Here is a 72,089-nt window from a genome sequence, read left to right as displayed (position 1 = left end):
CATTTCTTGAGTACAGAATCTTTCAAAAAAGGGGTTTTTTTCGAAAGATTCCCGTCTAAACTGCCGCTTTTCTATCGAAAAGCCCCGTTTTGAAAAAAAATGCAGCTGCCATTATGCAAATGAAGCATAGGAAAAGTAAATCCTGGCTTCATTTGCAATTTCAAAGTGTCTACTTTACATCCCTCTTTCAAGAAAAGGGATGTAGTCTACACACAGCCTCTGTTACATAATGGTCATGCCTATTCACTTTCAGAATATGATCTGAAGAAGTGGATCTGCCCCATGAAAGCTCACCTACTAAACTATTTTGTTAGTCTTTGAAGTGCTACATGACTGCTTTTTTTGTTTTACCAAGATCAGACTAACACAGCTACCTTTCTGTGACAGTACAGAGGAGTTTAACCAACCAATAAAACAAAGAAAATAACCTGATCATGGGCTAACAAAAACATTCTCTATCTATTCACATATCCATGTATCCAAGGCTGAGTCCAATTCTAGGCCTGGGTACTCCTTTTCTAGGCATGGCATTCCTGCCATGTTCAATTAATCTTTTCCCTCAGATCCTGGTTTAAACATTCCCCCAAAAGAACTGCATCAGGCAGATTCCCTTTCAATTCAAATTTCAACACTTTCTTCCCATTGGTTCTCCTGGCTATCTGCCAATACTTCCTGGGTTTAACTCTTTAGTTACTGAATGCTGGGTTGTTTAGAAGGGGCAGCAATCATAGAATTCTAGGACTAGAAGAGACCTCAGGAGGTCATTGAGTCCATCCCCCAGCCCAAAGCAGGACCAACCCCAAATAAATCATTCCAGCCTGGGCTTTGTCAAGATGGGACTTGAAAACCTCTAGCAATGGCGATTCCACCACTGCCCTAGGTAACCCATTCCAGTGCTTCACCACCCTCCTAGTGAAATAGTTTTTCCTAATATCCAACGGAGACCTCCCCCTCTGTAACACGAAAACATTGCTCCTTGCTCTGTCATCCATCAATACTGAGAACAGCCTCTCTTCATCCTCTTTGGAACTTCCCATCAGGAAGGCTACTATCAAATCCCGCCTCACTGTTCTCTTCTGCAGACTAAATAAGCCCAAACCCCTTAGTCTCTCCTCATAAGTCATGTGCTCTACCCCCATAATCATTTTGGTTGTCCTCCTCTGGACCCTCTCCAATGTGTCCACATCCTTTCTGTAGTGGGGTCTAAGAACTGGACGTAATACTCCACATGTGGCCTCACTAGTGCCTAATAATGGGGAATAATGACTTCTCTAGTTGTACTGGCAATGCTCCTCCTGATGCACCCTAATATGCCATTAGCCTTCTTGGCTACAAGGGCACACTATTGATTCATATCCAGCTTCTCATCCACTGTAACCCCCAGGTCCTTTTCTGCTGAATTGCTATTTAGCCAGTTGGTCCCCAGCCTTTAACATGCTTGGGATTCTTCCGCTCCAAGTGCAGATTTCTTTTGGCCTAATCCTCTAATCTCTGCTCTAAAATGTATCTACATTTCCTCCTAGCTTACTGTCATCTGCAAATTTGCTGAGGGTGCAATCCATTACCCTCATCCAGGTAATGAATAAAGATGTTGAACAAAACTGGCCCTAGAACCGATCCTTGGGGAACTTCACTTGAAACTGACTGCCAACCAGACATTGACCCATTGATGACCTATTGAGCTTGACAATCTAACCAGCTTTCTATCCACTTTAGAGTCCATTTATCCAACCTATATTTCCTTAACATGCTGGCAAGAATATTGTGGGAGATCATATCAGAGGGTATGTCTACACTACAAAGTTAATACGAACTAACGAACATTAGTTCGAATTAACTTTCATAGGCACTACACTAGCGCTCTGCTAGTTCGAACTAGTGGAGCGCTTAGTTCGAACTAGGTAAACCTCATTGCACGAGGACTAAGCCTAGTTCGAACTTACTAGTTCAAATTAAGGGCTGTGTAGCCCCTTAATCTGAACTAGTGGGAGGCTAGCCCTCTCCAGCTTTCCCTGGTGGCCACTCTGGCCAACACCAGGGAAACTCATATGCCCCCCTCCCGGCCCCGGACCCCTTAAAGGGGCATGGGCTGGCTATGGTGCCCGTGCCAGGTGCAAGCCTGCCAGCACCCAGCCAGCACCCAGCCAGCAGACCCTGCACCTGGCATGCCATGAGCCAGCCACCCGGTGCCCCCCAGCCCTCCGCCTCTTCCCGGGACCAGGCTGGCGGCTCTCGGGAGCCTGGCCAGGACCGCAAGAAGCGGGCACCCGCCTGGTCTACTGCAGACATCGTGGACCTTGTCCACGACCTCCACACTAGGCACAGGAAAGTGGCCATCTAGGGCAGGAGAGCTGCCAGCCTGGCCACCCAGGAGCAGGTTTGCATGAAAATCAGGGTGGTCCACTGAGACCCCCGACCCTGAGCCCTGAGCTTACAATGGCTGTACTGTGTCAGACCAAAGGTCCATCTAGTCCAGTAGCCTGTCTGCCGACAGCAGCCAACCCTAGGTACCCTGGAGGGGATGGACCAAAGACAGTGACCAAGCCATTTGTCTCGTGCCATCCATCTCCAGCCTTCCACAAACTTTGGGCAGGGACACCATTTCTACTCCCTCGCTAATACCACTCCATGGACCCAACCTCCATGACTTGATCTAACTTCTCTTTAAACTCTGTTCTAGTTCTAGCCTTCACAGCCTCCTGCAGCAAGGAGTTCCACAGGTTGACTCTTTGCTTTGTGAAGAACAACTTTCTGTTACTAGTTTGAAGCCTGCTACCCATTCCTTTCCTTTGGTATCCTCTAGTCCTTCTATTATGGGAACTAATGGAGAACTTTTCTTTATGCACCCTCTCTACACCACTCTTGCTTTTATAGACCTCTATGATGTCCCCCCTCCGTCTCCTCTTCTCTAAGCTGAAAAGTCCCAGTCTCTTTAGCCTCTCTTCACATGGGACCTGTTCCAAACCCCTGATCATTTTAGTTGCCCTCCCCTCTCCCAACCTCTCTCTTCCCCTCTCCCACCTCCCCCCCGCGGACGGTTGTGTGTTCGTATCAATATGGGTTAAGTCAAGGGCACTCCTCAGCAGCCTCTTGGTCAGCAATTGGCATATCTCTGTTTACAGCCATTCACGGTCACACAGCCTGGGCCTTCTGCTCTGTGTGCCCTGCATGCTCCAGGCAAGCAAAAATGGATGTTACAAGGGGGGTTCCTGTCTGGCTACAGGCGGCTGCTCCAGGCCCCGCATTTCAAGAAGCCCCATGCATGCACTGTGGCAAAGAGGGGGCTCCACGAAATTGTGCTGCCCTGGGCCCCACAAAATGGTCATCTGCCCCTGATTTCCAGTGTTAGTCTACAGTACGTTAGTTTAAAATTTGATTTTAAAACATTTAATTGGTGTGTTTTATAATCTGAAGATTATTGTCACAGGGTGACCCCCCCCGCCCACCTTTGTCACGGGGCAGCCCTCCCCCTTGACATTAGTCTCCCTGTTTAATTCCCGCTCTCAGGGAAATACGGCATCTGTGGGCTTAATCACAAAGTTCAATGCCCTCTGGCCAGGATAACTACAGCCCCTCTGGGCCTAGTCACAAAGTTCAGGGACCTTTAAACAAGGGAAATATGGCCCCTCTGAGCCTAGTCATAAAGTTCACTCTGGCCTAGAGGCCTAAGTCACTGGTGGGCTTTACATGGCTGTTGGCGAGCTGAGCACCAGTTGGGGTGAGAGTAGGGAGAATCAGGCCCTCCCACTCCACCGAGTCCCGACCCAGGGCCCTGTTGGCAGCGGAGACTGCACTGCCAGCTCAGCGGGGACTTTGTCCAAAACACGCTGAGCTCCCGGAAGGATAACCCTCTGCCCTGGGCTGCTTCCTACCATCTCGGGCATGCAATTCAGTCCTCACAGTGTGGCTTGGCGTAGGCAACTCTTGGGGCTGCGACCTTTGGTTGGGGTGGTCACTGGGGCTGGGGCTGAAGCAGCTGCGGCCAAGGCTGATGTTCTAGGGGTGGCTGCGGCAGGGGCTGCCAGGGGTGCTGCTCCAAGGATAGCAGCGACTGTGGTGGTTGCTGCTGGGTTTGCTGCTCCAGCGCCGGCTGCAGCTGCAATGTTTGCTGCGGGGGTTTCAGTTCCAGGGACGGCTGCGACAACTGGGACAGCCCACAGGCTCCGGCCTGAGTTCCCTCCCTGCTTGCCCTCTCCTGACTGAGCTGTACCCAGGCCTTTATACAGTCTCCACACCAGGAGCATGCCCAGTTGGTTAAAAGGGGCGGTGCTTCCTCCGCCCAGAGGCCTTTCACCCCCCGCCCTCTAGTGTGGGGGTATATTCACCCTATCACAGTTATAAAATCACATCTCCAAAATATCATTATATCCCCTCTCCGGCTGCCTTTGGGAAGAGGGCATCTGTTTAATAACACTTTGTAGGGCCCCCAAATCCTAAGGTGGTCCCTATGTATGTATGTATGCATTATATAATACTTACTACAATGTAATAACACAAAAAACTCTGAGCCTCTGAGGACCCTGTGCTCTCCAGAATCCATCTTATTTGTAGAACCAATCACTGTAAAGTTGTCTCATCCTGTGTTTTGATAGAATCCAGGCAATATTCTGGATACCGCTGCTGTTTTAGCAGAAAAGACTAATTTTATATCTAAAATGTCAGCTAAATCTTACAATGAACTCTATCAAACTCATCTTCCCAAAAATCTTAAAGCCAGCTCTGATCTTTGTTGATGGATATTTCCTGTCTACTGCTTTAGAATGATCTTTCAGAACCAACAGACTGATTCTGCACATAAGTTGCAGTCTTCAAATTAGATTATTCATTTAATATATGCTGAGCAAGGTGATCCACAGAAGTAAATCCAAAATGGAGGACAGTTTTTTCATTCTTTTCTAGAATCCTTGCAGAGCCAACTCTAAAACATCCCCTTCTTGATAAAGAGTGGAATACCTGTATCAACCACAGGATTTGCCATGTTCAGGAGCACACTTCTAGTCATAATCCAAAATAAAATTTGACACAAGTTAGGTCTCAGGTACTCGATATGAGACTCACAAGGCAGACCTATCCTAAAGAGATTGGACATTCTCCCAGTTACAGGATTTCCAGAACCATTCTTTTCTTAGAATAAAGAATAAATAAAACCCAACTGTTCTCTTGTCTTTCTCCACTGGACTATAGTAAATATTTCTTGAAAAGGGCATAAGATTTAGCAACTTACTGTGCAAAGAGCTGTGATAGTTTCCTTACAAGCATCGATTCAAGTGCTTCATTATTTAAGTATATGTAAACAACATCAAACAGAATTATTCTGAAGTTGGATTTTCTCAGTTGCAAATTTCTGTCACAAAGAAGCAATTTCTGATGATCTGAGAAAGTCAGAAGAATTTCTTTAATCAGAGAAACTCCATAATAAAATATAGCATCCTTAGGAGATGAATTTTGTATTGAAATGAAATCATTTTCCCTAGGGAGTTGACAGGGAACCACTTACACCTGAAGCCTGGTTATGTCTTCACATCATGTTGCTTAAGAAGATCCTGCTGAGTTATTAAATCCACACACACAAAAAAATACATTCAACATACAATGGAAATATGTCATGTTCCTCCTTGTAAGTAAGACTCTTGAATTCAGTTGCATTTGGTGTTTGCTATGGGTTATATATGTAGATATGACTGGAATATTCAGATGACTTTGGGATCAGAATGCTCCTAGAGCCCCATCTTTCAATATAAGCACTTCAAGTTGGATGTTTTGAGAAAAAAAACCATCAAGATTTTAATTTTATTGTTGATGTCTAGGGTTTCCGGCAGTCAAATCAGAGTTTTTCATGGGATAGTACAGGCCAGATGAGAAGATTGTCAGTCATTAGTATCCACTAGTATCCAGGAATTATAGCAATGAGTAGGGAGAGAGAAAGAAAAAAAGAAGGCTTCCTAAGCTGCTGAAATATTTTTTATTCTAAACCAGAGCTTTATAATGTGAAACAAAATGGTGGTTCTGCTTCAGTGTACAACAATGTGTACAGACAAAAAACTGGAGGTTAGGTCCATCAATGGCAATTAGCCAGGATGGGTAGGATTGTGTCCCTAGACTTTTGGCTGGAAATGGGTGACATGGGAGGGATCACATGAGAGTTACCTGTTGTGTTCCCTCCCTCTGGGGCATCTGACATTGACCACCGATTGCAGACAGGATACTGGGCTAGATGGACCTTGGGTCTGACCCAGTATGTCTGTTTTCACGTTCTTATCTTCTTAAGTTAACCGTTTTTAAATTCTTAGTTAATGCTCTACTTCAATTTTTGCCAGTATGGAAACTGAGTTCACAAACAAAACTGGCTATGATGAAAATTTGAGAAAAGCACAATTTGCTCATGTCAAAACCGCAAGCTAAGTATAAATTCTTCACAAGCAAGAGGGGTTGTCATGAATTTTGAGAATGTCTCCTCCACGACAGAAGATGACAAATTTTGCCAACATATTTTCAGGTCCTTCCAGCTTTGTTGTGCCCTAAACACAAACCGTTGAAATCTAATATGAACTGAATTGAACATGCTTCCTTCTTGGATACACTTCTAAAATTAATAGTCATGTTTATTTCAAATGAGCACACAAAGGATCAAACCTTTTGTTCTATAAACAATGGTGAGTATCTTGGTTCTGTTCCAAAGACCAATGGAGTCTTGTAGTCCACAGTAGACTTTGGATAAATGTACCTTCAGAGAACTAGATGGTTTTCTTGTAAGATTTCCAGTACAGGGTGCATTTCTGAAAACTGGCACATCATGTTCCTGGAGCAGAGGGCCTGGGAGCCTAATGACAGGAGCAATGCTGTAGCTAGGTATTTTTGTGCCTGGGACAAAATATGAATTATGCGTCCCCTCTTAGGCTAGCATGCATCACGCTCTTTACTTTTGCAGCTTATTGTTTTTACTTAATGTGTCTTTCTGCCCCTAATTATGATATGCACGGCTGCCCAGAGCAGCAGGGTCAGCAGCTCTGCTAGGGGCTGGAGCTGGAGCCCATGGCATTGTGGGCCTGGGGACAGTGCTGGAGCCCCATGGTAGTTCCCAGAAGCCCATGGAAGCACAGGGTCAGGACTGGAGTGTCAGGCACTCTGTGTCAGCATGGGACTGGGGCTGTAGTCCCAGGAAACCTGCGATAGCTCGGGGCCGGGGTCAGAGTCCCTAGCAGCCCATGGCAGTGCAAGGCCAACGCTGGAGACCCTGGTAACAGCCAGTAGCCTGCAATAGTGTGGTCAGAGCCTATGGCTGCCTGGAGCCTGTAGCAGCTGGATGGGCAAACCAGCTGGGCTAGCGGCAGGGTGTGTGTGTGTATGGGTATGTGTGAAGGGAGGCCAAGGCAGGTGTTGGCTGCGATGGTAGTGAGCCAAAAGCATGATCTAGTGGAAGGCTGGGCCAGTGGCAGGGAACCTTCCCTGGTCTGGCAAATTCTCTCATTCAGGGTAGGTCAGGTTCCAGGAGTGCTGGACCAGCGAGATTCAACCTGTAGTTGTCTCTCTTTGGGTTGAGTTTTTTATTGTGGTTGCTGTTTGCTTGATCCAGCTAGGCAAGGGGAAGATTGTGAAATCGAAAAGAATTGAAATTAAATTAATTATAAAAGATAAAAGAAAAAGAAAAAAAGAAAAAGAAGAATTAAAGTTCTCTTACATATGTTTAAAACAACAATATATTTGCTTTACAGTTTGTGGCTAGTAAGGAAAAAATCCTAATCAACAAGAAAGTCTGAGATAATATGTACTTTTACATATTACTTGTATAGAAAAGAGATGTATGGCTCAAAACGTGAAGAATAAAATAAACAGCTGCAGTAATAAAATAAAGAAAAACTTCCTAAAAAGATGCAAGCAATACCTTCCCATAACTCTGCTGGCAAGCAAGAAAAAAGGGAAGAATGGAGAGGAAAGACCTTTGAGAGGAAAGGAAATTGTAAATCTGATCTGGATTATGACTGGAAATAAAGGTGAACTGTCTCAGATTGGTTTTTAACTGAAGACAGTAATTGACAATGACATCATTTATTTGTTAAAGGGTTTAAAAAGTGAACCTTCAAAGAATTCATTCTTATTGCTTGCCTGACCACACAGGAGTCAAAGGAGCCAATCAATATAGGCCTAAATGAAGACTTTAAAGCAAGATCAGACTTGTTTCCAAAAGTGGTGTTTTAGATCAGCCATATATTACTGGGCCTGGTATAGGAATCGTGGGGTGACTGGCAGCCTGTGTTTTCCTCATCATTTTGTCCTTTAAACTCTATGAGGGGGCATCTGCACTGCACTGTAGCTCAAAATAAGATACGCAATTTGAGCTATGCAAATTGTGTATCTATCTTATTTCAAAATAGCTTATTTCGTACTTTGGCACTGTCTAAACAGCCACATTTCAAAATAACTCACTATTCCAAAATGTCCCATACTCCTCGTGGAGTGAGGTTTACAGGGACGTTGGAATAGCAAGCCCATTATATTTTGAAATTATGGATATGCTCAAAAGATGCAGAATAGACTTCAGTGTAGACGTAATCTGAATGTATGAAGATTATATTTCTATAATCTATATTACTATAGTTCCAATTACCTCTTGAACCATCTCCTCCTAACTCATACTTTCAATATCTTCCTGTTCCCTATGCATGATTTTGTTGTTTCCATTCCATAGAAAGGAAACCGCTTGCAACAGTAAGTATGTCCTTGAATTTCGTGTTTACCACTTCTCATCACAGGAAATTAACCATTGATGCTCAGCCAAAGAAGACGCATATTCACCAATTTATCCCTGAATGAGACGGGATATCCCTGTCTTTCTAATCTGTAACTGGTCACTAGCACACTGACTGCAGCTGAAGCTGATGAATTTGACACATAGGAAGGACTATGAAACCGGGGTAGTTATCCCTTGCTCTAATTTAAATAATTATTTTCTTCCTGCTCTTCAAGGTAATAACTATTTGACGGGAAGTTTAATAATCACCCAAGCCTGAACTGCAGTTGGCCACGGTGCTGGGTGTCGTACCTCAGTGTTCTGTACCTCGGTACCTTCGGTGGTCTGAACTGTCAGTGTCAGTGTCGTCTGGTCAGGGTCATCCTGGCACGCTCCTGACAGCACCTCTACTCTGTTAATGATGATAAACTTTCGGCTGCATGAGTAGCAATCGGTACTGCCTTTATCTAGAGTGTTAGACCCCGTGCACTTGGGTCAACATAGGAGATCTCTAAGAGGCCCCAAAAATGATAGATGCAGGCAAGGTTTAAAATCAATTGAGCAGGTTTATTGTCAAATGTGAAGCTCTACCAATTGGTAACAGAGATCAGTACAATGTTACACCACTGGGCACTATGGCCCGCGTTGACAATGTACCAACACCGGGCAGACCTATTGCCATATAACAGATATTAACAGCAGTCAGTCAGAGTTAAGGTACTGTGAATTCTGTAAGTTCAGGCAATGACACCTGCCGTTCAGGCACCTAGTGCGCCCCCCCCCACCCCCCAGGTCAGCCGGAGAGCACCCTTTGCGGTGTCCTTTTATAGGCAGGTACAAACAACTTACATCACTTCTTTACCTACCAGGTTACCACTCTCTGGTGCCTAGTTACCACCCCTCACCTTATGCAAGGGGGGGGGGGGCTTACCTTCTATTTGTCATCCTGTCAGTTCAGATCTGGTCCTGAACCTAGGTTGATATGTGCCTAACTCCTAGGGTGTTCTTGTACCAGGACATTCCTTAAGATGTTCTGTTACTCCTTTTTGGCTTACAGTCTGTACTTGGTACTTCCCTGTGTCCTTCCATGCTTCACCTAACTTACACAATTACACAGCTATCAGTAGGGCCTCTTTCTTGGCTCCTGTGTTACTGAACCAAAGTCTTGCTCACTAGATTGCAGGCCTGTTTCTGTTTTCATGTTACAGGCCTCTATTTAGGCCTACTGACTCCATGTTACCGACCCTCAACTTACTACATAGGGAATTGAGGACAGAGAAAGTTCTAAAAAACCTTTCTCTACTTTGCTAGCTAGGGTCTCCACACTTACTATTTTACAGGAAAAATCCTGTATTTAAGCTCTTCTGTGGTGTCTCCATTTTTGAAAAAAATGGAACAATTGTCCCATATTTTCTCTCTCCCCACCCATCAGTACTGGTGGGTCCTCCTCCCAGCTGGATCCTTGCTTGCCAGCTATCCACCCTTCAGCAGTGTGTGTGTGTGTGTGTGTTTGTGTGTGAGTTTGGAGACACACACATACACACTGTTGGTCCCCAGCCTGTAACAATACTTGGGATTCTTCCGTCCCAAGTCTAGGACTCTACACTTGTCCTTGTTGAACTTCATCAGTTTTCTTTTGGACCAATCCTCTAATCTGTCTAGGTCACTCTGGACCCTATCCCAGTCCTGCACTGTATCTACCTCTCCCCCTAGCTTAGTGTCATCCACAAATTTGCTGAGGGTGCAATCCATCCCCTAATCCAGGTTATTAATAAAGTTGTTGAACAAAACTGGCCCTAGAACCTTGGGGCACTCCACTTGAAACTACAGCCAACCAGTCGTTGAGCCATTGATCTCTACCCTTTGGGCCTGACGATCTAGCCAGCTTTCTATTCACTTTACAGTACATTTATCTAATCCATACTTCCTTAACTTGCTGTCAAGAATATTGTGGGAGACTGTATCAAAAGCCTTGCTAAAGTCAAGGTATATCACATCCACTGACTTCCCCATGTCAACAGGGCCAATTACCTCATCATAGAAGCTAATCAGATACATCAGATACTTGCCCTTGGTGAATCCATGTGGACTATTCCTGATCACTTTCTCCTCTTCCAGTGTTTCAAAATGGATTCTTTGAGGAGCCCCTCCATGATTTTTCCAGGGACTGAGGTAAGGCTGACTGGTCCATAGTTCCTTGGATTGTCCTTCTTCCTTTTATTAAAGATGGGCACTACATTTGCCTTTTTCCAATCATCCAGGACCTCTCATGATCTCCACAAGATTGAACCTCCGTGGTCCAGGACTCTATGGTTCGGTAACATTCATGGTTCTGGCAGCTGAGACCAGAGCTTTGCCAGCCAAGGACAAGGAAACCCCTGCTGCCTGTGAATGCAGAGCCACTGCCTTCCAGGTCAGGGTTGCCCCTCAGGCTGGGGGAAGGGAGATGCTGCAGCCAGAGGAGTGGAGCCGCTGCTGGCTGGGGGCAGAGACCCACCAACTGGGGGAAGAGAGACCCCCCCCAGCTGGTATCCAGGAGAGGAGTCCTGGAAGAGCCCAGCATCTAACCTCCCCTGATCTGGCAAACTCCCTCCTTCAGGACCAATCAGGGGGATTCAACCTCTATTGCTTTAGAGTACAGCAAAAATCATTGGGGTTTAACTCTCATGATGCAAGGGCTGGTTTACACTGAAACTGACACTCTACACACATTCCTACCCCAAGGAGTGAAATAGTCAATGCTAGGTCAACAGAAGAATTCTGTCATAAGAACATAAGAATGGCCGTACTGGGTCAGACCAAAGGTCCATCTAGCCCAGTAGCCTGTCTGCCAATAGTGGCCAATACCAGGTGACCCAGAGGGGGTGGACCGAAGACAGTGATCAAGTGATTTGTCTCATGCCATCCGTCTCCAGCCTCTGACAAACAGAGGCCAGGGACACCATTCCTACCCCCTGGCTAAAAGCCTTTTATGGACCTAACCTCCATGAATTTATCTAGCTTCTCTTTAAACTTTGTTATAGTTCTAGCCTTCACAGCCTCCTCTGGCAAGGAGTTCCACAGGTTGACTATGAGCTATGTGAAGGAGAACTTTCGCTTATTAGTTTTAAACCTGCTACCCATTCATTTTATTTGGTGTCCTCTAGTCCTTATATTATGGGAACTAATGAATAACTTTTCTCTATTCACCCTCTCCATACCACTCATAATTTTATAGACCTCTATCATATCACCTCTCAGTCTCCTCTTTTCTAAACTGAAAAGTCCCAGTCTCTTTAGCCTCTCCTCATATGGGACCTGTTCCAACCCCCTAATCATTTTAGTTGCCCTTTTCTGAACCCTTTTCAAAGCCAAAATATCTTTTTTGAGGTGAGGAGACCACATCTGTACACAGTACTCAAGATGTGGGTGTACCATAGTTTTATACAGGGGCAGTAAGATATTCTGGGTCTTATTTTCTATCCTTTTCTTAATAATTCCTAACATTCTATTTGCCTTTTTGACCGCCACAGCACACTGTGTGGACAATTTCAGAGAATTATCCATGATAACTCCAAGATCTCTTTCCTGATTTGTCGTAGCCAAATTAGCACCTATCATATTATATGTATAGTTGGGGTTATTTTTTCCAACATGCATTACTTTACACTTATCCACATTAAACTTCATTTGCCATTTTGTTGCCCAATCACTCAGTTTGGTGAGATCTTTTTGAAGGTCTTTACAGTTTGCTTCTGTCTTGACTATCTTAAACAGTTTAGTATCATCCGCAAACTTTACTACCTCACTGCTTGCCCCTTTCTCTAGATCATTTATGAATAAGTTGAATAGGATTGGTCCCAGGACTGACTCTTGGGGAACACCACTAGTTACCCCTCTCCATTCTGAAAATTTACCATTTATTCCTACCCTTTGTTTCCTGTCTTTTAACCAGTTCTCAATCCATGAAAGGACCTTCCCTCTTATTCCATGACAATGTAATTTACACAAGAGCCTTTGGTGAGGGACTTTGTCAAAGGCTTTCTGAAAATCTAAGTATACTATATCTACTGGATCCCCCTTGTCCACGTGTTTGTTAAACCCTTCAAAGAACTCTAATAGATTAATAAGACATGATTTCCCTTTACAGAAACCATGTGGACTTTTGCCCCAAATATTATGTTCTTCTACGTGCCTAACAATTTTATTCTTAACTATTGTTTCTACTAATTTGTCCGGTACCGACGTTAGACTTACCAGTCTGTAATTGCCGGGATCACATCTAGAGCCCTTTTCAAATATTAGTGTCGTGTTAGCTAACTTCCAGTCAGTACGGAAGCCTATTTACGGGATAGATTACAAACCTATTTTCGGGATAGATAACAACAGTTAACAGTTTTGCAATTTTCCATTTGAGTTCTTTTAGAACCCTTTAGTGCATGCCATCCGGTCCCGGTGATTTGTTCATGTTAAGTTTTTCTATTTGTTCCAAAACCTCCTCTAATGACACTTCAATCCAGGACAGTTCCTCAGATTCATCTTCCACAAAGGACGGTGCAGGTTTGGGAATCTCCCCAACATCCTCCCAATCGTCCTTGATTGCTCCTTTTGTATCTCGATTGTCTAGGGGAGTCACTGGTTTTTTAGCAGGCTTCCTGCTTCTAATGTACTTAAAAAACATTTTGCTATTGTTTTTTGAGTTTTTGGCTAGCTGTTCCTCAAAATCTTTTTTTGCTTTTCTTATTACAGTTTTACACTTAATTTGACAGTGTTTATTTTCTGTTCTATTTATCTCACTGGGATTGGACTTCCATTTCTTGAAAGATACCTTTTTGTCCCTCACTGCTTCTTTTACATGGTAGTTAAGCCATGGTGACTCTTTTTTAGGTCTCTTACTATGTTTTTAAATTTGGGGTATAACTTTAAGTTGGGCCTCTATTATGGTGTCTTTAAAAAGTTTCCATGCAACTTGTAGGGATTTGGCTCTTGTCGTTGTGCCTTTTAATTTCTGTTTAACTAACCTCCTCATTTTTGTGTAATTTCCCTTTTTGAAATTAAATGACAGACTGCTGGACTGCAGAGGTGTTCTTCCCACCACAGGAATGTTAAATGTTATTATATTATGGTCACTATTCCCAAGCAGTCCTGTAATAGTTACCTCCCGGATCTGATCATGCTCTCCACTCAGGACTAAATCGAGAATTGCCTCTTCTCTTTTGGGTTCCTGTACCATCTGCTCCAAGAAGCAGTCATTTAAACTATTGAGAAATTTTATTTCTGTCCAGCTAGCTACCTCCTGTCAGAGAGAGGGAGTAACTGCAGGCACAGGAGACAAACCCCTAAGGCCTTGTCTATACTAGACCATGAAGTGCCCATGAGTCTGGGTGCCTACATTTTGGAATACAATTTGAGACCCCTTGTAGGGACCTGATTTTCAGAAAATGCTCAGCAAGAGCATTATATTGATTTAGCTTAATTCAATCTGTTACTAAATGAGGCTCAGCTGATGTTAGCCATTCTGAAACTGGTTTCAGTGTATCTAGCCAATGAGTTAGCTTCCAATTAGCTAGTTCTATTTGGAAACTAACTAATTAAATTGGTGAAATTTCTGTCTGTAGACTGGATGCAAATTGTGAGTTCTTCCACAACAAGGACTTTGTCTTACACGTTATATAACTACTGAAGCTGGAAATAGCAGTAAGTCATGAATTTCTGCAACACACATGTTGGGCTAGTGTGGCATAGCACAATTTTATTCCTTTAGTTTGAAACACCTTTCATAAAGTTTTTCTTTTACGTACATGTCAATTAGTGAAATGAAATGCTTTTGGAGAAGTGGCTGTGTCCTAGATTCTCCTTTGTTCTGTTGACAGAGAAAAATGTATATAGATGATCCACAGACTTTTTTTCTCTTTGGAGATAGACATTGAATTAAAATATAATATAGAGAGAATAGAGTTATGAATGGCAGTTTTTGTTTGATCTTTGATTTACTGCAGTTACAAACTTTTATATTTATAAATTTATGTTTATTATAGCAGAGTATTTTGCATATACCTAACCAAAGCTGCAGAGAGAGCCTCACCTTTAACATAAGATCGTTACCTGACATGAAGAACAGCTGTAAATTACCATGGATAAAATATCACTGTAAAGCATGAAATCAAGTGCTTTGTTCAGTACTCTTGACATTTTCTCCTTAACTGTAAATTCCTTATCAAGACCACTGGGCATAAAAACTAGTAAAGACAAACAATTCTGTCAGTGGGGGAAATGACAAGTGCACAGACTAACTTGGCTACCCCCTGAACCATTTTTCTTCTCTCTCCCATACTAGCTGCATTCTGGGGTGAAGGGAGGAGGAAGAGGCTAACAGGTATCCATAAGGTCTCTCCTCTGTTAACTATAGGATGGTTGTTCTTGTTGCCAGGAGGCAAGATGCTGCAAAAAGCTGGGTCTGCCTGTCTGTTCTCCTGGAATGAAAGAATGTATCAGTTCATTCACTGACTAGACCTCAGGCTAACCCTTGATTTCCTTTCACTCTCTGAGAGCACCAGAAAAACACACTCTGCTTTGTGGGAGTAATCAGAGGAGCTGAATTCCTCTCTCTCATCCTTAGAAGGTTTAGCCAGCCTATTCAAGGGTGGCTACCATTTTATAAACCACTATTCAAAAGAGTTACATATGGGCAGTAAGGGAATTATAATAGACACTAGCAGAGACAACTTAATTCCTCGGGGATATTCAGAGTGCAAGTTGAATTCTGAATGGCTTTATTTAGCTTTGTCCAGCTTTCAGTGCTGAAAGGCTGTTTTATTCTATATATCTTTACCAGCCTGAAGGTAAACAGATTTAAAGATGATTGCAAAGTAGAATATCATAGCAAATGTACTCCCTATTATTAGGGACGAAAAGGCAAGCACATGCTTATAATATGGACATAAGTACCCTCAAGATTTGGATATTTATACATTTCTCTTAAGAATGAAATAGAACAATACAATGCAAGTAATATTTCAATGATGCTAAAATCATTGTCAGCTGGCAACTGAAGTGCAGCAGTCCTGAAAGAGCTGAAAAGCACAGACTGGTACTTCTTCCTGGTTTGAACTTTTAAGCTAGCTGATTGCCTCTGATTTTCCAATCAGAATGGCCTAGTGCAGAGTTTCTCAACCAGTGGTACGAGTAACATTAGGGGCAGTCAAGAGAAGTCTGGGGGTATGTCAACACAACTGAAATTTGGAGAAAACTGATTTTTTTGTTTTAAGTTTTACAGCGCGCTTTATTATTTTTATACTTTTTACACCCAAAAATGTCATCGCCCGCCCAGCTACAATTAAGTTGTTTAAATAAATGTGTTGCAATGTAGAAAAAAATTGTGTGTCTGAAAACTGTAGATACTGGTGGTACTTATAATTTTTTTTAAAGGGGGTACTTTATAAAAAAGGGTTGAGAAACACTGGCCTAGAGTACCAAAATGTGATCTCTGACTGGCATTTATATCTTCAGAACAATATTGATTTTTCACCCAATTCTGTTCACCAAGCACTCACTCTTTCAGTGAGGGTACCTCTAGACTACAGGTTTTTGTCGACAAAGCTTCTGTGGACAGAAACTGTTGACAGAAGCTTTGTCAACAAAGAGCATCTAGACTGCTGGATGCTCTGTCAACAAAAGAAGGCACCCAGAAGTGTTTCTGGAAGGTCACAGGGGCAGCCTTAAAGCCCAGGCACTGCTGCATGCTCTCTGCAGAGACGCGTGCTTAAAGGGATTCTCCTGGATAGCCGTTCCTCTGCTCCTGCTTCTGGCTTGCCTACCTCCTCGAGGGAAAGCAAAGCTGCTGCAGCTTTCGCTCTGGTTGCCTTGCTTTCTTGGACACCACAGCAGTTTATTTTCAGATTTGTTTTTTGGCTTGTGTGTTTGTTTTGGGGGTTTTTTTGTTTTGTTTTTTGGCTTTATGGACTTTTTTGGCCTTGGAGCCTGAGTTGCCCCAGGTCAGGCGATGGCCCCACACCGTGTTGCTGCAAGTTCTGTTGCATGCTCAGGAGAGCATCATGATGTTTGCAGCAGAGCTGGATTCTGAGCCCAGCTTTGAGCCCCACGCTCAGGGAGCAGCTGTGCTGCCCTTGTCCCCGAACTTATTTATGGGGAGGCCAGTTTGGAGGCTGGATATCAGTTCTGAATGGTGGGACTGGCTAGTTTTGCAGCAGTGGGATGACGACCAGTGGCTCCAAAACTTCTGGATGTGGAAGGCCACTTTCCAGGAGCTCTGTGCCTGGCTCGCCCCTTTCCTGCAATCCCAGGACACCCGCTTGCAGGCCACCACCCCCCTGCCGAAGTGCATAGCCATTGCCCTGTGGAAGCTGTCCACTCCCGATAGCTACTGCTTCGTGAGACATCAGTTTGGTGTGGGGAGGTCTACCGTCGGGGCCTTCTTGATGGAGGTATGTCACCCTCGGGGGACAGTCCAGGGGGGCGGGAGGATAAGGGGGACGGTCAGGACCAGGCACAGGGAATGGGGGATGGGATGGGAGTGGTGGAAGCCTGTCTGGCCTCATCCTGTAGTGGTGCGGGGGACACAGAAGGTTGCCAAAGGGGGGGTTCTTGAGGTCTGGGGGAGGAATACCTCTCATCAGCTGATCCAAGCCCTCTAATGTCCTGTTCTGTGTGTTTCTATTTGTCCCTTTCTGCAGGTGGTGACGGCCATCAACTCAGAGCTGCTTCACAAGACCATCCGCCTAGGAAACCTGGATGCCATCGTGGCCAGATTTGCAGCACTAGGATTTCCCAACTGCAGTGGAGCACTCGACGGGACGCACATCCCCATCTGTGCACTGCCCCATCAAGCAGCACAGTACATTAACCTAAAGGGCTACTTTTCGATGGTGCTGCAGGCCTTGGTCAACCACCAGGGACAATTCACAGACATTTATGTCGGGCGGTCAGGCCAGGCACACAACGCCCGCATATTCCGGAACTCGTACTTGTACTTCAGGCTGCATGCTGGGTCCTTTTTCCGGCACAGAAACTTGGCAGTGGGGGTTGTGCAGATGCCTATATGCATCGGGGCCAACGTGGCCTACCCCCTTATGCCCTGGCTCATGAAGCCATTCACGGGACACCTGGATGTGAGCTTGAACTCTTTAACTCCCGCCTGAATCGGGCTCACTACCAGGTGGAGTGTGCCTTTGGCTAGCTGAAGGGCAGATTTAGATGCCTGCTCACTCAGCTGGACATGGGGGAACACAAGATTCCTGATGTGGTTGCAGCATGCTGTGTGCTGCACAACCTGGTGGAGAGGAAAGGGGAGGCCTTCCTCACTTCATGGGGGACATGGGCTGATGTGGAGGGGAGGCACTTTCAGCAGTCCCGGACAGCTGCCATCCGGCAAGCCCATCATTTGGGATTGCAAATCCAAGAAGCCCTGAGGGAGCAATTCTCCCATGAAGGCCGATGAGTTTCCCCAGGGTCTTCCAAATGTGGGATTGCCCCATGCTCCTGGTGCCTTCCTTCCCAAAATGCCTCTCAGCTCCACAGTCACACATTCTACTCCTTCCTCACACACTGAGAACAGAGACAGGTGTGGGTGAAAACATTTCAACTGTTTATTCTACTGTTGCTTTTTGGACAAAATAAAATAAATAACTCCTTTTTTCAGAGAAAATAAACAGTTTGCTAACAAAATAAATGCTTCCCTGTTACTCTCATTGGTGGGAGGAGGGAATGTCAACCAGAAAGGTGGGAGGGAGGCTCAGGGCTGAGGGGACTGCCTGGAGGAAGAGCCTCTGGCAGTTTGGCTGTGGAGGCCTTCTTACACCCAGCTGCATGTACAGGTTGTGACAGCAGCGGGCTGGGCAGGAGGTGGAGCTGTACTTGGGTCTGGGATGGCAGGGGCTGAGTGGGGCAGGCTGAGGAGGAGGAGCAATTAATCATCCAGAATGTAGAGAGGAAGGGGGGGGCTCCTATAGTGGGGCAGTGGACAAGGTACTTGCTTTGGGGGCCACCTCTTCTTTCCCTCAGCCCTCTCTCCCCCCCCCACCTCCCACCACCACCCCTGCAATACTAGATGAAGAGGAGGTGATTGAAGGCTGCTTTCTGCATTAGCTATGGAGCCATGGCACTCTAAGGGTATGTCTACACTACAAAGTTAGTTCAAACTAACGGATGTTAGTTCGAACTAACTTTCCTAGGCGCTACACTAGCGCTCCGTTAGTTCGAACTTAATTCGAACTAGCGGAGCGCTTAGTTCGAACTAGGTAAACCTCATTTTACGAGGATTAAGCCTAGTTCGAACTAGCTAGTTCGAATTAAGGGCTGTATAGACCCTTAATTCGAACTAGTGGGAGGCTAAGGCTTCCCAGGTTTCCCTGGTGGACACTCTGGCCAACACTAGGGAAACTCTATTGCCCCCCTCCCGGCCCCGGAGCCCTTAAAGGGCCACGGGCTGGCTACACAGTTTGTGCCAGTTGCAAGGCTGCAAGCACCCGTGCCAGCAGACCCTGCACCTGCCACACCATGAGCCAGCCACCCGATGACACCCAGCCCTCCACTGCTCCCCAGGACCAGCCTGGCGGCTCCCAGGACCCTGCCCGGGGCCGCAAGAGGCGGACGCCCGCTTGGTCAAGTGCGGAGATCATGGACCTCATCGAGGTTTGGGGGGAAGCCTCCAATGTCCACGATCTCCGCACTAGCCACAGGAACGCGGCCGTCTACGGCCGCATGGCTGCCAGCCTGGCCGCCAGGGGCCACCAGTGCAGCCGGGAGCAGGTCCGGTGCAAAATTAAGGACTTGTGGCAGTCCTACTCCCGGGCCTGCCAGCCAGGGGCCGACCTGGAGGCCTGCCCCCACTTCCCGGGCATCGTGTGCTTTGCCGGACCAGCCCACATTAATGTCCGTGAACTGGCCCCGGTGGTCACATACGGCCTGCAGGATCACGGAGAAGTCCCCCTTGCGGTTCACGTAACGGGACGCCTGGTGTTCCGGGGCACGGATGGAGATGTGCGTCCCATCGATGGCCCCCCCGCATTTGGGGAAGCCGAGGGCACCGAATCCCCGGATGACGGCGTCCGGGTCGGCGAGGCGGACCACCCTGCAGAGCAGCACCCGGTTGATGGCCTTGACCACCTGCGGAGAGAGACACAGCAAAGCACCAATCAGTGGGGCGCCTGGGTGGCTGGGAGCGTTCGTGCCCTGGCAGTGCCCCGTGCCCCACTCCCGGTAGCAACCCCCCTGGCGGCGTGTAGTATGACCGGGACAGCCCGATCCCTCCGGTGCAGGGCGCTTTTGCCTCCTCCCGCCCCCCCCTTTGTCCCTGGGGTAGCCCATCCCCTCCTCGCAGCCCCCCTCCTCCTCAGTTCGGTGGCCGACGAGTGCCATACCTGCATGAGCACCGCTCCGACGGTGGATCTCCCCATTCCGAACTGGTTCCCGACGGATCGGTAGCTGTCCGGCGTGGAGAGCTTCCATAGGGCGATGGCCACCCGCTTCTCGAGGGGAATGGTGGGCCTCATGCGAGTGTCCCTTCTGCGCAGGGAAGGGGCGAGCCACTCGCAGAGCTCCAGGAAGGTGTCCCTCCTCATCCTGAAGTTCTGGGTCCACTGTCGGTCCTCCCAGCGCTCCAGGACGATGCGGTCCCACCAGTCGGTGCTGGTGCCCAGACGCCAGATGTGGCGGGGCACGCCGGTGCCGGGGCGCCGCGGCGGCTCCTCCACGGCCCGCAGGGTGGCCAGGCGGAGAGGCAGGAGGCTGACGTTCACCAGGTGGTGCCAGGCAGCCTTGAGCCATTGCTGGCAGGCTTGCAGCATCAAGTCCAGAAAGTGCACCAGAAGGTGCAGGGCGAGCTGTGGCTCCATGTTGCCACCTGCGGCGGCCCCCCCCGAAGGGAAGTTACATAGGTCTGCTATCAGGTTGGCAGTAGTGTCCTCTGGGATAGTGTTTCTAATTGCTTGTAATCCGTCTTCATGTGGGATGTTGGTATATAGAGCTTCTATATACCATGGTGGCAAGGATGGCATTATTGGGGAGGTTATCGATGTTTTGTAGTTTCCTTAGGAAGTCAGTAGTGTCTCGGAGATAGCTGGGGGTATTGGTTACGAAGGGTTTGAGAAGAGTGTCTACATAGCTGGATAGACCAGTAGTGAGCGTGCCAATACCAGAGATGATGGGACGTCCGGGGTGCCCAGGTTTATGGATCTTGGGAAGTAGATAGAACAAGCAGACCTATGTAACTTTGTTCTCACCCACAATTATTTCCAGTTTGAGAACAACTTATACCTCCAGATCAGCAGCACAGCCATGGGTACACGCATGGCCCCACAGTATGCTAACATCTTTATGGCTGACCTAGAACAACGTTTCCTCAACTCCCGTCCCCTTTCACCCCTCCTCTACCTACGGTACATCGATGACATCTTTATGATCTGGATGCATGGCCAAGAAACACTGGAGATATTCCACAGAGATTTCAACAACCTACACCCCACCATCAACCTCAGCCTGGACCATTCTACACGAGAGATCCACTTCCTGGACACCACAGTACAAATCAACAATGGAAAATTAGACACCACTCTCTACAGAAAACCCACCGACTCATACAGTTACCTACATGCTTCCAGCTCCCATCCAGAACACACCACACGATCCATCGTCTATAGCCAAGCCCTTCGATACAACCGCATCTGCTCTAATCCCACTGACAGAGACCAGAAGCTTCAAGATCTCTACCAAGCATTTATAAACCTCAACTACCCACCCAGATAAATAAAAAAGCAAATTGAAAGAGCCAGACGAATATCTAGAAACCATCTACTTCAAGACAGACCCAAGAAAACCAACAATAGAACACCACTTGTCATCACCTACAACCCCCAACTTAAACCTGTCCAACACATTATCAATAAACTATAGCCTACACTGGAACAGGATACCATACTCCAAGAGGCTCTGGGAGACAGACCCATAGTCTCCTATAGACAACCACCTAACCTCAAGATGATTCCTACCAACCACCACAGGACATACCACACTAATACCAACCCTGGTACCTTCCCTTGCAACAAACCCCGTTGCCAGCTTTGTCCACATATTCATTCTGCTGATACCATTATTGGACCTAACCAAGTGAGTTATAAGATCAAGAACACATATTCCTGTGCATCCAGAAATATAATCTATGCTATCATGTGCCGAAAGTGTCCGTCTGCTATGTACATTGGACAAACATCTCAGACACTTCGCCAAAGGATTAATGCCCACAAAACAGATATCAGACAAGATCACAAAGAAAAAACAGTTTCTTGCCATTTTAACCAGAAAGGACACTCTCTCAATGACTTAATCACCTGCATTCTGCTACAAAGACCTTTTACATCTGCACTTGAAAGGGAATCCTCTGAACTGTCATTCATGTTAAAATTCGACACTTTCCAAAAAGGACTCAACAAACACTTGAACTATCTCACCCATTACCAAGATAGTTTCCCCAATTATCACCTCTAATACCATTAACTCACAAACATCCCACTCTCCCTACCTCTAATATCATCAATTCACAGACACTTACCTTCCTTCCTCCCCCCCCCCCGCATCCCCCTCCTGTTCTGCAACGTGATTTGTCCTTTTCATATTTGTTCATTTTTTTTAATTGTATCCTTTGGTATATATGGTTGTGACTACTTTCTTCCACTGTTTGATCTGAGGAAGTGGGTCTGGCCCACGAAAGCTCATCATCTAATAAACCATCTTGTTAGTCTTTAAAGTGCTACATTGTCCTGCATTTTGCTGGAGGAAGGTGAGGTATTGTAGAGGGGGTGTATGTGAGTGGCAGATGCTATTTACCAGAGAGAGTGCTAATGGATTCCCATCCTATTTTTCTTCCTGGCATGTTTCCATGCATGATATCAGACTCCTCTACATCACCGTGCTTGACTGGGAGCGGATGCTGACTGAGTGTGGGCATGACTCTGTGCCTTATGCAACACTGCTATGTGGTTCCATGATTCCAGTCTCATTAGTGATGGCTTGGCATGGAATGGTGTCCTAAGGTGGAGGCCAAAGTAAGATAAGGCCTCTCTAGGAACCTTGTGAGAAGGATTGAGGGGTTCCTGTGTGAGAGTGTCATGGAGATGAGTGCTCTGCACTGGCGCTCCATGTGCACTGTCATGAACAAGCTGTTATGAAACCCCCAGGCTGAATAGGATGAAAGAGGAGCATCCCTTGAAGCCCATTGCCTGACTCCACTTGTAGATAAGGAAAGTTAGAGAACTCACCTGAAGTGCCCTTCCTGGGTTCCTCAGTATCCTGGGAGATGTCGTGGTGGGCGGGGGGACCAGCTCCAAGGTGAGAAGCAGCACCTGGCTTGCGGGCATGGTTGCTTGGTTGGCCTCCTCCTCCTACACCACCCCACCCTTCTTCAGACTGACGTCAGGCATGTGTTGGCCGGACTCAATGACAATAGCAGGGGGAGGTGACCAGCCCCCTCCCAGGAGGGCATCCAGCTGCTCAAAATAGTGGCAGGTGTGTGGTGCTGCCCCGGCGTGTCCTCACTACTCCTTGGCCCTGTGTTAGGCCTGGAGCAGCTCTTTTATTTTGAGCCCACACTGCTTGAGAGTCCTGCTGTGCCCTTTTTTGGCCAGGTTGTTGGCGATCCAGCTGTAGATGCCGGCATTGCACTTCTTGGTGCAGAGTTCCTGGAAATTAGACTCCTCTCCCCACACCTTAATGAGGTCCAGGATCTCCACACCAATCCAGGCAAGAGCTCTCCTGCTTCCCTGGGCTATGGCAGCCGTGGGAGCAGCAGAGTTCGAGGGAGCATTGGGGTTGCTCATCTCTATCTCAGGTTCTGGTCTCTCACACAGGGCTTGTACTTCTAGTCATGTGCGAGAAGCCCTTCTCCTTTTCCCAGAACTTTTATAGCTCTGCAGGAGGAGAGCAATGGAGATGCCTGCTATGGCCAGAGTGGTCAGAGCTGAGGCCTCTGGAGGCCAATTATTTCAAATTAGTGGCATTGGCGCATCTACACTAAAGTTATTTTGAAACTGCTATTTCAAAATTAGCATTTCTCCTTGTGAAAGCAGGAGTACAGAGTTTGAAATCTACGGACTGTTATTTTGAAATTATGGACTTGTTACTGTGGACACACTGCTTATAAATTCGACATTGGGGGGGTGTTATTTTGAAATAAAGTCCTAATATACACCAGCACTAACTGATTTAAGCTAAACTGAAATAAACCCAATTTAAAACAAAATAAGAGCATCAACACAGACTTTTCTATATATTTAATTACATTTGTTTAAAAATCACACACAAACTAAACCAGTGAAACTTTCTCATATAGTCAAGAAATAAGGAATAACATGGGATGAGTCAATATATTTCACCCAACCGTCATAGATTCTAGAGTTCATTTCACACTGAAATGTGTTTGGACCAACAGCGTTTCATCCCAAAGTCCTGAATTGTAGCACCCCTGTGTGGATGCTGCAGTTGCAAACTAAAAGATTCCTACACTGTATTAAGTTAGTCCTGTGTGAAAAGGACTGTGTTAATGCAAAGTAGGAGCCTTTTAGTTTATGCTCCCAGGATCTACCTGCAGAAATCACAGTGTAGCACTTTATGCACACTACTATTCAAACATCCCATAGTCTGAGCAATGGGCAGAATAAACATAAAGAATACCACAGTTGGGATCATCTTCTGCTGAGAAAACAAAAAAAAAAAGTGAGGAAAGTCCAATATGCTTATACACAGAACCAAACCTGAGGACTATGGAGATTAGTGCAAAAGCCTCAATAACTTGAGCTAAGAACAGCTGGTTCTCAGTTAAGGCTGTAGAGCATACTCATTCTTTCTCTCTGTAAGTAGTCTAAGTGCCACTACATGGGATAGTGAACAATGCCCAGAAGGTGCGTAGGCTACACTTACAAGATAAAGAGCAACTAAAATATTCTTTGTCAAAGCATTTATGCATGATATTTAAATACAAAGGCATAGTTCCATTACCGATAAGGAATGCTTGTAACTTTTTTTTAAACATAAGAAGCTTTGTGTAGTAATAAGAGGGCCTGACAATGGAGGCCTGGTGTGAGTCCTAAGGCCTGAACAACAGTCAATGCTTTGCTAACAAATTTAGCAGAGCCAAATTTCTGTGAGCAGTTCCTGCCTTTTGCTCACAGCTTAGCTCTGCTTTATGTTAGCAAAGCATTGACTGTTGCTCAGGCCTTAGGCCTCACACCAGGCCTCCATTGTCAGGCCCTCTTAATTTGGCAAGGACAGGGCTGCTGATATTACAGGCCACGCACATAAACATTCCAGGAGTATGGTAACAGAACATTTCACTGCATAAACAGCTTGGTACTAGTACACTTCCCATAGATAACAGGGACATGCTGACCCAAGTTCAGCACAGGGTCAGGATGACAGCATGATGGATAGTGATGTTTTGATCGAACCTCCATAAACAAGGTAATGGGAGGTATCTAGGTATGTCAAGGGGTGTCAACCTAATACTTTTAAGGGTGACACCTTGACACATAAGGCGTGATGTGTGACTTGTTTGTATCTCTGTATAAAGGTGTATCTCATAGGGGCTGTCTTATCCAGCCTAGCAGATAGTGGAAATTCCTGGCCGCTAACTGAGCTGAGTCCATTGCCAGAGCTTACGTATATACTAGTGTAAACTGTTGACCTCTGGTCTAGGAGCCCAGGGTGCTAGAGACTGTAAGTCATTTGACAATAAACCTGGTTCCAGTGCCTTTGCACCTTGTTTGATTTGTGATCATTGGAAGCTCTTAGAAGTCTGCGGTGATGGCTATGAGCCTGCACAGCATTTGGAAAGAGCACAAGTATTCAGAGAGAGCACACGCACTGAATGCAGCCGAATGGTTATCAACACTGAAGGAAGCAGAACAGATGCCAGAGCACCACACTGGTGGTGATGTCTGAAAACTCTTTGAAGTTCTGATTGTGATGAGATTCTTAAGGAGTAAGGGTATGTCTACACTGCATGATTCATTTCGAAATAGCGCATCTACACACAAAAAGCACAGCAAAATAGTGAGTTGAAATTTTGAAATAGTGTCCACGCTGATTGGACACTATCTCATATTTAAGGTGACCCGGAACCAGTTAAAGCAAGACATTAGGTCAGCAGTGACTAATGATGCGGGCTTAAAGGGACCCCTTTGTACAGCTGCTTCTCAGGTTCTTCTGCTTGCTTGTCTACCTCTCTGAGGGACAGCAAAGCATTTTCACTGCGTGTTTTAGTTGCCCCATGTTTGGACACCACAGAATTCCCTGCTATGGAGCCAGAGCTGCCCCTGGGCACGTGACAGCCCCTGGCTATTATGCAGCAGTTTTTGCAGCAGTTTCTGCAGGGTGCCCTTCAGGCCCTGCAGGAACATGACCCCGATCTGCTTGAGGAGGCTCTCAACATGTGTCTGTGAGCACAGCTCTTTCAGATGCACCCCACTGTGGTGTGCTGCTTTTGGTGGCTAGACACCAGTTAGGACGGGTGGGCTGGCTTGTCATGGAATGGTAGGATGACCAACAGTGGCTCCAGAACTTCTGCATGTGGAAGGAGACATTCCTGGAGCTGTGTCCCTGGCTACTCATGCCCTCACCTGATGGGACATGCAGATGCAACCCACCGTTCCCCCAGAAAGGGGGAATGCCATTGCGCTCTGGAAGCTTGCTATTCCGGACAGTTACCGATCTGGGGGAAACTAGTTTGGCATGGGAAAGTCAACCATCAGGGCCCTCATCACACAGGTATGGTGCTCTCTGGCTGCAGTCCATGGGGGGGGGGGGGACCCAAGGGAAAGTGGGTTGCAGGTGCAGAGGTGGGGTGAGGTACCGGGGTGGAGCCCCCATCCTCAGGTGGCTCTGCAGTCCCGCCCTCTCACAGCCCTGAAAAGGGGCTGCTTCATGGGGCAGCTGCTGGGGTGTTTTTGGTATGGGAAAAGGGAGGAGGGTTCATGGACCTACCAAGAGCTCTGGCACCCCTTTGATTCTCTGGTTTGTTTGTTTGTTTGTCTCCTTCTGAAGTTGATGAGGACCATCTACACTGTCCTGCTGTGCATGGTCATCTACCTTGGCAATGTGAACCCTATTGTCACCGTATTTGCCACCATTGGCTTCCCCAACTGTGAGGGGAAGGGGCTATTGATGGCACCCACATCCCTATCCGACCACTGGGCGTCGCAGTACATCAATCAGAAGGGATACCCTTTGATGGTCCTGCAGGCTTTGGTCGACCACCGCAGTCAGTTCTCAGACCTCTTCATCAGCTGGTCGGGGAAGAGGCTCAACACCTGTGTGTTCAGAAACTCCAGCCTCTTCCAGAATCTGGAGGCTGGCACTTTCTTCTCTGAGCACAGCATCAGGGTCAGGGACGTGAAGGGTCACTGTGCATCATGGAGGACATGGCCTCACGTGCCATGAATAATGAAGCCCTGCACCATCCGCCTTGATGGGTCCATTTCAGTGCCTGCCTGGGCAGGGTCTGCATGCAGATGGAGTATGCCTTTGGGCATCTGAAGGTGCGGTTCAGGTGCCTCCTGACCTGCCTGAATGTGGGGGAAGAGAACATCCCCAGGTGGTGTCCACACAACATAGTGGAGAAGAAGGGGGAGGCCTTCCTTCCATGGTGGAGTCAGTGGCTGGCTGGGAAAAAAGAGCCTTTGAGTAGCTACTGACAGCTGCTATCCTCCAGGCCCATCAGGTGGGGGTGCACATCTCGGAGGCCCTGAGGGAGATTTTCTCACAAGGACCCCACTGAAATTTTCCCCGGGGCCTCCCCACTAGGGGCCTGTACCTTGCCCCTCTCTGCCTTTCCTCCAACAACCCCTCCCTTCCCCCTCCACCCTTCTCCCCTGCAGAAACAATAAAAAACTGTTTGGTTGATAAAAACAGAACCGTGTTGTGATTTATTAGGGGTAGAAGTAACTGGGGAGGAGGGGGGCTGAGAACCTTGGAGGGGGGAGAAGAGGCTCACTACTGGGGCTGGGAGCGGCGCATGGCTCGGGTGTTTCCTGCACCTCATGTGCAGGGACCTCAGAGACCCTGAGAAGGGGGTGGGGTCCAGGGAGGCTAGAGAGATAAGCGGGGGGAAGGGAGGGCAGAGCAGGGTCAGGCATCGGAGGGGGAGCAGGGGCTGGCCTGGGAGAGGGAGCTGGACCGGGAACAGGGACTGGAGGAGGAGCAGGAGCTGGCCCTGGGTGGGTCAGGAGAGCCTGCACAGTTGTGCACATGTTGTGTCCCTGCTACTGCAATTCTATCGATGTGCCTTTCCACCACCACATGTCATCCCTTGTGTCTCCTGCAGGTCCCAGACTATGGAAATGTGCTCCCTCATCAGGTCCTCCTGGGCCCTCCGGCTCCCGAACTCCCCGGAGTTAAGCAGCTGGCTCGGGTGGAATAGCCCACCCCACTGTCACAGCTGGTCCGGGGAGGGACAATGAAGAGATACGGACAGTCATTCCTGGAGACACTGTCCCTGAAGCTTTGCCCTCATCTATGAGCTGAGACCGACTGTTTCTGGGTCAGAGGAAGGTGATGACCTGGGAACAAAGTCATGTGTGGCCTGGACAGTGAGTGGGCCCTTTCTTACTGGGGCCCAGAAATCCCCAGGGACCATGCTCCACGCCCTCCTCCCCCCACCACGTCCCAGAGACAAGCAGGCATGGGAAATTGCCAGCCACAGTGGGATCTAATGGGTGTGAGAGGGGCCTCAAGCTACCTGGCCTTCAATCAGTGGCTTCAGCAGTGGCGGCATCCCAAAGGGAGAGACCTTGTAGCTCTGGCTGCTGGAGGAAAAGGGGGTGAATGTGTAGGGGGGAGGGTTTGAGCAGCACGTACACCTGCTCCTGGCAGTTGGTGTTACCTCAAGCATTCAAGCATGCCCGTGTGCCATGTGTGGCACTCCAGAGTCTCTCTCTGTGTGTGTGTGTGTGTGTGTGTGTGTGTCCTTGTCACAAGTACAGACTGCAGTGCAATGGCCAGTCTGAGTAATGATCACACCACAGCCCCTCAGCGCCCGCCATCCCTGCCCTGTGTGTCTGAGAAAAATAAGATCATTCACCTGATGATCCTTCCCCAGTCTCAGAGGATGCCTGGGACACACGTAGACATCCAGGGTAAGCGTCCTTCTCCTCCTTGGTTGTAACCCCCAGGGTGGGCAAAGATGGGCATCTCCAGCCCCAAGTTGAGCAACAGGAGTGGGGAATGGGCTGCACCGCCCCTCAGGATGCAGTGTAGGTCTTCATAATAGAGGCAACAGCAGGGTTCTGCCCTGGCATGTGAGCTGTACTCCCTCGCCCTGGTGCAGGCCTGGTGGAGCTCTTTCACCTTACTGTGGACCTGCTCCTGGGTCTGGATATGGCCCTTGGTGGCCAGGCTATAGACCATCTGGCTGTATATGTCAGTGTTATGCTGTCTGGAGCAGAGATCCTATAGGTTCCCCTCCTCACCCCACACCTCAATGAGGGCCAGGATCTCCACCCCAGACCAGGACAGTGCATGCCTTTTGTGCCTCTTGGCAGGCTCCTGGGATGGGCAGGGGGCTCTTGTGGGTTTTTGGGGTCTGCCATGATGGCCAGACATAAGGCACTGGCGGCTGTGGTGTGGCTGGAGGCTGTGAGGACCAGCTTCCTGCCACAAGTCCTTTCCCCTGTGTCTGCAACTTCAGGAGCTGCAGGGGAAGAGGAACTATAGAGTCCTCAGGAGTGTGGACGGAGTGGCCAGCAGAGCACTTGTGGGATTCCTGGAGGCCCCTTTTTTTCGACAAAACTCCCTGTGCCATGTCAACACACATCCTCTTCCAAAATAGCTATTTTGGAAGAGGCCTTATTCCTTCTGGAATTGGTTTACCAACATCAGAAATACCCATCCTTTATTTTGATTTTCTTTCAAAATAATGCAATTGCTAGCATTGTTATTCCAGTATAATGGCTGTTATTCCTGAGTAATGGTGCACTGTAGATGCACCCTAAGTTATTGTAAGCACTGGGTAGATGTGGTCAGTTAGTGTACATTTTCTATAGGTTTTACGGGCTCGTTTTACTGTGTTATTTTCCCCAAATGGTTGTAACTTTAGCAACTGCCAAATCACATATATATCCTTGTTCTGAGATCATAAAATCATAGAATTCTAAGACTGGAAAAGACCTCAGGAGGTCTTCGAGTCCAACCCCCTGCCCAAAGCAGGACCAACCCTAACTAAATCATCCCAGCCTGGGCTTTGTCAAGCTGGAATTTAAAAACCTCTAGAGATGGAGATTCTACCATCTGCATAGGTAACCCATTCTAGTACTTAACCACCTTCCTGGGGAAATAGTTTTTCCTAATATCCAACCTATACTTCCCCCTCTGTAACTTCAGGCCATTGCTCCTTGTTGTGCCATCTGTCACTACTGAGAACAGCCTCTCTCCATTTCTCTGGAACCTCCTTTCAGATTAGGATTTTCTGTGTGGGGCTGGTGCCTGAGCTCCGTGCTTCAGTGTATAAGCCCAGAGACTGAGGGATCTGGGCTTATATACTCCGCAGAAGAGAAGAGTGAGGGGGGATTTGATAGCAGCATTCAACTTCTTGAAAGGAATTAACTATTTTGAATTAAGTTAATTTGAAATAGTGCTGTAGTGTAGACATTCCCTGAGTTTTTCAAGTTAATCTTTCATTTAAATGGACCCTACAAAACCTTTGGATTCAGTAGGTGAAGTGTTCATAATCCATATGCAAATATTACAACTTGAGCTCATCTCTAGTTCTGTTGCCAGTGTTTGCCAGTCAAGAGGACAATAGCTTTGCTCAACTTCCAATGCTTTTTGTTCCTGTGTCAAGGAATAGAGAGGGAATCCAGGCTAGTAAATGTCTCATTTGAGTGAGAATCTCTAATCTTTTGAAGTGCATCCCATAGAATCTTCCTTTACGCAGCACAACTATGGCAGCAGGATCCATTTAAAAAGGCAAGCTTTGGCTGGAGTCTGTGCTTCCTGATGTTCCAGAAGACCAGGCAGACTGCAGCAATATTCTTGGAAATCAAAGCGATCCCAAATTAATTGGCCTTTGCTTTTGCCAGAGGTGAACAGGCTCATCATCAGCAACACGGCCTTGGAAGGCAGTTGTCTGCCAATTAATTATTCACCAGCAGTGAATATCACAGAAGACCTGGTTAAGTGAGGCTGCAAAGGGAATGCTTGCAGATTACAAGAAATTAGAAAGGGGAAAGGAAAAGTGACAGAAGCCTTATGTAAAGCCTATTGTGGTCAATGGAAAGACTCTCATTTAGTTCAATGGATTTTTGATCAGGCCCCATGCTAGTAAATGGTAATATGTCTTATTGCATACCACCTTTGGAATTTCTCTCATTTTAAACACCATTTTTCTGCTTATCTCAAGTTTTTGTTACCGGTAATTTATTGGAAAGAAAGTTTAGGGACTCCATACTGACAGGAGGAAAAGGAAATAACAGCCGTTATTTTGAATTAACTTTAATAGCATCTATATAGGCAAACCACTATTTCGAAATAAAATTGAAATAGCGAGGCGCTTACTTCAAATTAGTTAAACCTCATTCTATGAGGAATAATGCCAAAATGAAATAGCTAATTCGAAATAAGCGCTGTGTAATAGATGCTTATTTCAAAATAGGGTGCCTCCAGCCCATCCCAGGGAGCCCTGGTGGCCGCTCTGGGCCAAACCAAGGAAACTCCTTTTCTCTCCTCCAGCCCCAGAGCCCTTAAAGAGGTAGACTCTGGCCACACTGCATGTGCCAGCTACAGGCCTGCAAGCACAGAGCCAGCAGTCACTGACCCTGACACAGTGGCCCCAAGATGAGCCAGGCAGCCAGATCCAGCCAGCCCTCCACCGCTCAGTCCCCCAGCTCCCAGGAGCCAGCCAGGGGCCGGAGAAGGCGGGTACCATCCTGGACTAGTGTGGAGATCATGAACCCCATTGAGGTTTGGGGGGAGGCCTCCAACATCCATGATCTCTGCACTAGATGGAGGAACGCGGCCGTCTACAGCCGCATAGCTGCCACCATGGCCACTAAAGACCACATGTGCACCCCAGATCAGGTGCACATGAAAATTAAAGAATTGCGGCAGGGATATGTCAGGGCCACATGGGGCAGCTCCCCAACGGGGGTACATGCCTGCCCCTGTTTTGAGGCCCTGGGGGGGTGGAATGGTCCATGCCAGCCCAGGGGGCAGCAAGCCGGGAGCAGAGGGCCCTGACCTGAGTGCGGAGGAGGAAACACCATGAAGGGTGCCATGGAGGGTGCCACGCCGGCCCTACCCCCGAGCTGTCCCAGTAGCGGAATCACCAGGGTCATCCGGGGAAGCCACATCATGTAAGAGCCGTCACTGTCCCCTTCGTGGGAGGGGTGGGAAGGGAGACCAGGGACCACGTGCGTGGGCCTTGCTTACCATGGATCATACAGCAATCTGTGCAGGTGCGAGCATGTGCCGTGCGACTCCTGGGCAGGTGGCTCCAACTGCCTGGCCTGATAGCCACATGCATGTGTGAAGAGACCTGACATGCTCCTGACCCCGGGGCAGGACACAGCAGGACACCCTCCCTTCACAAGCCCCCTCTACACAAAGGCAGGGAACATTTCCCCCCAACTTTGGCCACACTATACACAGCACAGAGGCCTGGGTGTGGTCTTGGGGCAGCTCCCACCCCTGGAGATAGCCTGACATTCTGACCATGGCCTCTGTGCAAGCACAGCGTGTGACAGACCCCCCCCCCCCCATGCTTTCGGAAATGGACTCATGGACATGAATATGCACAACTCAAAGGTGGTTTGAGCAAAATATTTCATGTAACCCATCGATCTTCATGTCATGATCTGCTGGTTCTGTTTATCTTACTTTGTTGTATGTATCATTTGTGTGTGGAAAATTAGACACATGGAGCAGGGAACACTTTGTGAGTTTCCAATGCATGAATGGGAGACATGAAGGGGGTTACCTGCAACTTCTAGATGAGCCACCGTTAAACAATCTTTTGTCCTTAAGTCTGAGCAGTGGTTGGTAGGGAGGGGCCTCAACTCCTTAACAAAAGAGATAGGAGAGGAGAGGCCTGGGTCTTTTGGCTGGGCAGTACCTGAAGGAAGGAGCCTGAGACCCCAGGGTGAGGGAAGAGAGCCCTGGTTTAGAGTGGCAGCTGGAAAAGCGGTTTTAGAGTGAGTTTAAGTTTGCACTGAGGTTTCAGTGGAGAATTAGCCAAGGGATTTTGTTTCTTTTGATTATTTGTAACCTACTTTGCTCTGCCTGCTTTCTCTTATTACTACTTAAATCCTACTGCTTCAACTAATAAAACCATTTTTACTTTCTATCAAACCCAGTGTAAGCAATTGTTACCTGGGGGGAGGCGGGGCAACCAGTGTGCACATTCCCCCTTTCATTGCTAAAGGGGGCTCACCTAATTCTTTGGGGTGTGATCCCATCCGGGGAGTGCTTTCTCAAGAGGTTGGGCCCTAAACTGCACCCTCCTTGGACCTGAAGTGGTTTAGTGTCTGTGCTAATTCTCGGTGGGGGCAGGGACCTCAGCTCAAGGCCCTTGGCTGGGGGAGACCAGGGAGCTGGCCCAGCAGGACTGGGCGGTGGGGAGCCCCAGAGAGCAGGAAGGCGAGTGGCAGGGGCCATGTCAGCAGCCCAGGAGGCACCCCCGAGGGGTCGTCTGTGACCGCCCCCTGTCACACAGCGGCTCTGACGGTGCAGGGCATGGTCATCCTCACCTCGCGGGGGGGGGGGGGGAGGAGGGGTTGAGCTTCATCCACTGTGTCCCCAGGGAGATCTGACCACTTCTCTTCTTTCTCCACAGCCGCACCAGCTGCGCATGCAGGGCGCACCACCCCGCCCGGGACATCCTCCCGCACCCAAAGGCTCAGCAGGTCCACCCGAACATTGCAGGGGAACTGAGACCAGCAGCAGGGGGCCCTGCAAGCCCTGCACCACACCATGAAGCAGAGGGTGCAGGATGACTGGGAGTTCCGGCAGGAGCTGTTTGCCCAGGGTCTGCCCATCTGCAGACCCTGGTTCAGAGTGTGCTGCCTTCTGCCGCTCCTGCGCCTGCTGCCCCCCCAACTAGCGTTCCTCCTCCCACTCCTTCTCCCCCTCCCACCTCTCCTTCCTCAACCTCCAAACCCTCCTCCTCAATCTCCACATCCTCCACCCCAATCTCCACACCCTCCTCCCCATCCCTCCAGGGATGCCGAGGCCCCTGCACCTGCCGTTCTGGGAGACAGTTGGCCCAACCCCTAGAGTCCCCAACCCCTAGGCCCTGAGCTTCTTGTTCCCCTGGCTTCCCCCTTCCAGATCCCTCCTCCCAGTTTTCCCCCTCCCCTCTCGTTTCCCACCTTCTTTTCTCCCCTCTCCTGCTTCCTTTTCCCAGTCTTCCCAGAGTTTCATCCCCTCCCCAGTTTTGTTAAATAAAGAGAGTTTATATTTTTGAAAATACATGTATTTTATTTGACAGCAGAAAGGGGGGTTAGGGAGGGGTAAGTGGAAGGCAGGAAAGCAAGCAGGGACACCTGAGAACCAGCTGCTCAAGGTATGGAGGGTGTCCCTTTAAGCACAGGCCTCAGATAGCCTCAGGCAATAGCCACACAAAGACACTCCTTACCTGATGCCCTAACCCTGACCTGGTTCTGGATTGCCTTAACTCCAAATCAGTGTCCACTCCATGTGGACGCGGTATTTCGAAATAGCAAAATGATATTTCGAAATGCATTTTGTGGGTAGACACGTTATTTTGAAATAACTTGTTTCAAATTAACTATTTAGAAATAAGCTAAACCTCCCATCCACATTCTATGTTCAATGGAGGAATCCGCCAATCCATTGCACCACCAACTCAGAACAATAGAGTGGAATATGAGACATTAACATTCTGACATTTGCTTCTTCTACCAAATACTAGAACAAGTCTTAAAAATAATTATGTCCAGCAATGTTCCCTCTAATCTTGTCCAGCCATGTGCAGACTTTTTCCATGCATCTGTGGAATACATTTTTATTCCTTTAAAATCAGGAATAAGGGATCTTTCGGAAAAGGCTTTATTTTCTGAAAGATCCCCATCTAGACTGGTGCTTTTTTCCGGCAAAGCCCCGAGCCGGAAAAAAGCGGCAGCCATGTTTATACAAATGAAGCGGGGAAAATTTAAATCCCTGTTTCATTTGCAATTCCGACTTGTCTCATCTGCATCCCTTTTCCGGAAAAGGGGTGCAGTGTAGACGCAATCAATGTGTTTATTCAATTTGAATGCATGTATCCTTTTTATATCTGAAAGCTAGGACTATTGACCATGTATCTACATTTCAAATGTGCTACAACTAAGTACATAAGAACATAAAAACTTTTAAAAGTCCATACTATGTCAGACCCAAAGTTCATCCAGCCCAATATCCTGTCTTCCAACAGTGTCCAATGCCAGATACCCCAGATACTCCAGAGAGAGTGAGCAGAACAGGAAATCATCCAGTGACCCTTTTCCTGTCATCCATTTCCACCCTTGGATAAACATAGGCTAGAGAGACACCATTCCTACCCATCCTAGCAAATAAGTATTGATGGACCTAACCTCCATGAACTTGTCTAGTTCTTTTTTAAACCCTGGTAAAGTCATGGTCTTCACAACATCCTGTGACACAGAGTTCCACAGGTTGACTGTGCGTTGCATGAACAAAAACTTACTTTTGTTTGTTTTAAACCTGCTACCTATTATTTTAATTTAATTTGGTGATCCCTAGTTCTTCTGTTAGGGGAACAAGTAAATATTTTTTTCTTATTCACTTTCTTCATATTTGTCATGATTTTATAAATCTTTATCATACCTCCCCTGAGTGAGGGTATGTCTACACTACAGTGCTAATTCGAACTAACTTAATTCAAATTAGTTAATTCGAAATAAGCTAATTCAAATTAGTGCATCTAGACCTAAAAACTAATTTGAATTAGCATTTTGCTAATTCGAAATAGCATGTCCACATTGAGTGGACCTTGAATCAAAGGTAAGGCTGGCCAGAACCAGTGCCGGCAGGGCATCAGGGTCGGACTTAGTGTGTGGGGCTGCTGCCTCAGACTAGCCGAGGGCTGTGCTTAAAGAGACCTGACTCCCTGTCTCGGACAGACAGTTCTCAGGTTTCTCTGCTTGCTGGTCTACCTCGCTGAGGGACAGCAAAGCATTTGTGTCTTGGAGTGCTCTGCTTGCCCTCACTCTGGACACCACAGCACTCTGCAACATGGAACCAGCCCTGCCCCCGGGGACTCTGCTGCGTCTCGTGGACATGTTGCCGGCAGCCTGGCTGCACTCTCTGCAGGCTGCCATCTGGGAGGACCATCGAGGGGTTTGTGCCCAATTCCTTGCTCTTGTCCTTCCACTTACCCTTCCCTAGCCCCCCTTCCTGATGTCAAATAAAAGACACATATTTTCAAAAATAACAACTCTCTTTATTCAACACAACTGGGGAGGGGGAATGAAACTGTGGGGAGACGGGGGAAAGGAGGTGGGAGAGAGCAGGAGAGAGGATGGGAGAGGGGAGGGGGGAACCTGGGAGGAGGGAGCTGAAAAAGGGAAGCCAGGAGAAGAAGGGGGAGGGGAAACTCAGGGATCAAGGGTGGGGGTCTCACTGGGCCAACCGCCTCCCAGCATGGTGAGGGAGGGGGCCACAGTGTCCCTAGGGGGATGGGTTGGAGGGTGCGGAGGTTGAGGTGGGGGGTGTGGACATTGAGGAGGAGGGTGTGGAGGTTGAGGAGGAAGCAGTGGGAGGTGGGGCAGGAGTGGGAGGAGGGACAGTAGTTGGGGGGGCAGCAGGAGCAGGGCTGGCACAGGGCACCATGCTCTGCAGCAGGGCCTGCAGGTTTGCGTTTCTGGCTCGGTCCTCAGCCAGCTGCTCCCGGCGGAGCTGAAGGTCTTTCCACATCCAGGCCTTGATAGTGCGGTGCAGGGCTCTCAGGGCCACCAGGTGCTGGTCCCAGTACTCCTGCTGCTTGGTGGTGGTCTGGAGCAGGCTGCAGGTGCGGGAGCATGTCTCGCGTGGGGTGGTGCATCCTGGACAAGCAGCTGGTGCAGCTGTAGAGAAAAAATAGAAGTGGTCAGTTCTCCCTGGGGACACAGTGGATGATGCCTCTCCCCCCCCCTGCAATGTGAGGGTGACCGTGCTCTGCACCATCAGAGATGTTGTGCTTGCACAGAAGGCATGGTCAAGAAGTCTGGCTCTTCCCAGGACTGGGAGCTGCTCCAAGACTGCACCCATGCCCCTGTGCCATGTATAGTGTGTCCAGGGGTGGGGGGAGATGTCCCCTGCCTCTGTGTAGAGGGTGTGTGTGAAGGGAGGGCGTCTTGCTGGGTCCCACCCAGGGTCAGAAGCATGTTAGGTCTCTTCACACACGTATGTTCCTATTGGGCCACGGCCCCTGGGCGTCACACAACTGGAGCCACCTGCCCAAGGGTGGCATGGCACGTGCTCGCACATGCACAGGTGGCTACATGATCCGTGGGAGGCATGGCCCACGTGCGCGGTCCCTGGTCTCCTTCCCCGCCTCCCCCCTGGGCAGGGGACAGTGCTGGCATTTACCCGGTATGGCCTCCCTGGACAACCCTGCCGACTCCGGTGCTGGAACAGCTGGCGGTGGTCCCTCCGGTGCGCCTGGGTTAGGGCCCTCTGGTCCTGGCTCGCTGCCTCCAGGGCTTGCGCAGACCACCCTGCCTCCCAGGAGTTGGTTGAGGGTGGGGAAGTAGGGGCAGGTGGCAGCCCCTGCTGCGGCGCCGCCCCTGGTGGCCCTGGCATACGCCTGCCGCAGCTCCTTCACTTTCAGGCACACCTGCTTCTGGGTGTGCCTGTGTCCCTTTTGGACCATGGTGGCTGCTATGCAGCTGTAGACGGCCACGTTCCTCCTCCTAGTGTGGAGATCATGGACATTGGGGTCCTGCCCCCAAACCTCAATGAGGTCCATGACCTCTGCACTAGTCCAGGAGGGTGCGCGCTGTCTATGGCCCCTGGCTGGCCCTTGGGTCCTGGGGGACTGGGCGGGGGATGGCTGGCTGTCACTGGCTGCCTGGCTCATCCTGGGGCCACTGGGTCAGGGGCAGAAACTGCTGGCAGGGTTGGCGCTGGCAAGTGCCGACTGGCCAGAGTCTACCCCTTTAAGGGCCCCTGGGCTGGGGGAGAGGAGAGGAGTTTTCCTGGTTTGGCCCAGAGTGGCCACCAGGGGGAACCTGGGAAGGGCTAGCCTCCAGCTAATTCGAATTAAGTGGCGGCACAGCCCTTAATTCGAACTATTAATTCGAACTAGGTGTTACTCCTCGTAGAATGAGGTTTACCTAGTTTGAATTAAGAGCTCCATTATTTCGAATTAAATTCGAAATAGCGGTTTTCATGTGTAGCCCCTATTAAAGTTAATTCAAACTAATGGCTGTTAGTTCGAATTAACTTTGTAGTTTAGATATACTGACTTCTTTTCTAAACTGAAAAGTCCCAATCTTTTTAATCTCTCTTCATATGGCACCAGTTCCAAACCCCTAATCATTTTTGTTGCCCTTTTCTGAATCTTTTCCAATGCCAAGATATCTTTTTAAGGGTGAGGCCACAAAGGCACGCTTGTCACAAGGCACAAGGCACAACCCCCCCCCACACACACCCCAGAGTGCTGCACACAGCACACAGCACACAGCACACAGCACACAGGCATGCCTGCATGTGAGAGGCAGCAGCCGTTCCCAATGATAGCCCAGTGCGCCGCAGCTGTGTGTGCACCCCCCAGAGAGAGGCAGGCTGTTCACAGCTTCTCTACTGCCTGTGAGGGCATCCACTGTGGCCGTATACTTCCCTTGCCTGTCTGGCCATGGTGTGTGTGTCCGGGGGGGCGGGGGGGGGGGGGGGAGAGGGCAGCACGGTCCTCTGGCCACCTCAGGGCCCCTTAACACAGGATGTGCTGTGCAAGCCACACATGGCCTTGCACCCGGGACATCCCCTTTCTTCAGGCCGCGGACTGGTGCAGTCGCTGCTCACACAAGAGGTCACAGCCTCAGGAAATGTGTGTGCAGGGAGGACTGGTGGCTTCTCCCTGTACTGTGTTCTTCACAGCCAGATGAGCTGGGATGGAGGGCCCAGCCACACCACTGCCGCAGCCACCTGCCAGAGTCCGGGGGAGCCGCAGATGGGCCAGGCCTGGGGAGGAGCTCATGCAGCAACACATCGACATAATGTGCAACACCCGTGAAACCCCATCATGCAGGCTCAATGCAGACCTTGAATGGCGGGAGCATGCATGGACAGAGATGATGTTGCATTGCGACAACATTTGCAACATCCTGTCCTGCATGGGGAACACGCAGGGCGAGAAGAGGCTTCCCACGCTCCCCTGCATCCAGGCCCTGATTGGCCTGAGGGTGCGGGAACGTGCCAAGCCTCTTCCAGGGAATGGGTGCCTAGTGGGACGGGGGGGGGGGGCAAAGGTGCTACCCCACCAAAAGACCAATCATAGTCTGGGGGTGGGGTAGCCCCACCCCTTCCTGTTCAGGCCCCACCCCTTACGGGGTGGCCCGAGGCTACTTCAAAAAGTTTTGAAGTGGCCCCCAGGCAAAAATTATTGCTTAGCCTTGCTCTTATCCCATGACAACTTACTTTACTTAAGAGCCTTTGATGATGTACTTTGTCAAAGGCTTTCTGGAAATCTAAGTACACTATATCCACTGCATCCCCCTTGTCCATGTACTTGCTTCCCCCTTCAAAGAGCCCTTAGATTAGTTAGGCATGATTTCCCTTTAAAGAAAACATGTTGACTTTTCCCCAACAAATTATGATCATCTCTGGCTATGTCTACACTCCAATCCTCTTGCAAAAGAGGAAATGCAAATTGAGGACTTGTTTGCATAGGTCGTGCTCTCATTTGCATTTCCTCTTCTGTTTCCTTTTGTGCTAGAGGTTTTTGCGCAAAAAAGCGCTGTGTAGACGGTGCCTTTTTGTGAAAAAAAAACCCTTTGCACAAGAGCTGTTCTTCCTCAAAAAATGAGGAAGGACTCTTGTGCAAAGTGGGTTTTGCGCAAAAAGGTGCCGTCTACACAGAGCTTTTTTTGCACAAAAACCTCTTGTGCAAAAGGGAAATGCAAATGAGAGTGCTGCATATGCAAATGAGTGCTCCATTTGCATTTCCTCTTCCAGAAGAGGATTGTAGTATAGACATAGCCTATGTGTCTCACAATTCTATTCTTTACTATAGTTTCAACTAATTTGCCCAGTACTGAAGTTAGTCTGTAATTGCCAGGATCACCTCTAGAGCCCTTTTAAAACATTGGCGTTACGCTAGATATCCTCCAGTCATTAGGTACAGAAGCTAATTGAAAGGATAGGTTATAAACCAGTAAATAGTTCCACAGTTTCACACCTGAGTTCTTTCAGAACTCTTGGGTGAATTCCATCTTGTCCCGGTGTCTTGTTACTGCTGAGTTTATCAATTTGTTCCAAAATCTCCTCTAATGACACCTCAATATTGGACAATGAATGGCTGCAGGTTGGGAATCTCCCTAACATCCTCACCTGTGAAGACCAAAACAAAGAATTTATTTAGTGTCTCCGTAATGACCTTATTTTCTTTCAGTGCTCCTTTTGCATCTCAATCATCCAGTCGTTCCACTGGTAGTTTAGTGGGCTTCCTGCTTCTGATGTACCTATAAAACATTTTACTATTATTTTTTGAATTTTTAGATAGTTGTTCTTCAAACTCCTTTGTGGCGTTCCTTATTATATTTTTACACCTAATTTGACAGAGTTTATGCTCCTTTCTATTTTCCTCACTAGGATTTAACTTCCACTTTTTAAACAATGCCTTTTGATCTCTCACAGCTTCTTTTACTTGGTTGTTCAGTCACGGTGATGCTTTTTTGGTTCTCTCACAGTGTTTTTAAAAATTTGGAATATACATTTAATTTGGGCCTCTATTATGGTGTCTTTGAAAAGTTTCCGTGCAGCTTGCAGGGATTTTACTTTTAGCATTCTACCTTTTAATTTCTGTTTAACTAACCTCCTCATATTTGTGTAGTTCCTCTTTCTGAAATTAAATACCAGAGTGTTGTACTAGCCCATCAGATGCAAAAATAAAAAAGTCAGACAAGCCTGATTGCCCATCAGCAGAAACAATTAACTGTGAAAGATCTTAGTCTTCCTCTGGATGTTCCAAACAGCCTGTACGTAATGCCTGCTATGACCCAGCAGAGATATGTGACTGAGTCTCATGGTACCAGACCTCACCTTCCAAAGCCAGTTTTTTTCCACTTTGCCAGAATCTGGGAATGGGCAATGGGGAATGGGTCACTTGATAGTTACTTGTTCTGTTCATTCCCTCTGGGAACCTGGCATTGGCTACTGATGGAAGAAAAGATACCGGACTAGATGGACCTAGTTCTGTCTCACTATGGTTGTCATGTTCTAATGTTCCTGCCATACACAAAAGCTATATAAGGCAGTGTCTCCTTGCCCAAAGAATCACTGGGAAACACCTGGAAACAAGAATAGAACTGGAGAGAGGGAGTAGAGTCGGCCCAGACTGTCAGGATGACTAGTAATACTTCAAGTTTCAAGCTCCAGGCCAGTATAATTGGCTTACAAGAATCTTTGCAATCTGCCTGAAACAACATTTAAGATGAGAAATTACTACAGGTTGAACCTCCCTGGTCCGGCACCCTTGGAATCTGATCAGTTTTAGATGGGGGATTTTGTCAGATTAGAGGAGATCATTTCTGAACCCACCAGTTCTGCTGGCCCTGCTGCCCTGCTGCCTTCACTGGGCAGCCATCATTGCCGTGGCTCCAGGTCCTGCTGGGTAGCTGTGCACACTGTTCTGGGGCTCTGGGTCCTACCAAGCAGGTGTATGTGCTGTGCTGGGGGTCTGGGTCTCCCAGGGAGCCACATGCTGAGTATCCCTGCCCCACTGAGCTATAGCCCAACCAGGTACCATGCGTGTGTTGCCCAGGCCCACTGGTCAGACCTGCTGCCACACGCTACCAGCAGGTTTTCTGCAGGCAGCCCATTGCCCTGCCAGCCCTGCAGGAATCCTTGCCCCTAGCCCTCCATTGGGACTCTCTAATCCTGCAACATCCATGCCAGATCATAGATGTTGCCAGACCGGAGAATCCCATTTAAGAGCGTTTCAACCTGTATTTCTAGCCAATTTCTTTAGTGTATTAAGTTTAATGTGTGTGATTTGTTATATTTGCTCAGTAATTTATTCAGTTTCCTACCCCTTATATTCACTTAAAATCTCCTCTTTATAGTTAATAATTTTCTTTTATTTTTAAATCCAGTTTGTGCACTTTCTACCTGGGCAGAGTATATCTCTCTTCACATTGAGGGAGAGGGTGAATTTTGATAAGATCGCACTCCATAGATCTTTCAATATAGCACATGGTGGTATTATTTGGGGTTTATCCCCCAAAATTGGTGTGCACGTGAACACTGTGTAAGTTCCATTACACAAAGCTGACTTCAGTTTGGGTATGCAGCTGGGTGTAGCCCTACTTGTGTGTGCTGCAAAAGGCTAGAAAACCTAATTCAGCAAAGCAGGGAGATGGAATCCAGGCTGGTGGAGCAGGAGAGGCTCAGGGAAACCCCAGTATGTCAGTTGGCGTCCCATTATTCATGTATCAACCTCCAGATTGTGAAAGTACTTTTATTGCAGAAGTTATCTCATTTGTTTAGAAATAATCTTGTTTAGAAATAATCTCCCAAATCCAGTCTCATGTAGTACTACATGTGCTAACAGACTTCAAATGAGTTATACCACCTCCTACAATACACATTTTAATTTTTGTTAGTTCAGTAGAACCAAATTGTCCATATTTTTATATAGTAATTTGTATAATAATAAAAGGTCAGAATAAATTGGCATAGCTTTGCTGTCTTCATTTGAGCTGTGCTGACTCACACTAGCTTAAGAAATAGATGCTAGAGGAATAGACTGGATGACCTTAGGGTCCCTCTACTTTTCTGATAATACAAGATCTGGTCCTTTGTTATGATAATTAATTATGATACTGAGCCAGGTGTCTTCAAGAATTGCTTCAAAGCACAATATTTTGTCTAGTCATTATTTAAATCTTTACACTCTATTTTGTTTTCTGCAATTGTTGAGGTCCCAAAATGCATGCATATGTTTCTACCCTTCTTTCTAGTTTGTGTAATTTAACTGTCCAAAGCATGCACTGTTCATTTTGGCGTATCCCTTTTAAGATAAAGTATAATGCTTCAAGCTCTGGATTTTCTCACAGTGAGCTGTAAGTCAGACTGAAATGAAAACAGGAATGTTAGAAACTTTAGAATGGGGAGAGCTTTTAAGATTGATTTATTCTCTTTGTTGGAACATAACTCTAATGCTAGATTCAGTAGCATGGAGGGTATAGCTCACAGACCCTCAACAGCCTGCCTATATTGAGGGAAAGTCTTCACTGAAGGAGGATGACATGGCCACCCAACTCCTTGTTCTTTTTGGATGTTGTGTAGTCATGCTTTTGTCCCATGCTGAGAATCATAAGTGGCAATCAGGTGTATGGAAAGTCCGTGGACTGAAGTTATTCTTGCATCAAACATAGCTGTTCTGAGGAGGAGGCAGAGAGTTCATTTCTATGAGTTACCAGTCCCTCTAAGAAACCTTGCCTGATGAATGGGTAATGGCCAGCCTTCCATAGGGTCTCTGAAAGCCCACTGTGAGGCCAGTTTTGACTGTCTATAATGCTGATGACTAAGAAGAACGGACTTGAGATTATGATTTATAATTCACACTAACCTGCAGGTGATGGACAAATGCCTGTACGTGCATAATAAGATGAAGGCTGTTTATCACAAATGGAGTCTTCTAGACATGTATTTAATCTTTTCTCAACCTGCATTCTTGTTTAACATGTGTATCTCTGCAGTAGGTATATTTTCCCTATATTTCTTTCTGTTTGTTCATGAGCTTCATAAAACTATGCTAATTAAACTTCTTTAAAAATTTCAATTTGCAAGGAGCTAGCATGACAGGGAATAGGAACTGAAGAGAAAGGAGCTCAATTGTAGAATATGCCACAGAACTAACAATGTTGTTTGCAACAATGTATGTCACAGAAGGAATGATTGTGCAAAAATACTTTCCCTGTCACACAAATACAATAGTTATCGTGTGCAGTGGTAACATATATAACTATGAACATTAAGTGGGAGGCACAGCAGTTAAGATATTTCTTAGTTTGTAGATGATAAAACAGTTCTGCATTCTGATGGAAGAGGATTTTCTTTTACCAGCACCAATCACATACTACAACCTTGGTGTGGTAGTTTTTGCTGAGCTTTAATTTTGAAAGCATTTACAAGCAAGATGAGAGACCATAGAAAAAGCAATCTAGCAAGCAAGCTCACTTTTTCCACAATTTAAAATGGGCCTGAGCAAAATCCAGGTCAACTACTCCTGAATTTTTTGGGATGAGGAAAAGTCACAAATGAAAATTGGATCTGGATCTGAATTATGCAATTGGTCCCTACTCTAACATTGGCTTATTGTGTATGTAGCTTCTGTCTTCAGTGTAGCATTTTTAAATTTCTATGTGCCATCACTCTATTCAGAAAATATGCACCAGAGGGATCCTTTTTGGACCATAATTCTGATCAGAGTGTCATAAGTGACACCAAGTACCTTCATATGGATACTTGTTTTTTATTCTCGCTAGTTTTGTTGTTCTTTAAATATAATATTGATGGTTTGTGTATAGAAAAATGGTAGGATCATACTCAGTGTTCAGTATCTGGATCGGAATCTCATAGGCCATGACCAGCGCTGTATTTGAAATAACTTTTCATGCATTAAAGCAAAAGGTATGTTTTCTGAAGCAGAGGATGAGTGGGTAAAGAATGAGAAATGGCTAAAGCAGGGGTTCCCAAACTTTTTGACATGGGGACCAGTAAATCCATTCACGAGCTTTTGGAGGACGGATGGTAACATTCATTAGCAGGGCTTGACAAACTATGTAATCTACTTGCCTATGGCAAGTAGATTACAACCCGGAAGAGCCAGGTTTGGGTGATCTGCGCATGCGTAGATCGCTGGACAGTGCGGCTGGTGAGCGGGGCTTGCTGCACCTTGGTGAGCCCTGTTCATTTGCATATTTGCATATTCATTAAACAAATGATGAATATGAAAATAAGGTGTTTCTGGTCCTCCCAAAGCCCCCAGTGCCAGCTTTAGCAAAGCTTTTGATACGGTCACCCACAATATTCTTGCCAGCAAGTTAAGGGAATATGGTTTGGATAAATTACAGCTGCATCCTCCGCCCCGCCTGGGCCAGGGCTTGGGGGACCTGGTGCCACAAGGGCACTCTGGGAGGAGGAAGCAGGAGCAGACTGGGGGTAGGGTATCTGGCTAGAAGGGAGGATGCAAGGAGGGGACTTGGGTAGGAGTTGGATCTCCCTGGTCTGGCACCCTCTGGACCTGACCGGTCCCAGATGAGGGATTTTTTTGGACCAGGGGAGGTCATTTCAGGACTCCTGGTTCCTCCCCTCCCCACTAGGCTTCTTTGCACCTCCCTCCCCTGCAACCCAACTGAGCTGCCCACCCCTGCTGGTTCCCTGCACCTCCCCCAAAACCATCCCCCAAAATTCAAGGGAGTGCAGCACCAGTTTCCTGCAGCCCCTCACAGCTGAGCTGCCCTTCTGTTCCCTATGCCTTTCCCCATCCACCTCAGCCCAGTTGAGCCCTGCACTGGTTCCCTGCATGCCTCCCCCACATCACTGTTTCCCTGCACCTCCCCACAAGCCCCACAGAACTGCTGAGCCCATCTCTGATTGAGTCTAGCCCCGGTTCCCTGCACCTCCCTCCTCCTGCAGCCAAACTGAGCTCCACACCTCACCCCTCCCCACCTCCTCTCACAGCCCAGCCCAGCTCAGTCCAGGAGCCTGCACCTCTTCACTCTCACAGCCCAGCTGAGTTCCATTTCCCTGCACCTCCCCGCAAACTGCGCAGACATGCTGAGCCCGGCACTGATTCCCTGCCCGCCCCTCCCTCCCTCCCTTCGAGTCCAGTGCCCAGTTCCTGAAACCTCCCTCCTCCTACAGCCCAGGTGAGCCCAGCACCCCACACCCCTGCAGCCCAGCCTGGTGTCTCCCTAGCATGGCACCCTGGGGCAACTGCTCCCCCTGCTCTCCACTCGCTATGCCTCTGCCTGGAGCCCAGAACATCCAGCTGAATCCTCCGCCCAGCCTGGCCCAGGGCTTGGGGGACCTGGTGCCGCATGGGCACTCCAGGAGCCTGGAACACCACATCAGCCACGCTGAGGCCCGGTATTTTTTTCCCACGGACCGGTACCAGGTCGCGGCCCATAGTTTGGGAAATGCTGGGCTAAAGGAAGAGTAGGGAGAACCAGCTCTTATGATAATAAGACAGAGACAAATATCTGACTGCAAGAAATGAGTGGAAATCAGACCACAAACTGGAAACTGTAGTTAAGGATAAAGTCAAGAAGAGACTCTATATTTAGAGTATGATATCTAAAGAAGTAGGTTGTGCCCACGAAACCTCATGATATCATCTACATGTTTTGTTAGCCTGTAACATTCATTGTACAGCTGTGAGCCATTCATTGTTTTTTCAGTTACAGTCTAACTCGGCTACCCCCTGAAGCTTTTGAACATGTATTTGGTATTTGTTAATACTACTTCAAGACAGGGGTAACACACCTAGCACCCATAGTTCCCTAGCTGTATATTTAGACAGATAAGAGATAGATAACAAAGATCCAAGACACAACTAGTATGGGCTCAAGAGAAGCAGGGAGGATGAGAAGGTATCAAAGACTTGGAGTCATATATGCTGGAGCCACTGTCTGGAAATCAAATAGCAGCTGGAATCCCATTAGATACAAAGAAAATATTTCCCCTAATTATCTCATCTTAATACAACTTGGAAGGTTCAGTACTTCAGTAGCCTAGCTTTGAAAATGAGTATCTCAATGAGCAACATGACATTGATTATCCCAAATCTGCCTCCTTAGGACAGTTCATTGGCATAAACCTGGTAGAATTTCACAAGTATTAAAGCAAAATGATTAGTATAAATCTCCCAAAGTTAACCATTAGAGACAATTGAGAACTGGATGATGTAAGAAATGGAGAACCCACTAGTGATTCTGAATTCATATCCATCTGCCTGATCAAGAAGTATAATTATACAAAATTACAAATTAAGTGTGGTTTCATTAGGTTCACATCAAGGGAGAGAGGTTTTTATAATGATACAAGTAAATTTACACTGGGGAACCCTGAATACCTGAGCTAAATATTTTCTGTCAGCTCTAAAAGTCTTGAATGGGGTTTCAATAGTGTCCATTGCCTTTTTAAAGTGTATTACAAGAGCTGAACCCCTCACTGAAATTGAAAGTACGTTGAGCACAACTAATTACAATAAATCCTTCCCACAACATAGCCCTCATATTCCCATTACCTGCAGGCAGCTGTCTCATTTCTAAAGTAAATTATAACTGTTGCTCAAGGATGAGACACTTGTTCTGATTCCTAAGCAGCCTTGTGTGAAAAAGTTCAATACTGTAGAATTAAATAACTCTTTTGTTTCTACGCTTCCATAAATAATGAAATAATTTTGCATAAAGAACCCCACCCTCCAACATGGCCTGCAATGCTCCCATAAATCATCCACACTCTTTCAAACACATGCAAAAAAAAAAAAAAAAAAAAAAAAAAAGATGAGTAGAAGCATGTAATTTCTGTGACATGACTGGATTCATTATCCTTGAAAGCTATGGATGTAACACTCCTTATTGACTGCAAGGCCTTAGCTCACATACTCAATGCTTAATTTATGCACAAGTAATCCCACTGAATTTACATAATTCATCAGTAGTCCCAATTCAATGGGATTAATCATGCTTAAAGTTAAGCACTTGATTAAATACTTTGGATTTGGACCATAGTGTTCTACACCTTAGAAGACTGAGCTTTATATTAAATGTCATGTTAACATTAGATTTATTTAGCCACAGTGAGGGAAATTGGTAGTAGTCTATGGATACATTATTTATTCTACTAACATGACAGATGATGTGGGGAAAGCTGAAGTACTCAATGCTTTCTTTGCCTCTGTATTCACGGACAAGGTCGGATCCTGGACTTCTGCACCAAGTGACGCAAGATGGTGGGTAAAGAACAGGTTAGGAACTATTTAGAAAAGCTAAACGTACATAAATCCATGGGTCCGGACTTAGTGCATCTGAGGGTACTGAGGGAGTTGGCAAATGTCATTGTGGAGCCTTTGGCTATTATCTTTGAAAAGTCCTGGAGATCGGGAGAAATCCCGGATGACTGGAAAAAGGCAAATGTAGTGCCCATCTTCAAAAAAGGGAAGAAGGATGATCCAGGGAACTATAGGCCGGTCAGTCTTACCTCAGTTCCCGGAAAAATCATGGAAGGGATCCTTAAGGAATCCATATTAAGACACTTGGATGAGAGGAAAGTGATTAGGAATAGTCAGCATGGATTCACAAAGGGCAAGTCGTGCCTGACCAATCTGATTAGCTTCTATGATGAGGTAACTGGCTCGGTGGACATGGGGAAGTCAGTGGATGTTATATACCTTGACTTTAGCAAGGCTTTTGATACAGTCTCCCACAATATTCTTGCCAGCAAGTTAAGGGATTGTGGATTGGATAAATGGACGGTAAGATGGATAGAAAGATGGCTAGAAGGCTGGGCCCAGCGGGTAGTGATCAATGGCTTGATGTCAGGATGGCGGTTGGTTTCTAGCGGAGTGCCCCAAGGTTCGGTTCTAGGACTGGTTTTGTTCAATATCTTTATTAATGATATGGATGAGGGGATGGATTGCACCCTCAGCAAGTTTGCGGATGACACTAAGCTGGGGGGAGAGGTAGATACGCTTAAGGGCAGAGATAGGGTACAGAATGACTTAGACAAATTGGAGGATTGGTCCACAAGAAATCTGATGAGGTTCAACAAAGACAAGTGTAGAGTCCTGCACTTGGGACAGAAGAATCCCAAGCATTGTTGCAGGTTGGGGACCAACCAGCTAAGTAGTAGTTCTGCAGAAAAGGACCTGGGGGTTACAGTGGATGAGAAGCTGGATATGAGTCAACAGTGTGCCCTTGTAGCCAAGAAGGCTAATGGCACATTAGGTTGCACTAAGAGGAGCATTGCCAGCAGATCCAGAGATGTCATCATTCCCCTTTATTCAGCTTTGGTGAGGCCACATCTGGAGTATTGTGTCCAGTTCTGGGCCTCCCCCCCCCCCCCCGCCACAAAAAGGATGTGGACGCATTGGAGAGGGTCCAGTGGAGGGCAACCAAAATGATTATGGGGCTGGAGCATATGACTTATGAGGAGAGGCTGAGGGACTTGGGTCTGTTTAGCCTGCAGAAGCGAAGAGTGAGGGGGGATTTTATAGCAGCCTTCAATTTCCTGAAGGGAGGTTCCAAAGAGGATGGAGAGAGGCTGTTCTCAGTAGTGACAGATGGCAGAACAAGGAGCAATGGTCTCAAGTTGTGGTGGGAGAGGTCTAGGTTGGATATTAGGAAAAACTATTTCACTAGGAGGGTGGTGAAGCACTGGAATGGGTTACCTAGGGAAGTAGTAGAGTCTCCATCCCTAGAGGTGTTTAAGTCTCGGCTTGACAAAGCCCTGTCCGGGTTGATTTAGTTGGAATTGGTCGTGCCTAGAGCAGGGGGCTGGACTTGATGACCTTCTGATGTCTCTTCAAGTTCTATGATTCTATGATTCTAACATAGCACAACAAATTAAAATTAAACAGCTCCCAGTGTTTACAGGAGATGAAATTGAGCACCTCATAAAGAGCATAAGGCAAATAGTTTTGGTGGTGTCTAGCTCCAGAAGATGGAATTTCATAGAGATATTGCCCATTGGTTGCAAGCCAGCTGACTTTCAAGTTTCAATGGTGCTGAATATCTTTTTTTAATAAAATATTTTTCTCATTAAAAATAAAGGAAATTCCATATAAACATCAGAAGAGTAAGTATTCAAACATCAAAGAAAGCCAACATTAGGGGCTTTTCCATCTGAATTATGAGAATAAAAGTGAACTTATCCTTGTGTAATTACCCCCTATAAGTGTACAGAGAGGTCTCTGATTTTTAATGAGCTCTGTGTAAACAATGGAACCACCCACTGGTGAGAATGTCAACTCAGATGGAGCTCACTATGGCCTGGTCTACACTAGGATTTTACATCAACCTTCAACCTTGTTTAGTTGATTTTCTAAATGATGCATCTACACAATCAAGTCTGTTACACTGCCTTTAGGAGTGCTGTAGTTGATTTTTGTACTTCCTGCTTTTCACCAAGAGTAATGCTATTTCTCGACTTTGCACAGCCGAAGCTCTGCTAGAATAGATGCTGCATTGCCAGAAATGTGAAGCTATTGGTTTCTGGGAGGCCTCCTGCAGCTGTCTACTCTGACACTCTGGCCAGAATTCCACCTCTACTGCTCTCCCTGTGAGCTCGAAAAGTTCTGTAGAAAAGTAGAATGGCCTGTCCCACATGGCCAGCATTGTGAGTGAGCAGCACACTGCAGTACACAATGAGATGAGTTTTGCCAACAATCCTTTGAAGACTGCAATGACTTCAAGTACTTCTGCTCCTGTGTACTCTAAGTTCCCAGGAGCACAGAAGAGCACTAGTTGTTACCTGGGGTGCTTTCAACCCAAACCTCTGCAAGGTGGTATCAGGAAATAATTCAAGGGAAACATGGCCATCTGACTGATAGATGGATGGTATAAACAGGACAACATAAGAGTGCTTTTACTTAAAGCTAAACTTTAGGCTCAAGTACGTATACACATCTGCAACAGGCTAGTACAATACCCCCAACATCGATAATTACCGAAGTTGAATGAGGCTTTCAAGTGACACCCCAGCAGGCTTCTGATGGTCAAGTCTTCCATCTGTTGGTAGTACCGAAGATGTGTCCAAATGCAGACCACAAAGAATCCCAAGAGTCCTCAAAGAGTCCAACTATCCCAAACTTTTCTTCACTATTTATCTGTTAGTATTACAAAAACACATCAGTCAAAAACTTTGTAAAGGTTAGGCAAGAGGTTTTCTTCTTATCATCAATTATCCAGATGTGGGGTTTTTTTTTAGAGACTGCATGCCCTGGGGGCCCTGTCAAATATATCCCGTAGGGCATCTAGACAAGCTTCCTGTTTTCTAAATGCATTGCGCAGCCATTTCAATAGAAATTTGGCCATCAGGAAGGACACAGGATCAAGCCGTGCTCTCTGTGGCACCCAAATCCCCTTTCCCCCCCAACTTTGTCATGCTCAGGCTGCTGTCTAGGACTATTTTGGGCCTGCTTGCTTGGTGGCTATTAGCAGTAAGCAATTTACTAGATTTGCCAAAATCTCCCAGTACATAGCCTGGAGTGTCTGGGAAATCTTGGACTTCATTGAGGAGTGGGGAGATGAAGCCATCCTTCCTGAGCTCTGAACTATCAAGGATCACAACTTGTGTGGCATCTAAAGGCTATTCCAGGGATGCCCATCAGTGTAGGGTAAAGATCAAAAAGCTCAGGCAGTCATATAACACATGGTACTTCTATGACCAGCTGTATACCATTCTGGACAGGGGGAGCAGCCAGTATCCCCAGCCTGGTCGTCGAGTCCAAACAAGACATACCTGGTGTCAGCCTGAAGGAGAGTGGAATGGCAGAGGGGCATGAGGAGGAGGAGGAAGAGGAAGAGAAAGAGACAAACCAACTGTTGATGCCTGAGAGCCAGGAGCTAGTCATGACAGAGCCAATCCCCCCATCCCAGGAAATCCCCCAAGACTTCAATGACTCTGGGGAGATCACTTTTGGTGAATTCATAAACTTTGTCTAACTACATGTGGGTTCAGGCAATGGGATGTGAGGTGCAGTGCTTTCTGCCTACACAGCATGGGGGAGGGGGATGAGACCAGCAGATGGAGTGGGAGTCTTATCTGCACAGCTCCTTGAAACTCTCATATAGGAACTCGTTGATCCTTCACACAAGGTTTTTGGAGAGGCCAGCCTTATTCCATCCTCTGCAGTAGGACACCTTCCCATGCCAAGCCACCATTAAGTGGTCTGGCATCATGGTACCACAAAGCAGTGCAGTGTAAGGCCCAGATTTATGGCCACATTCACTCAGCATATGCTCCCGATCACTCTCTCTGGGTATGTCTACACTACCACCCTAGTTTGAACTAGGGTGGTAATGTAGGCAACCGGAGTTGCAAATGAAGCCCGGGATTTGAATTTCCCAGGCTTCATTTGCATATAGCCGGGCACCGCCATTTTTAAATGTCCGCACTAGCGGACATTTAAAAATGGCGGCGCCCGGCTATATCCAAATGAGGCCCGGGAAATTCAAATCCCGGGCTTCATTTGCAACTCCGGTTGCCTACATTACCACCCTAGTTCAAACTAGGGTGGTAGTGTAGACATACCCGTTGATTCAGAGAAGACTGATACATCACATGGCGACCTGAATGAAGGAGGACGAGAACCTATTAGCACTCTCCCTAGGAGGCCACATGTGCCGGACCCAGCACGTGCTGAGCACAGCAAGAAGCTGACCCTCCCCTTCCCGCCCACACACACAGACTTCTTCCCTGGCTGGGAAAATAGCAGTGTCTTTGAGAGATCCAGTCTGCTGGACCCAGCATGCACCAGAAACAGTGGGAAATTGCCCTCTGCTGCCACCCCCCTTCTGCCTGCAGGCTCCTGACCTGGCAGTCCCCTTGCCATGATTGCTTTCCTCTAGAAAGTGTGAAAGTGTGTCTTAATGCTCCCCTGAAACATCTGGGCACCTTCTGGGAAGTGACTGCTTTAAAGTGAACATTTGTCCGTGCACAGAAGGCCAACACTTCTCCATTGTCTTTACAGAGACCTTCAGTGTACACGAAGAGATGAGGGAAATTCAGGAGTTCTGAAAGATGCAAGCATTGTGCACATTTCCTGACTGTTCCATGTTGATGTCAGTTAAGCGTCCTTTGTGGTCCAATAACACCATGGAGAAGTACCCTTTGCAGTTGACATACTCTGAGGCATGGTGTTCAAGGGCCAACATGAGGGTATGTGTGCCAAGTATGATGCCACTGCAGTTAAGGAAGCCCACGGCAGCAAAGTCCTCCACTATGTTGTCCGTGTTCCTCAGAGTCACTATCCTCCTTAGCAGGATTATATTGATGGCCTTGGCTACTTGTATGAGAACAGCCCTTACTGTAGATTTCCCCACCCCCAACTGATTCCCAAATGGCCAGTAGCTGTCTTGTGTGGCAACCTTCCATAGAGCAATTGCTATGCGGTTCTCCATGGTCAGAGCAGGTCTCATGTGGGTATCCTGAGACCTTAGGGCAGGGGAAAGCCATTCACACAGTTCCAAGAACATGTCCTGCATGCGGAAGTTCTGCAGCCACTGCTGATCATCCCATCTGTGCATCATGATGCAGTCCCACCAGTTTGAGCTTGTCTCACGGTGCCAGAACCAGCATTCCACTGTGTCCAGAGGATTGACTAGTGGGTGTGCTAGCATGAGTGCCAGGTCTTGCCAGAGCAGGGCCTCTGTGCCACACCAAGTTTCATCCTCATCCTCTTCCTAATGGAATACCATGTGTAAAATACAGTGCTATGAGGTGCATCATGACATCCATGAGCATGACAATGCATTCCAGCACACGGGGCTTCATGCTCACAGTGCTCTGGTGTCCTCATGGGCAACCAAAGCACAAAAAGGCATGAGCACATTGTGTCCTCTTTATCTCACACAATGGGGGAGGGACTATAGGAATGGTTTATGGGATGTAGCCAATATGAGCCCCTCTAATCAACTGCAGCAATTTTGAACCTAGTGGGCACTGGATGCATAAGCCAGACTGAAAAGCTACACACATTACCTCACTCTGGCTGTGTCTAGACTACATGCCTCTGTCGGCAGAGGCATGTAGATTAGACACATAGGCAAAGGCAAATGAAGCCGCGATTTAAATGATCGCGGCTTCATTTACATTTACATGGCTGCTGCGCTGAGCCGACAAACAGCTGATCAGCTGTTTGTCGGCTCTCGCGCTAGTCTGGATGCTCCCCTGCCGACATCAAAGCCCTTTGTCAGCAGCCCCGTTATTCCTCGTGGAATGAGGTTTACCGGGGCTGCCGACAAAGGGCTTTGATGTCGACAGGGGGAACATCCAGACTAGCGCGCTGAGCGGACAAACAGCTGGTCAGCTGTTTGTCGGCTCAGCGCGGCAGCCATGTAAATGTAAATGAAGCTGCGATCATTTAAATCGCGGCTTCATTTGCCTTTGCCAAAACAACAAATCTACATGGCTCCGTCGACGGAGCCATGTAGTCTAGACATACCCTCTGAGTTGATGGTAGACTCCCTAATGGGGATGCACTACTTCAGATAACATTTGATTCTTCTTTGTAGTGAGGACACAGACCTTTGACTTCTCCAAATCGGGTGCCCAGAAATTAACCATACTAGAGTTGACCTTATCTCATGGTGCAGAAGTGCCCTATGGAATAATTTTGCTATCCAGGAGAGTAAAAGAAAATGTTTTGTACTTTAGACAGATGAGAGCTTAAGAGGTGAAATCTCAGCTCTATTGATTGTCAGTAGGAGTTTTGCTATTGACTTCAACTGAGTATTTCATTCAGGAAGTCCAAGTCAATTAAGATATACTGGGTCATTTTGTCAATTAGTATAAGTTTAAAAGGATGAGAAATCCTAGCAGACTGAAAAGTGTGATAATGTTTTAGATACTGTAATATAAAGATTGTATCATAATGGATATGCTGAGGGGAATAGATACATCAGCATCATTAACTTTAGTATTAACAGAGGTAATAACATTAAAATTTGAATTTTTGATTGCTTAGCTTCTTAAATGTTATTCTCAGAATATGGTTTTTATGGACTTTAATAAACAAAATTAAGTTTTCCACCCTTCCTTTGACCCTCAAGTAATTCTAAAAACTTGTGGATTTTCTTTAAATTATCAAAGGGAAATGTTGTGATTGACCTATTCTGAATTTATTATTGTAGATTTTCAGGTCATGGAAATATTTAAAGTTTTTGGCATTTGACTTTGACTCAGAATGAGGGAAAATGAAATTTTGAAAAGATGCATAGGATGAAAAAACCCTTTTCTGCCCCCCTCTCTACAGAAGAAAATGGCAGACCAAGAGACACTTGTAAAAGCACTTGGCTTAGTGCATAATCAAAGCTGTGCAAAATGTATTTGTCAGATCTGGGCCTTTTTTCATTCTGTGGATTTTCAACAAACCAATTACAGTTTCTGATATTTCTTTCCTATTCAAAATATGTTGAAAATGAGGTTTTACCACCATAACTGAGCTTTGCATTTTTGGCAAATTGTCTAATGAAAGTGCCTCTTGAACACTGTATTTGATATTTGGAAATCTGTACCCAGTTATGTTATGAAGTATAGTGTCTATGTCCTGAGTGGACAATTTAACTGTTGTAAATAGGAGCAGCGCTAGAGAAGCATTGAATCTTTCAGGCAGGGAGCATATAAGAAAATGTCTTAGAGGTAAGCAGACCTAAGGAGTTACAACAGCTCATTTGAAATATTTTCTGTCCTCTTTTTGCGCAAGAAAGATTTATCCAAAATTTTTCTCATCACATTCCCAACAATTGGATATTTTGACAGACCCAGGGAAACAATAGTTTGGTGGAGAGCAGACATGCCAGGAGCTGGGTGAATGGTTTTCTCTTTCCTGAGTAAACTGCCAGAGATTGCAGCCACATAATCAAGGTAGGCAGGCACCTGAGGTTTGTAGGGAGCTTGCCTGAGGCATCAGGCTAAACAGGCATCTGCAACCAATTAAGGCGTGCTGGTCTACTTTAAAAAGTTTCCCCCCCACATAAGGTGGGGGTGAGGGGGAGGAAAAGAGTGAAAGTCTGAGAAGAGGAAGAGTGCTGCATGGAGAGTTGGGGATTACAAAAAGGAAAGAGTATTGGGTCAAAGCATGAAAGATTCCCTCATGTACCTGGGAGAAGATGCTAGGGGAGTGTTTGGGAAGTATCCAGGGAAAAGAATGTTGTATTGGAGTTAGGGGGGGAAACCCAGCCAGTTGCTGAGCTGGAACCCAGAGTAGTGTGTGGGCTGGGTTCCCCCTTCCTTTCCCATGCCACTAAAAAAGTCTGTTCCTAGAAAAGGAGGCCAAGACTATGGAGAGGGTTCATCCCAGTCCTTTGACTTTGCCAATGATAAGCCAGGCTCATTTGTGACCCTAGTCTCTAGAAAAGATAAGAGGCAGTATGGAGGGCCACAGGGAGCCTATGAGGTATACAATAACCACCAAGAATAACCACAGGACCCATGAGGCATGGCCAAAGCTTTACCACAATGTAGATGTGCTGGGAATTGGGCACCTCAGTAGGAAGGAACCAGTGGTGAGTGAAAGTGGCAGAATCAGCTTTGTCCAGTGCATAATGCTCTGGGCAAGGACTCATGATTCTATCCCACCTCAGCCACTAATTTGCTGTGTTTCTTTGTGTGCACATTGCTTTCCTTCTTGCACATCAGTTTCTTCATCCATAAACTGGGGCAAGTCCAGGTTCGTTTGCCTCCCCCCACACACATTCCCCAGCCAGAGTGAGGAATGTAACAAACTGTGCACTTTCCCCTCACTCCCTGGTGAAGAGGAAGGGTCAGCAATGCTCCCATATGAATCAGGTCTAACCTCCCACAGTTGGGTAAGAAGTCACAAGGCTTCCCCTATGTTGAATAACCTCACTCTGGGCTAGTGAACAGGAGGGGTTACATATAGCAGATATAATATTGTGGCAGGGCGTTGCCCTGTACTGGCCCTTTAAGGGGCTGAGATTTGGAGTCAGGAGGAAGCCCAGCAAAGGCAGCGAATGAGGGCCCAGCTGGAGACTATAAGAGCAGCTCCTGAAAGAGGCTTTGGCCTAGCAAACCCAGGCTACCCAGCCTGAGGCTGTAGGGGCTGCAAGGAGGCAGTGGGGCTTGCATGGAGGCAGCCCTAAAAGGCCAGGCTGCAAGGAGGCAACTGCGGTAGGCTGAGGGAGTTCGAGCCAGGGAAGCCCCAGGCCATAAGTCTGTAAGGCAGGGTTGCAGCAGGCAACCAGGCAGGCAGAGTGGGAGAAGAACTGGAGGTCCTAGGGAGTAGGGAGGACCCTGGAGGAGGAGTGGAGGAAGAACAATGACACCCCCTCCCCCGGGAGTGGACCAAGACTGGAGTGGTCACTGCTGGAGGGCAGTGTCCTGAAGAGTAACACCTCACCCAAAGGGGGTGTGTAGGCATCGGAGCCGCCAGTTACTGCCCAAAGCAACCCTGAGAGAAGAGCCGTGTGGAAAGTGAGACCAACCGTTACAATATATGTAAGTATGTAAGCTTGAATGTAGGCAATACTATTAAGGGAAGATTGTAACCCTGCTACAGAATCTATAATATTACTCATAATTGCCATTAGCTATAATGAATGCGTGTCACACATTGTCAAGGCTGTTCCCCATGCTGGCATGACAAATGCAGAAGTGGGGGCCCACAAGAGCACCCCAAAACCTTGTCTTTACAGGCTTTGGTACAAAAACTTCCCCCCAAAATCCTAATACCCAGATTTTGGTAAATCTGCTGCCACCACCCAAGTACAGGCAGTCCCCGAGTTACGCGGATCCGACTTACGTCAGATCCGCAGTTACAAATGGGGATTTTCTCACCCCGGAGAACTGGAGCGGCGGGACGCCTGGTCCCGCCTCCCGCCTCCTCCAGGGTGAGAAAAGCTGCTCCCCGTCTCCCTGGTCTGCTGGGGGAGCCAGCAGACCAGGGAGACGGGGAGCAAAGTGGCGGAGGACCCGGGCCGGACCCACGGCGCTGATCTGGAAGCGCCGCGGGTCCGGACCTGGGTCCTCCGCCACTTTGCTCAGCGTCTCCCTGGTCTGCTGGGGGGGGAATGCAGCTAGTTAATTCGAAATAAGCTAATTAGAATTAGTGCATCTAGACCTAAAAACTAATTTGAACTAGCGTTTTGCTAATTCATAATAGCACGTCCACATTGAGTGGACCCTGAATCGAAGGTAAGGCTGGCCAGAACCAGTGCTGGCAGGGCATCAGGGTCGGACTTAGTGTGGGGGGCTGCTGCCTCAGGCTAGCAGGGACCCAACCCACCATCTCGGACAGACAGTTCTCAGGTTTCTCTGGTTGCTGGTTTACCTCGCTGAGGAACAGCAAAGCATTTGTATCTCGGAGTGCTCTGCTTGCCCTCACTCGGGGCACTACAGCACTATGCAACATGGAACCAGACCTGCCCCCCCAGACTCTGCTGCATCTCGTGGACACGTTGCCGGCAGCCTGGCCGTACTCTCTGCAGGCTGCCATCTGGGAGGACCATTGAGGGGATTTCAGGATCCAGGGGGCCCTGCGGGAGAGCTTCCACCCTGAGGAGCGCTAACAGTCTCCCCGGTCTGCCCCACTGGGGGCTTGTGCCCCATTCCTCCCTCTCCTCCTTCCACTTACCCTTTCCTAGCACCCCCTTCCTGATGTCAAATAAAAGACACATATTTTCAAAAATAACAACTCTCTTTATTCAGCACAACTGGGGAGAGGGAATGAAACTATGCAGAGATGGGGGAAAGGAGGCGGGAGAGGGCAGGAGAGAGAATGGAAGAGGGGAGGGGCAAAACTGGGAGGAGGGAGCTGGAAGGGGGAAGCAAGGGGAAGAATGGGGAGGGGAAACTCAGGGATCAGGTTGGGAGTCTCGCTGGGCCAACTGCCTCCCAGCACGGTGAAGGAGGGGGCCTCAGCGTTCCCGGGGGGATGGGTTGGAGGATGCAGAGGTTGAGGTGGGGTGTGTGGACATTAAGGAGGAGGAGGGTGTGGAGGTTGAGGAGGAAGAGGTGGGAAGGAGGTAGAAGTGGGAGGAAGGACAGTAGTTGGGGGGGGCAGCAGGCACAGGGCTGGCACGGGGCACCATGCTCTGCAGCAGGGCCTGCAGATTAGTATTTCTGGCTTGGTCCTCAGCCAGCTGCTCCCGGTGGAGCTGCAGGTCTTCACGCATGCAGGCCTCGACAGTGCGGTGCAGGGCTCTCAGGGCCCCCAGGTCCTGGTCTCAGTACTCCTTCCATGTGGTGGTGTTCCGGAACAGGCCGCGGGAACATGTCTCGGGCAGGGTGGTGCGCCCTGCATGAGCAGCTGGTGTAGCTGTAGAGAAAGAAGAGAAGTGGTCAGTTCTCCCTGGGAACACAGTGGATGATGCCCAGCGCCCCCCTGCGATGTGAGGGTGACCGTGCTCTGCACCGTCAGAGCTGCTGTGCTTGGACAGAGGCCATAGTCAAGAAGTCTGGTTCTCCCTGGGACTGGGAGCTGCCCCAAGACTGCACCCATGTCCCTGTGCCGTGTATAGTGTGGCTGGGGTGGGCGGGAGATGTCCCCTGCCTCTGTGTAGAGGGGGTGTGTGAAGGGAGGGCGTCTTGCTGGGTCCTGCCCTGGAGTCGGGAGCGTGTCAGGTCTCTTCACACACGTATGTGCCTACTGGGCCACGGCCCCTGGATGTCATGCAGCTGGAGCCACCTGCCCAAGGGTGGCATGGCACGTGCTCGCACATGCACAGATGGCTGCATGATCCGTGGGAGGCATGGCCCACGTGCACGGTCTCTGGTCTCCCTCCCTGCCTCCCCAACGGGCAGGGGACAGTGCTGGCATTTACCCGGTATGGCCTCCCTGGATGACTCTGCCGACTCCGGTGCTGGAACAGCTGGCGGTGGTCCCTCCGGTGCGCCTGGGTTAGGGCCCTCCGGTCCTGGCTCGCTGCCTCCAGGGCTTGCGCAGACCACCCTGCCTCCCAGGAGTTGGTTGAGGGTGGGGAAATAGGGGAAGGTGGCAGCCCCTGCTGAGGCGCCGCCCCTGGTGGCCCTGCGCACGCCTGCCGCAGCTTTTTCATTTTCAGGTGCACCTGCTCCTGGGCGCACCTGTGTCCCTTTTGGACCATGGTGGCCGCTATGTGGCCGTAGACGGCCATGTTCCTCCTCCTAGTGTGGAGATCATGGATGTTGGGGGCCTGCTCCCAAACCTCAATGAGGTCCATGACCTCTGCACTAGTCCAGGAGGGCGCGCGCTGTCTATGGCCCCTGGCTGGCCCTTGGGTCCTGGGGGACTGGGCGGGGGATGACTGGCTGTCACTGGCTGCCTGGCTCATCCTGGGGCCACTGGGTCAGAGGCAGAGACTGCTGGCAGGGCTGTCTCTGGCAAGTGCCATCTGGCCAGAGTCTACCAGGGGGAACCTGGGAAAGGCTAGCCTCCAGCTAATTTGAATTAAGTGGCGACACAGCCCTTAATTCGAACTACTTAATTCGAACTAGGTGTTACTCCTCGTAGAATGAGGTTTACCTAGTTTGAATTAAGTGCTCTGCTATTTCGAATTAAATTCAAAATTGCGGTTTGCATGTGTAGCCTCTATTAAAGTTAATTCGAACTAATGGCTGTTAGTTTGAATTAACTTTGTAGTGTAGACATACCCTTATAGACTGCAAAATCATTCAAATAAGCCACTAAATGACTCTGATATTTGTTCAAAATGTAAGCCCAACCTGAATTGAATCTTCTTTGAGTTTTGTATGGGGCCTGTCTAGCACTGATCAAATGGTCTATGTGATCAAGAAAAGACCTGTGTAAAGCAACTTCGGTCCTTGCACATTTCTTATTCCTGTCCTATGCCTCCCTTTTCTCAGTCCTTGATTTCAATGTGAGTTTATATAAGTTAACAGAATAAAAACAAAAGGAGCAAGAGAGAGGATATTTTTGTGGTTAAAGCGCAGGACTGGAAATCAAGAAATCTTGGTTCACTTCCTATCTCTGCCACAGGCTTCCTATGTGATGCAAGGCAAATCAGCTAAGCTTTTTGTACCTTAACCCCAAGGGTGTGTCTAGACTACAGAGTTTTGTCGACAAAAGTGGACTTTTGTCGACAAAACTATACCTGTGTCTACACTACCACTGAGTTCTGTCGACATAATGTCGACAGAACTCAGCAGTTTTGTCGACGCTGGTAAACCTCATTTTACGAGGCATAACACCTTCTGTCGACAGAATTCTGTTGACAGAAGGTGTTATTGAATGTAGGGTTGTGTCTAGACTACAGGGTTTTGTCGACAAAGCAGCTTGCTTTGTTGACAGAACTGAATGTAGTCTAGACGCTCTTTGTCAACAGAAGCTTTGTCGACAGTATCTGTCGACAAAACTTCTGTCGACAAAAGCCTGTAGTCTAGACGTACCCCAACTGTATACTGATGTACACTTTTGATCTTGTTATTTAAGTAATAAGAGTCCTGCGGATCTTGGCAATTTCATTAAGACCTCAGGATTTGCCCAGGGAGGTTGTGGAATCTCAATTTGTGATGATATTTAAGAGTAGGTTAGATAATTGACTATCAGGGATGGTCTAGACAGTATTTGGTTCTTCCATGAGGTCAGGGTACTGGACTCGATGACCTCTGGAGGTCCCTTCCAGTCCTAGTATTCTATGATTCTATGATTTGGCCCCACAAAAATGCATTTTCATTTACAATGGGGATTTGCTAAGGAAACTGTTTTTTCTATTAGCATTTACAGCTTTTAGAAAAAACTTTAAAAGGATCTGATTATACTGACAACTATTTTCCATATGAGCTACCTGGAATTACTGTAGGGACACTAAAGAATACAATTACATGAGAGGCGCCATGCCCCAGGTTGGAGGGAAGCAGATGTTCAGGTGCTTCCTCAGTTCTCCTGAATAATCCAGTCATGAAGATTTATACACAGCAAATTGTATTTAATTTGTAACTGAACATGTATCATAATCAACTGCAGTTAATTGTCTTTTCCCTTTACAGACTTGGTGCTATGGGCCAGATTCCTCAGTTGGTTTAAATGATCCCTACTGTACAGATTTAAGTGGAGTTGAGCACATTTTCACCAGCTGAGGATGCAGCCTGATATTTTTAAATGAAACAATTTTTGTGCATTTCTTCTTCAGTCAACCAAAACCAATTTTAAATATCTCTCCTGGACCTAATACTTTTTCATTAAAGAGATTGTGCTTGCTCAGTTGATGTGTATATGGTTGGCAAAGGCACTTTCCCTTTCATTCTTTACTTAAACTTTTATTTAATTTCAGAGTATTCTACCCTATTGTATGAAGGAGCAATGGCACCTGAGCAGCTTATTCTGTTCCAAATAGCCAGATGTCATGGTTGGGTTATCTTATATTATTCACTTTTTTTTCTTCGTCCACCACTGTTGCCTTTTTTCAGTCTTTCATTAAAATAAATCAATATCCTATTTTGTGTGAAATATCACAAAATGCAAATAAATCTACAGCAAAGTGATTTGGAAACAGGGTTTAAATTCTATCATGTAATAAATACCTCTAATAAATAAAGTTTTATTTTTATTGAAGAATAGTTTAAATAATAAAAACAATAATCTTAAACACTTTTCCATATGGCTACTTACACGGCCACAAACTATAGATCTGATCCTGACATCAGTTATGCAATAAATAAAAGTGTTCTCTACCCACTCTTCTTAGTGACCAGCCTCCTGAGTGCTTGCTATTAATTACAAAATAGCACAGACATTTCTAAGGCCAATAGCCACGATAGCACAGAAAGAGGGCAGTATCTTTCCTCCACAGAACATAGAAGCTACTGTGTGTGAATGACAGACTGTTCTTCAAATATATGTCTTCAAGGACACCAACAAAAACAAATAGTGCTTGGCCACATCAACTGGCACTAACATCTCCCAGTCTTGAAGTTCTTAAAGCTCGAAGAGGAAGTTACTCACCTTGGGTACATCTAGACTGCAGGCTTCTTTCAAAAGAAGCCTTTTTGGAAGATCTCTTCCGGAAAAGCTTCTTTCGAAAGACAGTGTCCACACTGCACAAAAGCAGATTTCTTTTTTGAAAGACAGAGTCAACACTCATTGGATGTGCTCTTGCATAAAAGACCACCCAGAACCACTTCAGACAGGGCATTACATCGGCATTTATTTCTGGGTGCTGTTGCCTAAAGCTATGTGAGACGCATGCTTAAAGGGACCCCACTGCCATTCTCAGGTTCTGCTGCAGGCTTGCCTACCTCTTCGAGGGACAGCAAAGCTTTAGCAGTGCATGCTCTGGCTACCCAGCTTTGTTGGATGCCACAGCATTATTTTGTTTTTTGCTATGGTCCCACACTGTCCTGCTGCAGGTTATGCAGCAGTTTCAGCAGAATTTCTTGATGGTCCTGCCCCAGCTCGACTCCAGGCTGATCTGTGAATCCCTCTGCCTGGATGCAGGAGCAATGCACTTGTCACCACATCCCACGGTTGACAGATGATTTTGGAGGCTGGACACCAGTTCCGACTGGTGGGACTGGCTCGTGATGAAGCAGTGGGATGACCAGCAGTGGATCAACAACTTCCACATGCAAAAGGCCACCTTCTTGGAGCTGTGTGCCTGCCTCGCCCCTGCCCTCCATAGATGCTACACCCACCTGGGCCACAACCCCCCTGGAGAAGTAGGTTACTTTTGCCATTTAGCAGCTCACAACCTACAACACCTACTGGTCAATTGGGCCACCAGTTCAGAGTGGGGAAGTCCACTGTTGGGGTCCACCTCATGGAGGTAAGGCACTCTCAGGATGCAGTCCCTGCACAGGGGAGGGGGGAAGTCCTGGAAAAGGGGGTCCTGTGGGAAAGGCATGTGGAGGGGTAGGGGGAAGTCCCATCCCCAGGGGGGTTGTACCATCCCACCCTCATACAGCCCTGCTGCTGGTGGGCAGCCTCATAGGGGAGGAACTAATAGGGCAACTCCTCACAAACAGGGAGGAACTAATAGGGGAAGTAGAGGTGGGTGACAACCTGGGAAGCAGTGATCATGAGATGGTAGATTTCAGGATCCGGACCAAAGGAAGAAAAGAGAGTAGTAAAATACACACCTTGGACTTTAGAAAAGCAGATTTTGACTCCATCAGAGACCTGATGGGCAGAATCCCCTGGGATGCTAACATGAAGGGGAAAGGAGTCCAGGACAGCCGGCAGTATTTTAAAGAAGCCTTATTGAAGGCACAGAAAGAAACCATCCCGATGCGTAGCAAGAGAGGCAAACATGGTAGGAGAACGGATTGGCTTACAGGGTAAATCCTTGGTGAACTTAGGCACAAAAAGGAAGCTTACAAAAAGTGAAAACTTGGACAAATAACCAGGGAGGGGTTTAAATGTATAGCTTGAAAATGCCGGGGGGTTATCAGGAAGGCGAAAGCACAAATGGAATTGCGACTGGCTAAAGATGTGAAGGATAACAAAAAAGATTTCTACAGGCATGTTAACAAGAAGAAGGTGATCAGAGAGGGTGTGCAGCCCCTAATGGATGAAGGAGGTAACCTAGGGTGTGTCTAGACTACCGAGTTTTGTCGACAAAAGTGGACTTTTGTCGACAAAACTATACCAGCGTCTACACTACCGCTGAGTTCTGTCGACATAACGTCGACAGAACTCAGCAGTTTTGTCGACACTGGTATACCTCATTTTACGAGGCATAACACCTTCTGTTGACAGAGTTCTGTCGACAGAAGGTGTTATTGCCTGTAGGGTTGTGTCCAGACTACGGGGTTCTGTCGACAAAGCAGCTTGTTTTGTTGACAGAACTCAATGTGTCTGGACGCTCTTTGTCGACGGAAGTTTTGTCGACAGTATCTGTCAACAAAACTTCTGTCGACAAAACGCGGTAGTCTAGACGTACCCTTAGTGACAGATGATGTGGGGAAAGCTGAAGTACTCAATGCTTTCTTTGCCTCTGTATTCATGGACAAGGTGGGCTCCCGGATTAATACGCTAAGTGATGCAAGATGGGATGAAGATGGACATACAAATGTACACAAATCCATGGGTCCAGACTTAATGCATCCGAGGGTACTGAGGGAGTTGGCAAATGTCATTGAGGAGCCTTTGGCCATTATCTTTGAAAAGTCATGGAGATCGGGAGAAATCCCGGATGATTGGAAAAAGGCAAATGTAGTGCCCATCTTCAAAAAAGGGGAGAAGGATGATCCAGGGAACTACCTCTGTTCCTAGAAAAATCATGGAAGGGATCCTTAAGGAATCCAGTTGAGGCACTTGGAAGAGAGGAAAGTGATTAGGAATAGTCAGCATGGATTCACGAAGGTAAAATCGTGCCTGACCAATCTGATTAGCTTCTATGATGAGGTAATTGGCTCAGTGGACATGGGGAAGTCAGTGGATGTGATATACCTTGACTTTAGCAAGGCTTTTGATATGGTCTCCCACAATATTCTTGCCAGCAAGTTAAGGGAATGTGGATTGGATAAATGGACAGTAAGATGGATAGAAAGATGGCTAGAAGGCTGGGCCCAGCGGGTAGTGATCAACAGCTCGATTTCAGGATGGCGGTCGGTTTCTTGTGGAGTGCCCCACGGTTCGGTTCTAGTACCAGTTTTGTTCAATATCTTTATTAATGACCTGGATGAGGGGATGGATTGTACCCTCAGCAAGTTTGCGGATGACACTAAGCTGGGGGGAAAGGTAGATACGCTTAAGGGCAGAGATAGGGTACAGAATGACTTAGACAAATTGGAGGATTGGTCCACAAGAAATCTGATGAGGTTCAACAAGGACAAGTGTAGAGTCCTGCACTTGGGACGGAAGAATCCCAAGCATTGTTGCAGGTTGGGGACCAACCAGCTAAGTAGTAGTTCTGCAGAAAAGGACCTGGGGATTACAGTGGATGAGAAGCTAGATATGAGTCAACAATGTGCCCTTGTAGCCAAGAAGGCTAATGACATATTAGGTTGCATTAAGAGGAGCATTGCCAGCAGATCCAGAGATGTCATTATTCCCCTGTATTCCACACTAGTGATGCCACATCTGGAGTATTGTTTCCAGTTCTGGGCCCCCCACTACAAAAAGGATGTGGACGCATTGGAGAGGGTCCAGCGGAGGGCAACCAAAATGATTATGGGGCTGGAACATATGACTTATGAGGAGAGGCTGACAGAGTTTGGGTCTTTTTAGTCTGCAGAAGCAAAGAGTGAGGAGGGATTTGATAGCAGCCTTCAACTTCGTGAAGGGAGGTTCCAAAGAGGATGGAGAGAGGCTGTTCTCAGTGGTGACAGATGGCAGAACAAGGAGCAATGGTCTCAAGTTGTGGTGGGAGAGGTCCAGGTTGGATATTAGGAAAAACTATTTCACTAGGAGGATAGTGAAGCACTGGAATGGGTTACCTAGGGAAGTAGTGGAGTCACCATCCCTAGAGGTATTTAAGACTTGTCTTGACAAAGCCCTGGCCAAGTTAATTTAGTTGGCATTGGTCCTGCCTAGAGCAGGGGGCTGGACTTGATGACCTTCTGAGGTTTCTTCCAGCTCTATGATTCTATAGTGTTTGAGGAGGGGAGAAGGGGGACAGGCACCTCCCAAGGGCTCAGGCACTCCCTCTGATTCTCTATTTTGTGTGTTTCTTTGTCTCCTTCTGCAGGTGGTGAGGGCCATCAACTCTGTCCTGCTGCACAGGGTCATCTGCCTCGGAGACCTGGACCTGAGGGCGAACCTCCATGACTTGATCTCACTTCCCTTTCAACTCTGTTCTAGTTGTAGCCTTCACAGCCTCCTGCAGCAAGGAGTTCCACAGGTTGACTCTTTGCTTTGTCAAGAACAACTTTCTGTTACTAGTTTGAAGCCTGCTACCCATTCCTTTCCTTTGGTGTCCTCTAGTCCTTCTTTATGGGAACTAATGAAGAACTTTTCTGTATGCACCCTCTCCACCCAACTCCTGCTTTTAGAGACCTCTATCCTGTTCCCCCTCCGTCTCCTCTTTTCTAACCTGAAAAGTCCCAGTCTCTTTAGCCTCTCTTCATATGGGACCTGTTCCCAACCCCTGATCATTTTAGTTGCCCTCCCCTCTCCCAGCCTCCCAGTCTCCCCCAGTTTTGTTCAATAAAGACAGATTCCATTTTGGAAGAAACGTTATCTTTATTTTGTACATTGAGAAGAGGGGCTAGGGAAGGGTAAGTGGAAGGAGGTGAGGGTATGGTCCCCTCTCCCCAGATGGCAGCCTGCGGCAAGTGCAGCTGGGATGATGGCCGAGTGCTGTGATGTGCCCAGTGTGGGTAGTCCAGGCACTCCAAGCCAGGACTGCTTTGCAAGCGGGGCACCCCTGAGAACTGTCTGTCCGGGGTGGGGGTCAGGACCCTTTAAGCACAGCCCTCGGCTAGCCTGAGACAGCATCTCCACGCTCTAAGTCCTCCTCTGATGCCCTGCCGGCACTACTTCCGGCCATCCTTAAGCCCGGTTCAGGGTCCACTTAACGTGGACATGCTAGTTCGAATTAGAAAAACGCTAATTCGAACTAGTTTTTTAGTCTGGATCCGTTAGTTCGAATTAGCTTAGTTCGAATTAACTAATTTGAACTAAGTTAGTTCGAATTAGCGCTGTAGTGTAGACATACCCTCGGTTTCCCGTAATTAATAAAATCACATGTGGCCATGACACTTTGGTAATTTGCAATTCTAGACAGTCATGTCAGCAACAGCTACTTCATCTTGCCAAACCCGATTGTGTGGGGCTGAATTGGCATTATGTTGTTTGCTTCATGAATTAGCCACATCCACAACAATGCAGTTGGTAGGATCTAGAATAAACTCTCTAATTGGGGAGGGCAATTCTGGATGAGGAGGAGTTGCACAGAATATACCCCAATTGTGGTGTGTATCTGCCACCTCCTGAAGGGGAATCTGCAAATCATCTACCATCCTTTTGGCAAGATCCTCCTGGTCTGAAAAAGCTTCCTGCACCCCTGGCTCGGGCTCCTGGACAGCCTCTTTGTAGGAGACCAACCACTTTGAGAGACATTGGCTGACTGAGACTTGTGTGTTTATATTGTCCAAGGATTGCAAAGTCAGTGAGGGGGGAGTGACGGCATGAATGCTTGGGTCCCATACCGTGATTATGGATGGGCTCAGTGAAACTGGGGAAGATCTTTGTATTGTGACAGTGGGCCATGCTTTCCTCCTGGCCACTGTCAGACTTGTCACTGGATATGGGTGGCACTGACTGGGATATTAGTGGTACATACCCAGTGCCTAGAGTGATTCCAGGTGCCTATATGTGCTTAGTATTGGGGCCCCGGTACCGCATAATGGGGATTGCAGTTTGTCCCTACACATCGGGGCTACTTCTAGACTGCTCTTGTGGAAAAAATATGCAAATGAGGCAAAGCGTGGACTATCACCACAGCTCATTTGCATAATTAATTAGGCTCAGTTTTTGCGCAAAACCCCCCTCTTGCTCAAGAGCCGTTCTTCCTGAAAAAAAAGAGGAAGAACGGCTCTTGCACAAAAGCCTCTTGCGCAAAAATAGAGCCTCATTAATTATGCAAATGAGCTGTGGTGATATTCCATGCTTTGCCTCATTTGCATATTTTTTGTGTGCAAAAGGGTGCAGTCTAGACATAACCCAGGTCTCCAGAGTACCAGAGTTTACTGGGCTTACTCAGTACCACAGATGAATGTCCATGGTATTTTATCTGCACCAATAGTTGAGATGGTGCAGAACACTCCCTAGATGAGAGCTTACTTGCACCAGGTATCAAAAGTTGTTAGTGCCACACTTTTACAGATGGTACTGTAATTCTCTTTCCCTGGGTACCAAAGCCACAGGTCTCCAGGATACCAGAGCTCATGTGTTACCATGGATCCACTGCAGAGAAGAGTTTGCAATACACTGTCAGTGCTGATGCTTGGGAAGGTGCAAAGTATTCCCTAGATGGGAGTTCTGTCATGTCTAGTACAAAAATATTTCACTGTGCCACTCTTTTAGAGAGGGTAAGGTAATTGTGTTTCCTTAACATTGCTTCAGAGCCTGCCTGTCTTTGGCTTCTCAGGTGAGATGCAGTCTGTGCTGCAGAGCAGAGCTGGTGTGGGGAGGCCCTTCTAGGTATGATGCAATCAGTGCCATGGTACCAAGGTGGCAGCTCTGGGGAATCCCCTCTGGCTGCCCATCACTTGGAGGAGTTGGTTTTTCTGTCAGTGCTGAGGTGACAGCTCTGAGGAAACCCCTCTGGCTGCAGAACTTATTTTTAGGAGGCTTTACCAGAGGAGTCTGCTGTGGATTTTTAACAACTCTACCCTCCTTGAGTTAAAGGCTCTGGGGATAATCCATCAGGAGTCCCCTGGAGACAGAAGTGCCTTCTTCTTAAGGAGGAGTTTTAAACTTCAGCTCCCAGTTCCTGTGACAGTTGAAGCACTTTTGTGAGACTGTGCCAAGCATCAGATACAGTGAGAGTATCTGACTATTTTGGCTGAAACAAAAAACAGGACTGTGTAGCACTTTAAAGACTAACAAGATGGTTTGTTTATTAGATGATGAGCTTTCGTGGGCCAGACCCACTTCCTCAGATCAAATAGTGGAAGAAAATTGTCACAACCATATATCCCAAAGGATACAATTAAAAAAAAGAACACATATCAAAAGGACAAATCAAATTTCAGAACAGAAGGGGGATGCAGGGGGGAAAAGGGGGAGGTAAATGTCTGTGAGCTGATGATATTAGAGGTGATAATTGGGGAAGCTATCTTTGTAATGGGTAAGATAATTAGAGTCTTTATTCAAATTTGCATGTAAAGTGTCGAATTTAAGCATGAATGACAGTTCAGAGGATTCTCTTTCAAGTGAAGTCTTAAAAGGTCTTTGAAGCCAGATGCAGGTAATCAAGTCGTTGAGACAATGTCCTTTCTGATTGAAATGGCAAGAAACTGATTTTTCTTTGTGATCTTGTCTGATATCTGTTTTGTGGGCATTGATCCTTTGGTGAAGTGTCTGAGATGTTTGTCCAATGTAAATAGCAGACAGACACTTTCGGCACATGATTGCATAAATTATATTTCTGGATGCACAGGAATATGTGTTCTTGATCTTATAATTCACTTGGTTGGGTCCAATAATGGTGTCAGCAGAGTGATTATGTGGACAAAGCTGGCAACGGGGTTTGTTGCAAGGGAAGGTACTAGGGTTGGTATTAGTGTGGCATGTCCTGTGGTTGTTGGTAAGAATCATCTTGAGGTTAGGTGGTTGTCCATAGGAGACTATGGGTCTGTCTCCCAGAGCCTCTCAGAGTTTAGTATCCTGTTCCAGTGTAGGCTGTAGTTTATTGATAATGTGTTGGACAGGTTTAAGTTGGGGGTTGTAGGTGATGACAAGTGGTGTTCTATTGTTGGTTTTCTTGGGTCTGTCTTGAAGTAGTTGGTTTCTAGGTATTCGTCTGGCTCTTTCAATTTGCTTTTTTATTTCTCCGGGTGGGTAGTGGAGGTTTATAAATGCTTGGTAGAGATCCTGAAGCTTCTGGTCTCTGTCAGTGGGATTAGAGCAGATGCGGTTGTATCGAAGGGCTTGGCTATAGATGATGGATCATATGGCGTGTTCTGGATGGGAGCTGGAAGCATGTAGGTAACTGTATGAGTCAAGAGAGGCACAGTTCAGAGCTGGTAGAGCTAAGAACGACCTTTGTGGGGGTTGGAGGCAGATCAATCTCTAGCAATGAGGAATGCAGAAGCAGCAAGTCATCTTCACTCCTCTTCTTCTTTTCATATCTTTTCTTTTCTTGGAAGGGTGCGGGTAAAACAATGGGGGGAATGCCGCCAGATAGGATAAGAAACAAAGTTGTTGAATTTCAGGTTTTTTGTAAGTCCAAAGTAGTTTTAAATTAAAGGAAACATTATTGAGAACAAAAGAAACAATAACATTCACTAATTATGCTAATGATACAGATAAGGAAGGGACAACTACTCTTTCCTGGTAAGGTTAAAGGTGGCTGAGTGCAGTGCTAGATAGCCTTAAAGCACATCACAATGGAGGGAGAGCACACCTGTGGGCTCAACAGACACTGCTCCAAAAATCTCCAATGGCAGGTACAGGGGTGCACATACAGCTACAGTGGAGCACCCACAGGAACACTAAGAACATAAGAACAGCCATACTGTGTCAGACCAAAGGTCCATCTAGCTCGGTATCCTGTCTGCTGACAGTGGCCAATCCCAGATGCCCCAGAGGTAATCCTCACATGATCCTTCTCCTATCATCCATTTCCAGCCTCTGACAAACAGAGGCTAATGACACTATTCCTATCCATCCTGGCTAATAGCCATCGATGGACTTAACCTCCATGAATTTATCTAGTTCTTTTTTTACTACTTGAAGAACTATGAGTGTTCTGATTCTGCCAGAATTCCAACTGAACCACCTGGAGTTTTTCTTGAGAAAGTATCAAGATTAATATACTGTAGAGTGTGGAGGTGAGCAAATCTGCTGGGGCAGATGTGTTGCAGACCAGCTGATGGAGGGGCACAAGAGACAATCGGGCCTGGTGATTCAAAGGGACCTGAAGCTCTCAGTTGCTGAGAGCTGGGGGAGGCCATGCTGCAGTCTGGGCAGCACTAAAGGCAGACTGCCCTGGCTCTGGCCCTTCAACCTGAGGTCCCGCCCATTCCAGGGGCATGGAGCCAGTCCCCTGCACATGTTGTGCTGTGGCCTGCAGTATCTGTCAGCTGCCCTATGTGATGGATCCTTGAACTTGGAGAAAGGAGCTAGGCAGGATACTCATCACACTTCTGATTAGCTAGATAATTTCTTTTACAAATATCCATATGGTCTTTTTAAAGGAAAAAGGCCAATGGTTGATAGGGGGAACTGTATTGAGTTGTATGTGGCCACATGCAAAAAAAACAAAAACAAAAAACAAAAAACAAAAACGTATGGGGTGCTTCTTAGGAAAAGGATGAGACAGCTACCTATTCCCTTCTATGGAGCACAAGAGTGCAATTAGTCTACAGGTCAACTGTTGCCTGCCTGTTGGTGTTCCATGCTCAGAAAGAAAGCAGTTCAGGGATTAGGATGCTTCTCTGAGATGTTATCTTAGGAGGCCTACATTCAAGCCCTTATTTCTCATGTGATGGACACAGTCTTTCTGTTCCAATTTCCTATCTATGAAATGGGAATAATGATACTTCTCTAACTTACAAGGTTATTGTGACGATAAATACATTACAGTCTATGAACTACTCAGTGTGAAACACCGAACTGCCCTAGATGACTGGGTGGCTCAGCTCCTTACAGGCCTGCAAGGAGTGCAGAGTGCAAGTCCCTTCATAAAGATAGCTAGGATCTGCTTGGTTGAGGGCCTTTCTAGGTACATCATCTGACTGTTACAAATTTCCACTATTGCTGTAGGCAGGAGGAGATTGTATAGACTCCGTGGTTCCACTGGAAACCGCTAAGTTTTGGCATTAATTTGTTCTTGCCCTCTAGTTTTGTGCAGGAACGTAGTATATGACC

At 47.3% G+C, this 72,089-nt stretch overlaps 1 pseudogene; it reads left to right on the top strand.

The window, feature by feature from the left end:
- Positions 1 to 16,761: 16,761 nt before the first annotated feature.
- Positions 16,762 to 46,772, top strand: LOC149523983 (uncharacterized; annotated as a pseudogene).
- The last annotated feature ends 25,317 nt before the right edge of the window (positions 46,773 to 72,089 follow it).

The sequence above is a fragment of the Pelodiscus sinensis genome, chromosome 8 (assembly GCF_052426305.1).
Source record: "Pelodiscus sinensis isolate ZL-2025 chromosome 8, ASM5242630v1, whole genome shotgun sequence".
Taxonomy (NCBI): Eukaryota; Metazoa; Chordata; order Testudines; family Trionychidae; genus Pelodiscus; species Pelodiscus sinensis.
Note: the sequence above shows the minus strand (reverse complement) of the source record. Positions and strands in the feature narration are given on the sequence as shown.